We start from the raw sequence: 71,436 nt of genomic DNA, 5'->3' as shown, positions 1-71,436 counted from the left end.
TTTAGGCCTGTGTTATACATGGATGGATGGAGTGATGGATGGATGGATGGATGGATGGATGGATAGATAGATAAATAGATAGATAGATGAATAGATGAATATATAGATACATGAGTTTAAACAACTTTTTGTTAAAAAAAAAAAAGTTTTTGTTTGAAAAAGTGAATGTTTTTAGGCCTGTGTTATACATGGATGGATGGAGTGATGGAGTGATGGAGTGATGGATGGATGGATGGATAGATAGATGGATAGATGGATAGATGGATAGATGGATAGATGAGTTTGATCGACTGTTTGTTCATATTTTTTTATTGTTTTGTGTTAAATATTGAAAGTAGTCTTTGGACTAATGGTTAGTTTGGGTTTAGGGTTAGTTTGAGGCTATGGTTAGGTTAGGGTTAAAATGGCATATAGGTAGGGAGGTAAAAACGACTTTCACCCTCATTAGTAACCACCCTCATTTGCATAAAGGGCATCTGATTGGCCGAATCTTAACTGTCCATATATCTGCAACGGTGTGTTTTATCTGTACGAAACTTGGTTTATATAGTAATTGATGTATGGCTAGTCGACTGGTGGTGGTTTGGTGCGCCTCTAGCGCCACCAGGTGTGTAGACACGGTACTGCACTTTATTTTTTAGATTTGTTTTTTTTTAACAGGGGTCTATTTTATAAATTGCTGTTGTATCTAGGGTTATTTTATATAGGGGTGGTCTATCCTGGTATATTTTGGGTAGGGTCTGTGTAGGTCCCGCCAGTGGTCAGTGTTTTTTGGTTTTGTTTTCTGTTTTTTTGTGCAGGTGGTGGGTAGGTTTAGCTGGTTAGGTGAGGTAGCGTGCCAGGCCTTTGGCCTTTGACCCTGCATCCATGCAGACGCCCTGACGCAAACTGAACTTGAGTTTTCCCCCAGCTGTTCACCTGTCAATGCAAAATGGTTGCATTTGCCGTGCATATCAGCACGAGTGCTGAAACAGCACCAATGCTGACAGGTAAGTGTCTATTTCTATAGATAGATTGATGGATGGAGTGATGGATGGATGGATGGATGGATGGATGGATGGATGGATGGATGGATGGATGGATAGATAGGTACATGAGTTGAAACAACTTTTTGTTAAAAAAAATGTTTTTGTTAAAAAAAATGTTTTTGTTTGAAAAAGTGAATGTTTTTTAGGCCTGTGTTACATTGATGGATGGAGTGATGGAGTGATGGATGGATGGATGGATGGATGGATAGATAGATGAATAGATGAATATATAGATACATGAGTTTAAACCACTTTTTGTTAAAAAAAATATGTTTTTGTTTGAAAAAGTGAATGTTTTTAGGCCTGTGTTATACATGGATGGATGGAGTGATGGATGGATGGATGGATGGATGGATAGATAGATAAATAGATAGATAGATGAATAGATGAATATATAGATACATGAGTTTAAACAACTTTTTGTTAAAAAAAAAAAAGTTTTTGTTTGAAAAAGTGAATGTTTTTAGGCCTGTGTTATACATGGATGGATGGAGTGATGGAGTGATGGATGGATGGATGGATGGATGGATAGATAGATGGATAGATGGATAGATGGATAGATGGATAGATGAGTTTGATCGACTGTTTGTTCATATTTTTTTATTGTTTTGTGTTAAATATTGAAAGTAGTCTTTGGACTAATGGTTAGTTTGGGTTTAGGGTTAGTTTGGGGCTATGGTTAGGTTAGGCTATGGTTAGGTTAGGGTTAAAATGGCATATAGGTAGGGAGGTAAAAACGACTTTCACCCTCATTAGTAACCACCCTCATTTGCATAAAGGGCATCTGATTGGCCGAATCTTAACTGTCCATATATCTGCAACGGTGTGTTTTATCTGTACGAAACTTGGTTTATATAGTAATTGATGTATGGCTAGTCGACTGGTGGTGGTTTGGTGCGCCTCTAGCGCCACCAGGTGTGTAGACACGGTACTGCACTTTATTTTTTAGATTTGTTTTTTTTTAACAGGGGTCTATTTTATAAATTGCTGTTGTATCTAGGGTTATTTTATATAGGGGTGGTCTATCCTGGTATATTTTGGGTAGGGTCTGTGTAGGTCCCGCCAGTGGTCAGTGTTTTTTGGTTTTGTTTTCTGTTTTTTTGTGCAGGTGGTGGGTAGGTTTAGCTGGTTAGGTGAGGTAGCGTGCCAGGCCTTTGGCCTTTGACCCTGCATCCATGCAGACGCCCTGACGCAAACTGAACTTGAGTTTTCCCCCAGCTGTTCACCTGTCAATGCAAAATGGTTGCATTTGCCGTGCATATCAGCACGAGTGCTGAAACAGCACCAATGCTGACAGGTAAGTGTCTATTTCTATAGATAGATTGATGGATGGAGTGATGGATGGATGGATGGATGGATGGATGGATGGATGGATGGATGGATGGATGGATAGATAGGTACATGAGTTGAAACAACTTTTTGTTAAAAAAAATGTTTTTGTTAAAAAAAATGTTTTTGTTTGAAAAAGTGAATGTTTTTTAGGCCTGTGTTACATTGATGGATGGAGTGATGGAGTGATGGATGGATGGATGGATGGATGGATAGATAGATGAATAGATGAATATATAGATACATGAGTTTAAACCACTTTTTGTTAAAAAAAATATGTTTTTGTTTGAAAAAGTGAATGTTTTTAGGCCTGTGTTATACATGGATGGATGGAGTGATGGATGGATGGATGGATGGATGGATGGATAGATAGATAAATAGATAGATAGATGAATAGATGAATATATAGATACATGAGTTTAAACAACTTTTTGTTAAAAAAAAAAAAGTTTTTGTTTGAAAAAGTGAATGTTTTTAGGCCTGTGTTATACATGGATGGATGGAGTGATGGAGTGATGGAGTGATGGATGGATGGATGGATAGATAGATGGATAGATGGATAGATGGATAGATGGATAGATGAGTTTGATCGACTGTTTGTTCATATTTTTTTATTGTTTTGTGTTAAATATTGAAAGTAGTCTTTGGACTAATGGTTAGTTTGGGTTTAGGGTTAGTTTGGGGCTATGGTTAGGTTAGGGTTAAAATGGCATATAGGTAGGGAGGTAAAAACGACTTTCACCCTCATTAGTAACCACCCTCATTTGCATAAAGGGCATCTGATTGGCCGAATCTTAACTGTCCATATATCTGCAACGGTGTGTTTTATCTGTACGAAACTTGGTTTATATAGTAATTGATGTATGGCTAGTCGACTGGTGGTGGTTTGGTGCGCCTCTAGCGCCACCAGGTGTGTAGACACGGTACTGCACTTTATTTTTTAGATTTGTTTTTTTTTAACAGGGGTCTATTTTATAAATTGCTGTTGTATCTAGGGTTATTTTATATAGGGGTGGTCTATCCTGGTATATTTTGGGTAGGGTCTGTGTAGGTCCCGCCAGTGGTCAGTGTTTTTTGGTTTTGTTTTCTGTTTTTTTGTGCAGGTGGTGGGTAGGTTTAGCTGGTTAGGTGAGGTAGCGTGCCAGGCCTTTGGCCTTTGACCCTGCATCCATGCAGACGCCCTGACGCAAACTGAACTTGAGTTTTCCCCCAGCTGTTCACCTGTCAATGCAAAATGGTTGCATTTGCCGTGCATATCAGCACGAGTGCTGAAACAGCACCAATGCTGACAGGTAAGTGTCTATTTCTATAGATAGATTGATGGATGGAGTGATGGATGGATGGATGGATGGATGGATGGATGGATGGATGGATGGATGGATAGATAGGTACATGAGTTGAAACAACTTTTTGTTAAAAAAAATGTTTTTGTTAAAAAAAATGTTTTTGTTTGAAAAAGTGAATGTTTTTTAGGCCTGTGTTACATTGATGGATGGAGTGATGGAGTGATGGATGGATGGATGGATGGATGGATAGATAGATGAATAGATGAATATATAGATACATGAGTTTAAACCACTTTTTGTTAAAAAAAATATGTTTTTGTTTGAAAAAGTGAATGTTTTTAGGCCTGTGTTATACATGGATGGATGGAGTGATGGATGGATGGATGGATGGATGGATGGATAGATAGATAAATAGATAGATAGATGAATAGATGAATATATAGATACATGAGTTTAAACAACTTTTTGTTAAAAAAAAAAAAGTTTTTGTTTGAAAAAGTGAATGTTTTTAGGCCTGTGTTATACATGGATGGATGGAGTGATGGAGTGATGGAGTGATGGATGGATGGATGGATAGATAGATGGATAGATGGATAGATGGATAGATGGATAGATGAGTTTGATCGACTGTTTGTTCATATTTTTTTATTGTTTTGTGTTAAATATTGAAAGTAGTCTTTGGACTAATGGTTAGTTTGGGTTTAGGTAGGGAGGTAAAAACGACTTTCACCCTCATTAGTAACCACCCTCATTTGCATAAAGGGCATCTGATTGGCCGAATCTTAACTGTCCATATATCTGCAACGGTGTGTTTTATCTGTACGAAACTTGGTTTATATAGTAATTGATGTATGGCTAGTCGACTGGTGGTGGTTTGGTGCGCCTCTAGCGCCACCAGGTGTGTAGACACGGTACTGCACTTTATTTTTTAGATTTGTTTTTTTTTAACAGGGGTCTATTTTATAAATTGCTGTTGTATCTAGGGTTATTTTATATAGGGGTGGTCTATCCTGGTATATTTTGGGTAGGGTCTGTGTAGGTCCCGCCAGTGGTCAGTGTTTTTTGGTTTTGTTTTCTGTTTTTTTGTGCAGGTGGTGGGTAGGTTTAGCTGGTTAGGTGAGGTAGCGTGCCAGGCCTTTGGCCTTTGACCCTGCATCCATGCAGACGCCCTGACGCAAACTGAACTTGAGTTTTCCCCCAGCTGTTCACCTGTCAATGCAAAATGGTTGCATTTGCCGTGCATATCAGCACGAGTGCTGAAACAGCACCAATGCTGACAGGTAAGTGTCTATTTCTATAGATAGATTGATGGATGGAGTGATGGATGGATGGATGGATGGATGGATGGATGGATAGATAGGTACATGAGTTTAAACAACTTTTTGTTAAAAAAAATGTTTTTGTTAAAAAAAATGTTTTTGTTTGAAAAAGTGAATGTTTTTTAGGCCTGTGTTACATTGATGGATGGAGTGATGGAGTGATGGATGGATGGATGGATGGATGGATGGATAGATAGATGAATAGATGAATATATAGATACATGAGTTTAAACCACTTTTTGTTAAAAAAAATATGTTTTTGTTTGAAAAAGTGAATGTTTTTAGGCCTGTGTTATACATGGATGGATGGAGTGATGGATGGATGGATGGATGGATGGATAGATAGATAAATAGATAGATAGATGAATAGATGAATATATAGATACATGAGTTTAAACAACTTTTTGTTAAAAAAAAAAAAGTTTTTGTTTGAAAAAGTGAATGTTTTTAGGCCTGTGTTATACATGGATGGATGGAGTGATGGAGTGATGGAGTGATGGATGGATGGATGGATAGATAGATGGATAGATGGATAGATGGATAGATGGATAGATGAGTTTGATCGACTGTTTGTTCATATTTTTTTATTGTTTTGTGTTAAATATTGAAAGTAGTCTTTGGACTAATGGTTAGTTTGGGTTTAGGGTTAGTTTGAGGCTATGGTTAGGTTAGGGTTAAAATGGCATATAGGTAGGGAGGTAAAAACGACTTTCACCCTCATTAGTAACCACCCTCATTTGCATAAAGGGCATCTGATTGGCCGAATCTTAACTGTCCATATATCTGCAACGGTGTGTTTTATCTGTACGAAACTTGGTTTATATAGTAATTGATGTATGGCTAGTCGACTGGTGGTGGTTTGGTGCGCCTCTAGCGCCACCAGGTGTGTAGACACGGTACTGCACTTTATTTTTTAGATTTGTTTTTTTTTAACAGGGGTCTATTTTATAAATTGCTGTTGTATCTAGGGTTATTTTATATAGGGGTGGTCTATCCTGGTATATTTTGGGTAGGGTCTGTGTAGGTCCCGCCAGTGGTCAGTGTTTTTTGGTTTTGTTTTCTGTTTTTTTGTGCAGGTGGTGGGTAGGTTTAGCTGGTTAGGTGAGGTAGCGTGCCAGGCCTTTGGCCTTTGACCCTGCATCCATGCAGACGCCCTGACGCAAACTGAACTTGAGTTTTCCCCCAGCTGTTCACCTGTCAATGCAAAATGGTTGCATTTGCCGTGCATATCAGCACGAGTGCTGAAACAGCACCAATGCTGACAGGTAAGTGTCTATTTCTATAGATAGATTGATGGATGGAGTGATGGATGGATGGATGGATGGATGGATGGATGGATGGATGGATGGATGGATGGATAGATAGGTACATGAGTTGAAACAACTTTTTGTTAAAAAAAATGTTTTTGTTAAAAAAAATGTTTTTGTTTGAAAAAGTGAATGTTTTTTAGGCCTGTGTTACATTGATGGATGGAGTGATGGAGTGATGGATGGATGGATGGATGGATGGATAGATAGATGAATAGATGAATATATAGATACATGAGTTTAAACCACTTTTTGTTAAAAAAAATATGTTTTTGTTTGAAAAAGTGAATGTTTTTAGGCCTGTGTTATACATGGATGGATGGAGTGATGGATGGATGGATGGATGGATGGATGGATAGATAGATAAATAGATAGATAGATGAATAGATGAATATATAGATACATGAGTTTAAACAACTTTTTGTTAAAAAAAAAAAAGTTTTTGTTTGAAAAAGTGAATGTTTTTAGGCCTGTGTTATACATGGATGGATGGAGTGATGGAGTGATGGAGTGATGGATGGATGGATGGATAGATAGATGGATAGATGGATAGATGGATAGATGGATAGATGAGTTTGATCGACTGTTTGTTCATATTTTTTTATTGTTTTGTGTTAAATATTGAAAGTAGTCTTTGGACTAATGGTTAGTTTGGGTTTAGGGTTAGTTTGGGGCTATGGTTAGGTTAGGGTTAAAATGGCATATAGGTAGGGAGGTAAAAACGACTTTCACCCTCATTAGTAACCACCCTCATTTGCATAAAGGGCATCTGATTGGCCGAATCTTAACTGTCCATATATCTGCAACGGTGTGTTTTATCTGTACGAAACTTGGTTTATATAGTAATTGATGTATGGCTAGTCGACTGGTGGTGGTTTGGTGCGCCTCTAGCGCCACCAGGTGTGTAGACACGGTACTGCACTTTATTTTTTAGATTTGTTTTTTTTTAACAGGGGTCTATTTTATAAATTGCTGTTGTATCTAGGGTTATTTTATATAGGGGTGGTCTATCCTGGTATATTTTGGGTAGGGTCTGTGTAGGTCCCGCCAGTGGTCAGTGTTTTTTGGTTTTGTTTTCTGTTTTTTTGTGCAGGTGGTGGGTAGGTTTAGCTGGTTAGGTGAGGTAGCGTGCCAGGCCTTTGGCCTTTGACCCTGCATCCATGCAGACGCCCTGACGCAAACTGAACTTGAGTTTTCCCCCAGCTGTTCACCTGTCAATGCAAAATGGTTGCATTTGCCGTGCATATCAGCACGAGTGCTGAAACAGCACCAATGCTGACAGGTAAGTGTCTATTTCTATAGATAGATTGATGGATGGAGTGATGGATGGATGGATGGATGGATGGATGGATGGATGGATGGATGGATGGATGGATGGATGGATGGATGGATGGATAGATAGGTACATGAGTTGAAACAACTTTTTGTTAAAAAAAATGTTTTTGTTAAAAAAAATGTTTTTGTTTGAAAAAGTGAATGTTTTTTAGGCCTGTGTTACATTGATGGATGGAGTGATGGAGTGATGGATGGATGGATGGATGGATGGATAGATAGATGAATAGATGAATATATAGATACATGAGTTTAAACCACTTTTTGTTAAAAAAAATATGTTTTTGTTTGAAAAAGTGAATGTTTTTAGGCCTGTGTTATACATGGATGGATGGAGTGATGGAGTGATGGATGGATGGATGGATGGATGGATGGATAGATAGATAAATAGATAGATAGATGAATAGATGAATATATAGATACATGAGTTTAAACAACTTTTTGTTAAAAAAAAAAACTTTTTGTTTGAAAAAGTGAATGTTTTTAGGCCTGTGTTATACATGGATGGATGGAGTGATGGAGTGATGGAGTGATGGATGGATGGATGGATAGATAGATGGATAGATGGATAGATGGATAGATGGATAGATGGATAGATGAGTTTGATCGACTGTTTGTTCATATTTTTTTATTGTTTTGTGTTAAATATTGAAAGTAGTCTTTGGACTAATGGTTAGTTTGGGTTTAGGGTTAGTTTGGGGCTGTGGTTAGGTAGGGAGGTAAAAACGACTTTCACCCTCATTAGTAACCACCCTCATTTGCATAAAGGGCATCTGATTGGCCGAATCTTAACTGTCCATATATCTGCAACGGTGTGTTTTATCTGTACGAAACTTGGTTTATATAGTAATTGATGTATGGCTAGTCGACTGGTGGTGGTTTGGTGCGCCTCTAGCGCCACCAGGTGTGTAGACACGGTACTGCACTTTATTTTTTAGATTTGTTTTTTTTTAACAGGGGTCTATTTTATAAATTGCTGTTGTATCTAGGGTTATTTTATATAGGGGTGGTCTATCCTGGTATATTTTGGGTAGGGTCTGTGTAGGTCCCGCCAGTGGTCAGTGTTTTTTGGTTTTGTTTTCTGTTTTTTTGTGCAGGTGGTGGGTAGGTTTAGCTGGTTAGGTGAGGTAGCGTGCCAGGCCTTTGGCCTTTGACCCTGCATCCATGCAGACGCCCTGACGCAAACTGAACTTGAGTTTTCCCCCAGCTGTTCACCTGTCAATGCAAAATGGTTGCATTTGCCGTGCATATCAGCACGAGTGCTGAAACAGCACCAATGCTGACAGGTAAGTGTCTATTTCTATAGATAGATTGATGGATGGAGTGATGGATGGATGGATGGATGGATGGATGGATGGATGGATGGATAGATAGGTACATGAGTTTAAACAACTTTTTGTCAAAAAAAATGTTTTTGTTAAAAAAAATGTTTTTGTTTGAAAAAGTGAATGTTTTTTAGGCCTGTGTTACATTGATGGATGGAGTGATGGAGTGATGGATGGATGGATGGATGGATGGATAGATAGATGAATAGATGAATATATAGATACATGAGTTTAAACCACTTTTTGTTAAAAAAAATATGTTTTTGTTTGAAAAAGTGAATGTTTTTAGGCCTGTGTTATACATGGATGGATGGAGTGATGGAGTGATGGATGGATGGATGGATGGATGGATGGATAGATAGATAAATAGATAGATAGATGAATAGATGAATATATAGATACATGAGTTTAAACAACTTTTTGTTAAAAAAAAAAAAGTTTTTGTTTGAAAAAGTGAATGTTTTTAGGCCTGTGTTATACATGGATGGATGGAGTGATGGAGTGATGGAGTGATGGATGGATGGATGGATAGATAGATGGATAGATGGATAGATGGATAGATGGATAGATGGATAGATGGATAGATGAGTTTGATCGACTGTTTGTTCATATTTTTTTATTGTTTTGTGTTAAATATTGAAAGTAGTCTTTGGACTAATGGTTAGTTTGGGTTTAGGGTTAGTTTGGGGCTATGGTTAGGTTAGGGTTAAAATGGCATATAGGTAGGGAGGTAAAAACGACTTTCACCCTCATTAGTAACCACCCTCATTTGCATAAAGGGCATCTGATTGGCCGAATCTTAACTGTCCATATATCTGCAACGGTGTGTTTTATCTGTACGAAACTTGGTTTATATAGTAATTGATGTATGGCTAGTCGACTGGTGGTGGTTTGGTGCGCCTCTAGCGCCACCAGGTGTGTAGACACGGTACTGCACTTTATTTTTTAGATTTGTTTTTTTTTAACAGGGGTCTATTTTATAAATTGCTGTTGTATCTAGGGTTATTTTATATAGGGGTGGTCTATCCTGGTATATTTTGGGTAGGGTCTGTGTAGGTCCCGCCAGTGGTCAGTGTTTTTTGGTTTTGTTTTCTGTTTTTTTGTGCAGGTGGTGGGTAGGTTTAGCTGGTTAGGTGAGGTAGCGTGCCAGGCCTTTGGCCTTTGACCCTGCATCCATGCAGACGCCCTGACGCAAACTGAACTTGAGTTTTCCCCCAGCTGTTCACCTGTCAATGCAAAATGGTTGCATTTGCCGTGCATATCAGCACGAGTGCTGAAACAGCACCAATGCTGACAGGTAAGTGTCTATTTCTATAGATAGATTGATGGATGGAGTGATGGATGGATGGATGGATGGATGGATGGATGGATGGATGGATGGATGGATGGATGGATGGATGGATAGATAGGTACATGAGTTGAAACAACTTTTTGTTAAAAAAAATGTTTTTGTTAAAAAAAATGTTTTTGTTTGAAAAAGTGAATGTTTTTTAGGCCTGTGTTACATTGATGGATGGAGTGATGGAGTGATGGATGGATGGATGGATGGATGGATAGATAGATGAATAGATGAATATATAGATACATGAGTTTAAACCACTTTTTGTTAAAAAAAATATGTTTTTGTTTGAAAAAGTGAATGTTTTTAGGCCTGTGTTATACATGGATGGATGGAGTGATGGAGTGATGGATGGATGGATGGATGGATGGATGGATAGATAGATAAATAGATAGATAGATGAATAGATGAATATATAGATACATGAGTTTAAACAACTTTTTGTTAAAAAAAAAAAAGTTTTTGTTTGAAAAAGTGAATGTTTTTAGGCCTGTGTTATACATGGATGGATGGAGTGATGGAGTGATGGAGTGATGGATGGATGGATGGATAGATAGATGGATAGATGGATAGATGGATAGATGGATAGATGAGTTTGATCGACTGTTTGTTCATATTTTTTTATTGTTTTGTGTTAAATATTGAAAGTAGTCTTTGGACTAATGGTTAGTTTGGGTTTAGGTAGGGAGGTAAAAACGACTTTCACCCTCATTAGTAACCACCCTCATTTGCATAAAGGGCATCTGATTGGCCGAATCTTAACTTGTCCATATATCTGCAACGGTGTGTTTTATCTGTACGAAACTTGGTTTATATAGTAATTGATGTATGGCTAGTCGACTGGTGGTGGTTTGGTGCGCCTCTAGCGCCACCAGGTGTGTAGACACGGTACTGCACTTTATTTTTTAGATTTGTTTTTTTTTAACAGGGGTCTATTTTATAAATTGCTGTTGTATCTAGGGTTATTTTATATAGGGGTGGTCTATCCTGGTATATTTTGGGTAGGGTCTGTGTAGGTCCCGCCAGTGGTCAGTGTTTTTTGGTTTTGTTTTCTGTTTTTTTGTGCAGGTGGTGGGTAGGTTTAGCTGGTTAGGTGAGGTAGCGTGCCAGGCCTTTGGCCTTTGACCCTGCATCCATGCAGACGCCCTGACGCAAACTGAACTTGAGTTTTCCCCCAGCTGTTCACCTGTCAATGCAAAATGGTTGCATTTGCCGTGCATATCAGCACGAGTGCTGAAACAGCACCAATGCTGACAGGTAAGTGTCTATTTCTATAGATAGATTGATGGATGGAGTGATGGATGGATGGATGGATGGATGGATGGATGGATGGATGGATAGATAGGTACATGAGTTTAAACAACTTTTTGTCAAAAAAAATGTTTTTGTTAAAAAAAATGTTTTTGTTTGAAAAAGTGAATGTTTTTTAGGCCTGTGTTACATTGATGGATGGAGTGATGGAGTGATGGATGGATGGATGGATGGATGGATAGATAGATGAATAGATGAATATATAGATACATGAGTTTAAACCACTTTTTGTTAAAAAAAATATGTTTTTGTTTGAAAAAGTGAATGTTTTTAGGCCTGTGTTATACATGGATGGATGGAGTGATGGAGTGATGGATGGATGGATGGATGGATGGATAGATAGATAAATAGATAGATAGATGAATAGATGAATATATAGATACATGAGTTTAAACAACTTTTTGTTAAAAAAAAAAAACTTTTTGTTTGAAAAAGTGAATGTTTTTAGGCCTGTGTTATACATGGATGGATGGAGTGATGGAGTGATGGATGGATGGATGGATAGATAGATGGATAGATGGATAGATGGATAGATGGATAGATGAGTTTGATCGACTGTTTGTTCATATTTTTTTATTGTTTTGTGTTAAATATTGAAAGTAGTCTTTGGACTAATGGTTAGTTTGGGTTTAGGGTTAGTTTGGGGCTATGGTTAGGTTAGGGTTAAAATGGCATATAGGTAGGGAGGTAAAAACGACTTTCACCCTCATTAGTAACCACCCTCATTTGCATAAAGGGCATCTGATTGGCCGAATCTTAACTGTCCATATATCTGCAACGGTGTGTTTTATCTGTACGAAACTTGGTTTATATAGTAATTGATGTATGGCTAGTCGACTGGTGGTGGTTTGGTGCGCCTCTAGCGCCACCAGGTGTGTAGACACGGTACTGCACTTTATTTTTTAGATTTGTTTTTTTTTAACAGGGGTCTATTTTATAAATTGCTGTTGTATCTAGGGTTATTTTATATAGGGGTGGTCTATCCTGGTATATTTTGGGTAGGGTCTGTGTAGGTCCCGCCAGTGGTCAGTGTTTTTTGGTTTTGTTTTCTGTTTTTTTGTGCAGGTGGTGGGTAGGTTTAGCTGGTTAGGTGAGGTAGCGTGCCAGGCCTTTGGCCTTTGACCCTGCATCCATGCAGACGCCCTGACGCAAACTGAACTTGAGTTTTCCCCCAGCTGTTCACCTGTCAATGCAAAATGGTTGCATTTGCCGTGCATATCAGCACGAGTGCTGAAACAGCACCAATGCTGACAGGTAAGTGTCTATTTCTATAGATAGATTGATGGATGGAGTGATGGATGGATGGATGGATGGATGGATGGATGGATGGATGGATAGATAGGTACATGAGTTTAAACAACTTTTTGTCAAAAAAAATGTTTTTGTTAAAAAAAATGTTTTTGTTTGAAAAAGTGAATGTTTTTTAGGCCTGTGTTACATTGATGGATGGAGTGATGGAGTGATGGATGGATGGATGGATGGATGGATAGATAGATGAATAGATGAATATATAGATACATGAGTTTAAACCACTTTTTGTTAAAAAAAATATGTTTTTGTTTGAAAAAGTGAATGTTTTTAGGCCTGTGTTATACATGGATGGATGGAGTGATGGAGTGATGGATGGATGGATGGATGGATGGATAGATAGATAAATAGATAGATAGATGAATAGATGAATATATAGATACATGAGTTTAAACAACTTTTTGTTAAAAAAAAAAAACTTTTTGTTTGAAAAAGTGAATGTTTTTAGGCCTGTGTTATACATGGATGGATGGAGTGATGGAGTGATGGATGGATGGATGGATAGATAGATGGATAGATGGATAGATGGATAGATGGATAGATGAGTTTGATCGACTGTTTGTTCATATTTTTTTATTGTTTTGTGTTAAATATTGAAAGTAGTCTTTGGACTAATGGTTAGTTTGGGTTTAGGGTTAGTTTGGGGCTATGGTTAGGTTAGGGTTAAAATGGCATATAGGTAGGGAGGTAAAAACGACTTTCACCCTCATTAGTAACCACCCTCATTTGCATAAAGGGCATCTGATTGGCCGAATCTTAACTGTCCATATATCTGCAACGGTGTGTTTTATCTGTACGAAACTTGGTTTATATAGTAATTGATGTATGGCTAGTCGACTGGTGGTGGTTTGGTGCGCCTCTAGCGCCACCAGGTGTGTAGACACGGTACTGCACTTTATTTTTTAGATTTGTTTTTTTTTAACAGGGGTCTATTTTATAAATTGCTGTTGTATCTAGGGTTATTTTATATAGGGGTGGTCTATCCTGGTATATTTTGGGTAGGGTCTGTGTAGGTCCCGCCAGTGGTCAGTGTTTTTTGGTTTTGTTTTCTGTTTTTTTGTGCAGGTGGTGGGTAGGTTTAGCTGGTTAGGTGAGGTAGCGTGCCAGGCCTTTGGCCTTTGACCCTGCATCCATGCAGACGCCCTGACGCAAACTGAACTTGAGTTTTCCCCCAGCTGTTCACCTGTCAATGCAAAATGGTTGCATTTGCCGTGCATATCAGCACGAGTGCTGAAACAGCACCAATGCTGACAGGTAAGTGTCTATTTCTATAGATAGATTGATGGATGGAGTGATGGATGGATGGATGGATGGATGGATGGATGGATGGATGGATGGATGGATGGATGGATGGATAGATAGGTACATGAGTTGAAACAACTTTTTGTTAAAAAAAATGTTTTTGTTAAAAAAAATGTTTTTGTTTGAAAAAGTGAATGTTTTTTAGGCCTGTGTTACATTGATGGATGGAGTGATGGAGTGATGGATGGATGGATGGATGGATGGATGGATAGATAGATGAATAGATGAATATATAGATACATGAGTTTAAACCACTTTTTGTTAAAAAAAATATGTTTTTGTTTGAAAAAGTGAATGTTTTTAGGCCTGTGTTATACATGGATGGATGGAGTGATGGATGGATGGATGGATGGATGGATAGATAGATAAATAGATAGATAGATGAATAGATGAATATATAGATACATGAGTTTAAACAACTTTTTGTTAAAAAAAAAAAAGTTTTTGTTTGAAAAAGTGAATGTTTTTAGGCCTGTGTTATACATGGATGGATGGAGTGATGGAGTGATGGAGTGATGGATGGATGGATGGATAGATAGATGGATAGATGGATAGATGGATAGATGGATAGATGAGTTTGATCGACTGTTTGTTCATATTTTTTTATTGTTTTGTGTTAAATATTGAAAGTAGTCTTTGGACTAATGGTTAGTTTGGGTTTAGGGTTAGTTTGAGGCTATGGTTAGGTTAGGGTTAAAATGGCATATAGGTAGGGAGGTAAAAACGACTTTCACCCTCATTAGTAACCACCCTCATTTGCATAAAGGGCATCTGATTGGCCGAATCTTAACTGTCCATATATCTGCAACGGTGTGTTTTATCTGTACGAAACTTGGTTTATATAGTAATTGATGTATGGCTAGTCGACTGGTGGTGGGTTAGGGTTAGGTTAGGTAGGGAGGTAAAAACGACTTTCACCCTCATTAGTAACCACCCTCATTTGCATAAAGGGCATCTGATTGGCCGAATCTTAACTGTCCATATATCTGCAACGGTGTGTTTTATCTGTACGAAACTTGGTTTATATAGTAATTGATGTATGGCTAGTCGACTGGTGGTGGTTTGGTGCGCCTCTAGCGCCACCAGGTGTGTAGACACGGTACTGCACTTTATTTTTTAGATTTGTTTTTTTTTAACAGGGGTCTATTTTATAAATTGCTGTTGTATCTAGGGTTATTTTATATAGGGGTGGTCTATCCTGGTATATTTTGGGTAGGGTCTGTGTAGGTCCCGCCAGTGGTCAGTGTTTTTTGGTTTTGTTTTCTGTTTTTTTGTGCAGGTGGTGGGTAGGTTTAGCTGGTTAGGTGAGGTAGCGTGCCAGGCCTTTGGCCTTTGACCCTGCATCCATGCAGACGCCCTGACGCAAACTGAACTTGAGTTTTCCCCCAGCTGTTCACCTGTCAATGCAAAATGGTTGCATTTGCCGTGCATATCAGCACGAGTGCTGAAACAGCACCAATGCTGACAGGTAAGTGTCTATTTCTATAGATAGATTGATGGATGGAGTGATGGATGGATGGATGGATGGATGGATGGATGGATAGATAGGTACATGAGTTTAAACAACTTTTTGTTAAAAAAAATGTTTTTGTTAAAAAAAATGTTTTTGTTTGAAAAAGTGAATGTTTTTTAGGCCTGTGTTACATTGATGGATGGAGTGATGGAGTGATGGATGGATGGATGGATGGATGGATGGATAGATAGATGAATAGATGAATATATAGATACATGAGTTTAAACCACTTTTTGTTAAAAAAAATATGTTTTTGTTTGAAAAAGTGAATGTTTTTAGGCCTGTGTTATACATGGATGGATGGAGTGATGGATGGATGGATGGATGGATGGATAGATAGATAAATAGATAGATAGATGAATAGATGAATATATAGATACATGAGTTTAAACAACTTTTTGTTAAAAAAAAAAAAGTTTTTGTTTGAAAAAGTGAATGTTTTTAGGCCTGTGTTATACATGGATGGATGGAGTGATGGAGTGATGGAGTGATGGATGGATGGATGGATAGATAGATGGATAGATGGATAGATGGATAGATGGATAGATGAGTTTGATCGACTGTTTGTTCATATTTTTTTATTGTTTTGTGTTAAATATTGAAAGTAGTCTTTGGACTAATGGTTAGTTTGGGTTTAGGGTTAGTTTGAGGCTATGGTTAGGTTAGGGTTAAAATGGCATATAGGTAGGGAGGTAAAAACGACTTTCACCCTCATTAGTAACCACCCTCATTTGCATAAAGGGCATCTGATTGGCCGAATCTTAACTGTCCATATATCTGCAACGGTGTGTTTTATCTGTACGAAACTTGGTTTATATAGTAATTGATGTATGGCTAGTCGACTGGTGGTGGTTTGGTGCGCCTCTAGCGCCACCAGGTGTGTAGACACGGTACTGCACTTTATTTTTTAGATTTGTTTTTTTTTAACAGGGGTCTATTTTATAAATTGCTGTTGTATCTAGGGTTATTTTATATAGGGGTGGTCTATCCTGGTATATTTTGGGTAGGGTCTGTGTAGGTCCCGCCAGTGGTCAGTGTTTTTTGGTTTTGTTTTCTGTTTTTTTGTGCAGGTGGTGGGTAGGTTTAGCTGGTTAGGTGAGGTAGCGTGCCAGGCCTTTGGCCTTTGACCCTGCATCCATGCAGACGCCCTGACGCAAACTGAACTTGAGTTTTCCCCCAGCTGTTCACCTGTCAATGCAAAATGGTTGCATTTGCCGTGCATATCAGCACGAGTGCTGAAACAGCACCAATGCTGACAGGTAAGTGTCTATTTCTATAGATAGATTGATGGATGGAGTGATGGATGGATGGATGGATGGATGGATGGATGGATGGATGGATGGATGGATGGATGGATGGATAGATAGGTACATGAGTTGAAACAACTTTTTGTTAAAAAAAATGTTTTTGTTAAAAAAAATGTTTTTGTTTGAAAAAGTGAATGTTTTTTAGGCCTGTGTTACATTGATGGATGGAGTGATGGAGTGATGGATGGATGGATGGATGGATGGATGGATAGATAGATGAATAGATGAATATATAGATACATGAGTTTAAACCACTTTTTGTTAAAAAAAATATGTTTTTGTTTGAAAAAGTGAATGTTTTTAGGCCTGTGTTATACATGGATGGATGGAGTGATGGATGGATGGATGGATGGATGGATAGATAGATAAATAGATAGATAGATGAATAGATGAATATATAGATACATGAGTTTAAACAACTTTTTGTTAAAAAAAAAAAAGTTTTTGTTTGAAAAAGTGAATGTTTTTAGGCCTGTGTTATACATGGATGGATGGAGTGATGGAGTGATGGAGTGATGGATGGATGGATGGATAGATAGATGGATAGATGGATAGATGGATAGATGGATAGATGAGTTTGATCGACTGTTTGTTCATATTTTTTTATTGTTTTGTGTTAAATATTGAAAGTAGTCTTTGGACTAATGGTTAGTTTGGGTTTAGGGTTAGTTTGAGGCTATGGTTAGGTTAGGGTTAAAATGGCATATAGGTAGGGAGGTAAAAACGACTTTCACCCTCATTAGTAACCACCCTCATTTGCATAAAGGGCATCTGATTGGCCGAATCTTAACTGTCCATATATCTGCAACGGTGTGTTTTATCTGTACGAAACTTGGTTTATATAGTAATTGATGTATGGCTAGTCGACTGGTGGTGGTTTGGTGCGCCTCTAGCGCCACCAGGTGTGTAGACACGGTACTGCACTTTATTTTTTAGATTTGTTTTTTTTTAACAGGGGTCTATTTTATAAATTGCTGTTGTATCTAGGGTTATTTTATATAGGGGTGGTCTATCCTGGTATATTTTGGGTAGGGTCTGTGTAGGTCCCGCCAGTGGTCAGTGTTTTTTGGTTTTGTTTTCTGTTTTTTTGTGCAGGTGGTGGGTAGGTTTAGCTGGTTAGGTGAGGTAGCGTGCCAGGCCTTTGGCCTTTGACCCTGCATCCATGCAGACGCCCTGACGCAAACTGAACTTGAGTTTTCCCCCAGCTGTTCACCTGTCAATGCAAAATGGTTGCATTTGCCGTGCATATCAGCACGAGTGCTGAAACAGCACCAATGCTGACAGGTAAGTGTCTATTTCTATAGATAGATTGATGGATGGAGTGATGGATGGATGGATGGATGGATGGATGGATGGATGGATGGATGGATGGATGGATGGATAGATAGGTACATGAGTTGAAACAACTTTTTGTTAAAAAAAATGTTTTTGTTAAAAAAAATGTTTTTGTTTGAAAAAGTGAATGTTTTTTAGGCCTGTGTTACATTGATGGATGGAGTGATGGAGTGATGGATGGATGGATGGATGGATGGATAGATAGATGAATAGATGAATATATAGATACATGAGTTTAAACCACTTTTTGTTAAAAAAAATATGTTTTTGTTTGAAAAAGTGAATGTTTTTAGGCCTGTGTTATACATGGATGGATGGAGTGATGGAGTGATGGATGGATGGATGGATGGATGGATGGATAGATAGATAAATAGATAGATAGATGAATAGATGAATATATAGATACATGAGTTTAAACAACTTTTTGTTAAAAAAAAAAACTTTTTGTTTGAAAAAGTGAATGTTTTTAGGCCTGTGTTATACATGGATGGATGGAGTGATGGAGTGATGGAGTGATGGATGGATGGATGGATAGATAGATGGATAGATGGATAGATGGATAGATGGATAGATGGATAGATGAGTTTGATCGACTGTTTGTTCATATTTTTTTATTGTTTTGTGTTAAATATTGAAAGTAGTCTTTGGACTAATGGTTAGTTTGGGTTTAGGGTTAGTTTGGGGCTATGGTTAGGTTAGGGTTAAAATGGCATATAGGTAGGGAGGTAAAAACGACTTTCACCCTCATTAGTAACCACCCTCATTTGCATAAAGGGCATCTGATTGGCCGAATCTTAACTGTCCATATATCTGCAACGGTGTGTTTTATCTGTACGAAACTTGGTTTATATAGTAATTGATGTATGGCTAGTCGACTGGTGGTGGTTTGGTGCGCCTCTAGCGCCACCAGGTGTGTAGACACGGTACTGCACTTTATTTTTTAGATTTGTTTTTTTTTAACAGGGGTCTATTTTATAAATTGCTGTTGTATCTAGGGTTATTTTATATAGGGGTGGTCTATCCTGGTATATTTTGGGTAGGGTCTGTGTAGGTCCCGCCAGTGGTCAGTGTTTTTTGGTTTTGTTTTCTGTTTTTTTGTGCAGGTGGTGGGTAGGTTTAGCTGGTTAGGTGAGGTAGCGTGCCAGGCCTTTGGCCTTTGACCCTGCATCCATGCAGACGCCCTGACGCAAACTGAACTTGAGTTTTCCCCCAGCTGTTCACCTGTCAATGCAAAATGGTTGCATTTGCCGTGCATATCAGCACGAGTGCTGAAACAGCACCAATGCTGACAGGTAAGTGTCTATTTCTATAGATAGATTGATGGATGGAGTGATGGATGGATGGATGGATGGATGGATGGATGGATGGATGGATGGATGGATGGATGGATAGATAGGTACATGAGTTGAAACAACTTTTTGTTAAAAAAAATGTTTTTGTTAAAAAAAATGTTTTTGTTTGAAAAAGTGAATGTTTTTTAGGCCTGTGTTACATTGATGGATGGAGTGATGGAGTGATGGATGGATGGATGGATGGATGGATAGATAGATGAATAGATGAATATATAGATACATGAGTTTAAACCACTTTTTGTTAAAAAAAATATGTTTTTGTTTGAAAAAGTGAATGTTTTTAGGCCTGTGTTATACATGGATGGATGGAGTGATGGAGTGATGGATGGATGGATGGATGGATGGATGGATAGATAGATAAATAGATAGATAGATGAATAGATGAATATATAGATACATGAGTTTAAACAACTTTTTGTTAAAAAAAAAAACTTTTTGTTTGAAAAAGTGAATGTTTTTAGGCCTGTGTTATACATGGATGGATGGAGTGATGGAGTGATGGAGTGATGGATGGATGGATGGATAGATAGATGGATAGATGGATAGATGGATAGATGGATAGATGGATAGATGAGTTTGATCGACTGTTTGTTCATATTTTTTTATTGTTTTGTGTTAAATATTGAAAGTAGTCTTTGGACTAATGGTTAGTTTGGGTTTAGGGTTAGTTTGGGGCTATGGTTAGGTTAGGGTTAAAATGGCATATAGGTAGGGAGGTAAAAACGACTTTCACCCTCATTAGTAACCACCCTCATTTGCATAAAGGGCATCTGATTGGCCGAATCTTAACTGTCCATATATCTGCAACGGTGTGTTTTATCTGTACGAAACTTGGTTTATATAGTAATTGATGTATGGCTAGTCGACTGGTGGTGGTTTGGTGCGCCTCTAGCGCCACCAGGTGTGTAGACACGGTACTGCACTTTATTTTTTAGATTTGTTTTTTTTTAACAGGGGTCTATTTTATAAATTGCTGTTGTATCTAGGGTTATTTTATATAGGGGTGGTCTATCCTGGTATATTTTGGGTAGGGTCTGTGTAGGTCCCGCCAGTGGTCAGTGTTTTTTGGTTTTGTTTTCTGTTTTTTTGTGCAGGTGGTGGGTAGGTTTAGCTGGTTAGGTGAGGTAGCGTGCCAGGCCTTTGGCCTTTGACCCTGCATCCATGCAGACGCCCTGACGCAAACTGAACTTGAGTTTTCCCCCAGCTGTTCACCTGTCAATGCAAAATGGTTGCATTTGCCGTGCATATCAGCACGAGTGCTGAAACAGCACCAATGCTGACAGGTAAGTGTCTATTTCTATAGATAGATTGATGGATGGAGTGATGGATGGATGGATGGATGGATGGATGGATGGATGGATGGATGGATGGATGGATGGATGGATGGATAGATAGGTACATGAGTTGAAACAACTTTTTGTTAAAAAAAATGTTTTTGTTAAAAAAAATGTTTTTGTTTGAAAAAGTGAATGTTTTTTAGGCCTGTGTTACATTGATGGATGGAGTGATGGAGTGATGGATGGATGGATGGATGGATGGATAGATAGATGAATAGATGAATATATAGATACATGAGTTTAAACCACTTTTTGTTAAAAAAAATATGTTTTTGTTTGAAAAAGTGAATGTTTTTAGGCCTGTGTTATACATGGATGGATGGAGTGATGGAGTGATGGATGGATGGATGGATGGATGGATGGATAGATAGATAAATAGATAGATAGATGAATAGATGAATATATAGATACATGAGTTTAAACAACTTTTGTTAAAAAATATATTTTTATGTTTGAAAAAGTGAATGTCTTTTAGGCCTGTGTCACATGGATGGATGGAGTTAGACTTTTGGTTGTTTGGACTTGGGTAGATTTGGATTGTGCTTGAGTGGGTGGGGCTTGTTTTCAGCTTGTGTGTGAGTTAGGTTTTGATTTGGGTTAGGTTTGGACTGATGCAGTACCAGATTTGATGCCAGATCACTTGTGATGGAGCGTCACTCTGTTGCACATCTTTTATAGAATCAAAACAGATTCGTCCCCCCCCCCCCCACACCCCCCCCCCCCCCCCCCCCTTTATTGTTTTTATTGTTATTAGGTCCCTAAATCCCTCCCAGACACCGAAAGGTCAAAAAGGTCAAGCCATTGTGCCAACCACAGAAGAATGAGCCAGACGATGAAAGCACAAAGGTGACTATGTACAATATTTTTTTATTTTTTTATTAATTCATTAATTAGTTTATCAGGTCATGTATAATATTTTTATTATACTTGTTAATATTTATTTATTTAATTAATTGTGATGGTTAATAAACATTAAATATGAATAAAATATTCAAATATACATTCATTCATCTTATTATTCAGACATCTCTATTCAGACATCTTATTATTCTGATTAATGTCATAATTCATGAGAACTAGTTTAACATCATTATTAATTTTTAAATCATGTTGCAAGTGAGAGTGAATATAGCACCGTGAATATAGCACCTGTAAAGCAATGGAAATGTGGGAATGTTATTTCAGTTTTTTTTTTTTTTTTTTTTTGACTGATTACCAGAGCCTCATCGTGTGCTTCACCTCAGTAAGTGAGGTTTGGCATAAAGTTTTTCTTCTGTGTGCTTCAGGGTTTGATGAGTACTGGCGCCACCCTGTGTAAAATGTAAGTCACTGCACTTTTTTCCACTGTCAGCACCTAGGAGCTGTCCTGTGCAAACAAGTGCTCAACGTGTCCGTCCCCCACAAAACCCAACACCACACCCACCCTGCGAACACTACTGGCTGCAAGTACTATTTTGATTTCATGCTTATCCGAAGCTCGGTTCCGAGGACTGTATGAATTAGTTGTTTATATGGATATAAACAGATCAAATATCTGTTGGAGTGATGCCAGAGCCTGCCAGATTTTTTTTACCCCTTCCCCACCATGAATATGACAGCGCTGTCCCCTTATGTGCAGGAGACGTCTTTCCAGTATGTACAGTGGTTGTGCTGCCTGAACAGGGTGGGCCAGTGAGAAACATCTGCACAGCAAACCTATCAATGCTGCTCTGGAAAATGTCACCATAACAATGTGAATTTAATAAATATGAAGGTACATATACAAATAAGCTTGTTTTCTTTTCTTTTTTTTTCCTTTTTTTATAAAGTCCCCCCTAGAATCAAAGCAACTTAATGCCTTATAATGCCAATTTGTTGACACACCATTGAAGTGCAGTTTACATATTAATGTTATTTCAACATTAACTTGGTACATCAGACAGCGACATTGTATTACCAGTGTTTAAAAAAAATTATTTAGAATCAACGTCACATTGTGACATTGATCAAACACATTACCAAATAACTTTAGTAATTCAGATTTATTTCTCTCAAATAAGTATTAACATAGTTTTTAATGGCAGTTCTGTTTTGTCCTTATAAATTGCGAGTTATGAAACAGTTAGTAACCTCTATAAATTCATAATTGAAGGATTTAAGTAGAAACACAGGATGCAATTATGCATTTGAAAAAAAAAATTGTGACTTCCTTCAGCTTATGTGATACTATTCACTGCAAATGTTCCTTTTATTCATATATACATGGTTCTATGAATGTATTTTACAAAAAACATGTAATCTTCATTTCTATAATGTTATTATATTGTAGTTACAACCAATAACTTTAGTAATTCAGATTTATTTCTCTCAAATAAGTATTAACATAGTTATTAATAGCAGTTCTGTTTTGTCCTTATAAATTGTGAGTTATGATATGCAATTATGCATTTGGAGTTGTTTGCTTGTCAATGTAACTAATGATCAATCATTCCTGCAATAAAATAATAATGTGTAGAAAATAAATAAGAATACTTACAAACAGTTGTACTAAATATATATATATCTTCTTTTTACATATTGGTTTAAAAATATTTTTAAAAAATTGTATTACACATCGTTGACCTTAGGTTATTAAATGTTTGATCAACACACTTTCATTCCAGACTTTTATTCCATGTAGTGATGTTGGAAAAAAGTTAGGCCCCACCCCATTGGATTTAAATTCCACTTTGAATAGCGGAAACCAAACGACTTTATCGAACAACTTTTACTTATTAGACTTTGTCGAATACGTATTATTCCCTGACTGATTTTTCCATGGCTGATACAGTACAGAAAAGGTAATGCTTCTAAACATTATTTTTTTGTGTTATATCGGTTTCCTCTAGTCAGCTCCAGGTCGACGAATGCGCCCGCGTTCCTCCGACTTATTTGCAGCAACATAGTCTCCGAGTATCAACATTTATGGTAATAATAATCAATGTTTTTTGATCGGCTATTCGGCATGCGATTGATTTCTGAAGTGTCTCATATATATAAACATTAAGTATTCAAGGTGCTATAGGTGCTATGGGCGTGGTCTTCGTGGTAAGCGCTAACGGGACATTTTTTGAAAACATTAAGACGTCTTACAGGTCTAAAACTGCTAAACGGTAGTGTAGTTCCAAAGTTTTGAAGTAAAGCCTTTATGTAAAGAAAATGTATAGTTAGAATCCAGCTTTCAACTTCGACTTGTTTTTTGTGAATAAGCTACAATCAATTCATTGAGGTCAGAGGTCATGGTGGTTACAGAGAAACCAATTTCTCTCAACCAAAAAAAAACAAACAAACAAAAAACTCATGTTAACAACGTTTCAAAGCAAACCTATTGTGTTTTCAATTTAAGAGACACCCGATCACCAGGCATTTTCCACCTATATTCTTAGTTTAAACTGGACTGCAAATACACTACCAAAAATGATTTTCCAACTTAGTGTTTGTCTTTTTTTTTTAAAACAGTCCAAATATTGAAAAATATATATACACTATATATAAATAATTATGCATTTAATAGAGGAGTAAAACGGAATAAGATGCAATGTCTTGTTTTCTGGAAAGAATACAAACAAAGCGAGTTGTTTAGAAGAACAAACAATTACTACAACAATTGCACAAACAAATTATTTTATTTTTTTAAAACCAAGTTTTCAAGCGAATTCATTGTGTGTTTCTCAGCGTTTAAAGACAACGTTTAGGTTTAAGATGACCATTGTCATTAAAGGGTGTGAGCGTGCACAGACTAAGGCCCTCACAATGCAAATGGCATTAGTGCAGGGCAGGCCCTGTTGTGCTGCTGCTCATTTAGTGTGGTTTTTTTTTTTAATTACATTTCTTCAAATCATGAATTGTTCTTTAAAATCGTTGAAATAATTTCTTTCACGTGTCTGTTTGTCTCCCAGGACTCCTGATCGTCATCTTGTCCACTGCTTGCGGTGCCACAAGCCTCAGGAGTGCATCTCCGTTCACCTGGCTCGTGTGTGCATGAGGAGCAGCACTCCAGAGGAGAGAGCAGCCGAGGTGCAGAGCGCAAAGGCCTCAAGCAAGGGTTGGGTCCGCTACGGCAGAAACTGGGACTACAATGTCATCTGCAAGCTCATTCCTGACAGATGCTCCCAGGCCAACTTGGTCAATGAACTTCTTCGCCGCGGCTTCTTCGTTGCCAATCAGCCCTCGGAGACCGATGCTGAAGCTCCATCTCCAACCCGCGTAGTCCCGTCTGGTCCGACTCAAAAGTAAGTGCAGTAAACCGTGTGCTACACTGCAAAAAGAAAAAGAGTGTTATTCCCCCTCCGTATCCTTGTCTCGTTTTCCAGTCCAAATATCTAACAATTCTTAAATCAGGATGCATTCACTAGATGTCATAATTATAGTGGGTCCTGTTTTCTGTGATAAGTAAATCAGATTGAAGGGAGTTGTTAACAAAGACATTCACTGCAAAAAATGCTTTTCTTACTTAGTATCCGTGTCTTGTTTTCCAGTCCTAATATCAAAAGAATTTCTTAAAATCAAGATGAATTTACTAAAGTAGTAAAATGCTATATTATGTCTGGTTTTCTGTGGAAATAATTAAAATGAAGGGTTTTTTTGCTTAACACAAGCAAAACTATCGGTCCATGGGGTAAGAAAAATATGGTTTCTTATTGAATTTAAGGTTCTTTTTCTTAATCCATGGACAGATAGTTTAGCTTGTGTTGAGTAAAAACCCACTTCATTTTAATGCATCTTCATGTAAGAATTTTTAGATGTTTGGACTGGAAACCAGACAATAATACTAAGTAAGAAAATGTTTGTTTTTTGCAGTGCAGCATCTTATACAAATCTACTCCTCTAGTAAATGCATTTCGACTTGAGATTATTTAGCCATTTGTACTGGAAACAAGACAAAAGTACTAATTAAGAACATCAATCATGAGAAATGTAGTGTGGATGTTACCTACCATAAGGTGACAATGCAACTGAATAAAACAAACAAACAAACTCACTGACATGTGCGACCACACTTTTATCCTGAGATGATAAAGTCACAATGCCAAGAAATGCTCTTGGCTCTCACCTGCAAACACTCTGCAATCAATCAGTCAATCACCCTCATCAACTCGACACAGTGTCTGTCAGCTGTTTGTCTGGTGTTGAGTATGATCCTGCCATGTGTTCCCTTGTCTAATGTGCCATGTTGTCATTGGTTCATTGTTTACAGGTGTCCCTTGTCTTGTCATTAGTCTTGTGTGTATTTAAGCCCTCATGTTTGCCACGTGTCTTTGTCAGTTTTTTGTTTCACTGTACCCGTGTTTGCTGAGTGTCATGCCGTCCCATCCTTCTGTTGTGAGTTAATGCCACGCTGTGCTTTTGTTCTATGTCTGATCTTGATATGTTTCTAAATGCATTTGAGTTCTCATCTATACTTGCCTCCAGCAGATCCCTTACACCTGTCTTGTTTTTTGTTTTGTCCAAACAGGTTCTTCCTCTTTGGGATTGCTGCACTCAAAGATTGTCAAACTATTTTAAGAGTGGCGAAGCCGGAAATAAACAGGATGTGTCAAGATCTGGAGATGGGCAGAAAACTCGGGCACAGAGAAAGTACCATGTATAGGTACTACTGCGAAGCTACACTGGTTTTTGCCCACATGCTGCGCCCGATTGCTGTGGAGTCCTTGACAGTAAGTCCATGTCTACTTTAAAGACTTTACGCTCATGATATGATGCAGTGTTTACGTATGCATTAGTGACCGCTCTTTCGTTATCCAGGATTCAGATTGGCTTGATCGGTTTGAGCATAGTGGCAGGGTGGTGATCGGCGTAGGGAGGGGCACGGATACCAACACGCTGCTTGCCCTGACCCAATGGGAGGAAGCTGTGAGTTTTAGTATGACATAAACAGCCGATGACTTGCTACCATTGTTTATACCATTTAATAATCTTTTGTTCGCACAGACATTTTTTCCCTTTTTTGTTTTTGTTTCCCATAGTGTTTGCAGGTCTACTTCAGCAAGATAAGGCCAGGGAACATCTGTCACGAGAAACCATGCAATGCCTTCTTTCTTGTGTCCTCCGGTGAGGCGGTCTCCAGCGTATCGCGAGACCTCAAATGCCTACACGATCTGTATGTACCTGCACATATGCGTGTGTGAGTGCACACCGTTAACTACATTTTGTCAGTCACAGTCATTTCACAGGCAACCCTTTGTGTTCCATTTTGTTTCTGCAGGCACAAACTTCCCCACTTTACTAGCCAGGATGTGCGCAGGGCGGTTGGCATTGCTGCGCAGAAGCTAACGGAGCCCCAACGGCAGGCGGTGCAGTTTTACCTGGACCGTGGCGCTCGTGATGTCGGACCACAGGACGCTGTTGACGCAGCTGTGCTGCTGGACTCTTTGTGCGTGTAAGTCTCTTCACGCAGCAAGGACCTAACATGTCACAAACAATCTTTACATCCGAGTAGCCATAATTTTGCCCAAGTAACAAACCTTTTTGTTCCTCGCCTACAAAGCAATTCTTCGGACGACGACCACCAGTCATTTGCTGAATTGGCTACAGCCGGAGGCAGTTCGAGTCTGCCAACTGCCCGCAAAGACTTCTCTGCATTTGTGACCAGTTTTCCCATTTCACTGGATGGGCAGCCTCCATCGAAAAAACAGCGTGTGAAGTATGGGTTTCCTGAAGACCGCACCTTCTATGATAAGTGGCGGGTCTCGCAGTACGCCCAGAGGCGGGAATATCTTCTGGGTAAGTCTCCGAATCCACCAATACAGCATTGTCCCGCATTTTAACATGCAGACGCTGCAGGTTGCTGTGGGGTTGTGTGTTTTTTTTTATTTTTATTTTTTTTATGCAAACCCAAAACCCAAAGACCTTTTTCTACCACACACTATCTCTATCAAAACGCAGCAATGTCCGACTCACACCGATCACTTTTGACTTCTTTTGAGTAAAGTGGTTTCATTTTGTCTTTCAGAACACTTCAAAGTCCATAAGCCTTCGACCGGAAAGTTGTCGAGGCTGATTAGGCAGGAGGGGTGGAAGTCCAACTACCCGAAGCCAGAGGAGATTCAACGGTTGTGGAAACCATCTCCTTCCAACCTCGCCATAGAGTCGGATGAGGCCATAATGAAGTGCCTGTCTGAGCAGACCTGGACGGGGCTGGCTATTAAGGACTTCGGTGCCAAGCAAGGTCGTGGTAAGGGTAAAACTGTGGCATTAGTTTGTTCTATAAATGAAACGTGGGCCATGCAACGTATACTGCAAGGAATTATTAGCATAGGCAGTAGAGGTTTTTTTTTTGGTAAAAAAAAAGTAAATTGGACTACTTTTCAGATTGTATTTCATAAAACAACATCTCAGGAAAATGTTAAGGGGTTTAAAAAAAAAAAAAAAAATTCTGTTACAGAACAGGGCATTGATTTCATACGTGTCCACTGTAGAGGACACCAGGACTTAAATCATGTTTATCAGGCATTTTGTGAGACGAAACAAGTGAATATGGAAATAAATTATACATCAATATTTCTATGAAATATTAGATATTATTATTCAAATGTTGCCAATTATTACTCCAATTATTACACTTCTTTTTTCATTAAATGTTGCTCCAAGAACACATTAATGTGCACATTAGATACAGTTTATAGATACATTGCATTGAATGGGAATATTAATTTATGGACATTTTACCCACATATTGCATAAAGTAAAATGGTGTATCAATTCATTCCATTATTTCTTTCATAACATAGTTGAGAATAATCTTTATACAAATTTTGGTTGAAAAAATCCTGAAACCCCCAAATTTATTGGTGATTGAAAAAAAAAATCCCATTGTTTTTGCCTATACATATAATTTCATGTCATTTTATTTTTTAAACAACTTAGTCCTGACGTCCACTACAGAGGACATAGCATAACGTATGAATAAAATATTATTTTTCAAAAATGTTTTTTTTTACCATTTGTTTATTGTGCTCTAAACAGTGTGATAACCTGGAAAAAAACTAAATTCAAAAAACTTTTTTTTTCTGGGTCCCAGGAGGATATCTGTTGCTAAAGTGGAAGTTGTCTCAAGTTGTCCAGCAGAGGGCAGCAGATTCCTTTTTAAATGAGAAGTCCCGCTCCTTATTCTGTTCTCAGTTATGGCCTAAAGTTTATTATAGATGCAGAATATTAAAAATGAAGGGGCAACGTGTCTGACAATCTTTATGAATAGACAAAATGATATGATATGTTCAATCGACCCCACTGTCCTTCGGTCTCAAATGAAATGCACATGTGCTTTAAGTAGTTTTTTCTCTTTTTTATTTTTTACTTTTTATATTGTTATGTTTCCTTTTCATGTAAAGCACTTTAAATTGCCATTGAGTATGACATGTGCTATATAAATAACGTGCCTTGCCTTTGCTACGAGGGGCAAAACATCAGTGGCCACGAGTGTAAATTAGAGATATTATAGCCTACTGTATGGCCACCGCTACTCTACTAATTCCCATCCCCCTCTGTGACCTGTGACGTCTTACTGTCAATCAAACCTGTTGTTTTACACCGTGTGAGATCGATCTTCTGCTGATCAAGGTGACAGTCTTTCAACTTTTTTAATTATTTGCATGATATTTCAAGTTATGCCTGTACTTATGACATCACGTGAGCGGTTTCGAAACTGGGCTACTGAGTGGATAAATAACAGTTTCATGTGGCTTTGAAGTGATCGAGCGTTTATACGCTGTGTTGTTACCTTGTAACACTTTTGCTATAGCTTTTTTTTTTTTCTCTGCCATATATAAAACCATTTGGACATGAACATTTTTTTACTAAAAAAAATACCATGCTTGAACGTCATGTAGCGAAACAATGATTAATTTTGTAGTCTTTATTGTTCTCTTGTTTAAATTGTATTTTTGATTGTGTATTTATCAACATCTTTGGCTCTTTTTAATTTATACTTTTTGAATGATTATTTGTAGGTTTTCTAAAAAGAATCAGTTATTGCAAGAGACTGATTTTTGACGTGTGACAATGGAAGAAGGTAAGGCCCGATTCACTAGAAAACTGCCATGCAAAGTTTGGTCCCACTTCATCAAGTGTCTTTAAGGACATCGTCAATGAATGAATAATTTAATTACATATATATATATACATAGAGAGAGAGAGAGAGAGAGAGAGATCAAATGATTCTATCCTCAAGTCCTTTTATTAGACAATTGCTTTGAGTGATAGCCATATGGAATAAGTTAGCACTGGGACAATAACCCATCTCATAATTCACATTCATTATTTCTTTCTAGAGTCTGTGAGACGCATCAGAAGGCAATACAAGGATGTAAGACGACATGTTGTCCAACTCATTATAGATAGCAAGGAAGACATGAGGAGGCTAGAGCATCGTCTGCTGGATCTGGGCACATGTACAAACAGTAAAATATCAATTCACATACTTTTTTTAACATTATATTTATTTTGTATAAGGCAAGACACATTTAAAATTGTAGTTGTGTTGTCAAACTAAATAAACAAATAATCTATCACTGTGTTATCCACCCTTCCACAGCAGAAACTGTGTCAGAAACTCAAGTCAGCCCACGCATAGAACAGTGTAAGTTAGAAATATTGCGTCTGTGATGTGAACTATGGGAAGGCTCTTTGAAAAGTGACATTATACACTCAGTATGTTTTCAAATACAGGCATTACAGATGCATGGAGAGGAAAGAATGTTTTTGTGATGGTCTCCAAAATTGGGCCATACAAAGTCTTCTTTTTTGACCTTTACAGTACTTCTCCAGGTCTGGAGCTCGAGAGTGAGGTACACAAACAAACAGTCGCTTGACTTTATTATTATGTATAATAAACACAACATGTATGCACCCTCATGTGAACCTCATTGTCAGCAGGTCATCAATGCCTTCATCTATCTGGAAATCCAGAAATTCAACATTCGGTCAGCAGAGCAGGCATTCTACATAGACAGCTTTGAAATGAGAAAAATTTGGCGAGGACATTTAACAATGCTGAAGGTTGGTTTTATTCAGTGTAAATACGATAAGGTCACAAAGGCTTTGAATTCTAACAACAACAAAAATATTTTCAGATTGACCCCTCAGTGTACCACTTCATCATTGGCATCACAAACAAGCACAACCACTGGACAGTTACGGTATAAGATGGAACTTGCTTTGTTTTTGAAATAAACCAAACTAAAATGGACCATTAGTGTGCATAACTATGTTTCTATATATTCTAAAATACTGAAAGGTTATCCTGCCATCACAGAAGAAGGCATTGTTTTTAGACCCAATGGGAGAAAGTCAAATCGATATAATGAAGTGCCAGAAGGTGACAAGGTATGAATAAATAAAATCAAAGGCTTTTTACAGTAATGTATTTGAAACTACAATGCATAGCGCTGTCATTTGTTACATTGTTGTTTGTCAATATAAGAGCACTGATGCTTCAGAGAGGATACGACGCCTCAGCCTGGACGTGCGAGACGGTTCCTCATCCCAAACAGAGGGATTCCTCGTCCTGTGGAGTTTTTGCACTGAAGGTATCAAAGGTGTAAAAAACTGCTCAACTTATTTTGATGAGTTAATGTAATATGTTTTCCTGACATATAAGATTCAACTTATTTTTTTAAGTCAGTTTGATGAATTCAAGTTTCAATGACTTAAACATCCAATTTGATTGAATAATAAATAAAAAAATAAGGATGATTATATGATGGTGGCCATGGACATCATATAGTAATTTCTAATAGCACTGTCCTAAAATGACAACTATATATATATATATATATATATATATATATATATATATATATATATATATATATATATATACACACATCTTTTTTTATTACATTTTTTGTAGTTTGCCGAATGTATTCTCCGTCAGCAGCCAATTGATTTTTCCAGTGATGAAGAATCAGTTAACAACCTCAGGAAACACATAGCTGTCACTCTTCTACAAGACAGTGGTACGTTTCACGGAAGTTCTCAAGTTCAGACAGAGCACCATTCATTTTAGTACACATCGTTTAAATCACTGATGCATAACCAGTTTTTTAAATTATGATTTAGTATGTAGAGTAGACCTTATGGCAGTAAAATCCTTGAGCTGTGAATGTCTCGAGAAGCTAATAAAAATGTTCGTAATGATTATTGCAGTTCTTCCCAGACATGACACAGGGAGAGCATTACATCTATATAAATTGTTTTTGGCCTCCTATTTTTTTTCTCTCTTTTATTCTGTATTGTTTTCTAGATGATTTAACCCGGTTGTGCTCATTCTGGTTGTGCCAGGACGCTGTTGACGCAGCTGTGCTGCTGGACTCTTTGTGCGTGTATGTCTCTTCACGCAGCAAGGACCTAACATGTCACAAACAATCTTTACATCCGAGTAGCCATAATTTTGCCCAAGTAACAAACCTTTTTGTTCCTCGCCTACAAAGCAATTCTTCGGACGACGACCACCAGTCATTTGCTGAATTGGCTACAGCCGGAGGCAGTTCGAGTCTGCCAACTGCCCGCAAAGACTTCTCTGCATTTGTGACCAGTTTTCCCATTTCACTGGATGGGCAGCCTCCATCGAAAAAACAGCGTGTGAAGTATGGGTTTCCTGAAGACCGCACCTTCTATGATAAGTGGCGGGTCTCGCAGTACGCCCAGAGGCGGGAATATCTTCTGGGTAAGTCTCCGAATCCACCAATACAGCATTGTCCCGCATTTTAACATGCAGACGCTGCAGGTTGCTGTGGGTGTTTTTTTTTATTTTTTTTTAAATTTTTTTGTAAACAGCCGCCAAGTTTTTACCAATGCTTAAGGCATTTTTTTTTTCTAAACCCCTTAACACAGCAACACACCCACATCACACAATTAGCCAAGGGTTTGATCTCCTGGTCAAAACTAAACCTTTGTTTGTTTTTTTTTAATACAAACTCCAAACCCAAACACCTTTTCCTACCACACACTATCTCTATCAAAACGCAGCAATGTCCGACTCACACGATCACTTTTGACTTCTTTTGAGTAAAGTGGTTTCATTTTGTCTTTCAGAACACTTCAAAGTCCATAAGCCTTCGACCGGAAAGTTGTCGAGGCTGATTAGGCAGGAGGGGTGGAAGTCCAACTACCCGAAGCCAGAGGAGATTCAACGGTTGTGGAAACCATCTCCTTCCAACCTCGCCATAGAGTCGGATGAGGCCATAATGAAGTGCCTGTCTGAGCAGACCTGGACGGGGCTGGCTATTAAGGACTTCGGTGCCAAGCAAGGTCGTGGTAAGGGTAAAACTGTGGCATTAGTTTGTTCTATAAATGAAACGTGGGCCATGCAACGTATACTGCAGTGAATTATTAGCATAGGCAGTAGAGGTTTTTTTTTTTTTTTTACAGAACACATTTTTCAAATGAATGCAATGTTTATTCAACCAACTCAAAATGTAATGTTTTGTTCTATTGTAGGAGTGGTTGCAACACGGCCCTTTCTTAAAGGGGAAATAGTTTGTGACTATCACGGGAAGGTGATTCCAGCATCAGTTGGGAAGGAGATGATGCGGGACCTCGGTGACCAGGCTGGCTACTTGTTTTTTTTTAAGGCGGGCCAAAGAGACCTATGTGTCGACGCGCAGACCTTTCCCTGCACATGCCATCCCAACTCGGACACGTTTGGCCGACTCATAAATCATTCTGCAAAGATGCCAAACTTAAAGCCGTTTTACTGCTCCGTTAAGCTGAGTGGAGTGAAAACGGATGTAATTTTGTTCAAAGCGCTCTCTGACATACCTGTCGACACCCAGCTCAAATTCGATTATGGTGTTCGGAGGACCTCATTCCGTGGCGAGGGCTTAAACCTAGAATGGCTTGATGAGTAGGCCAGGACTTGCACCTAAAAAATCTGTCCTGTCACTTTTCGACACAGGCGAAGCTTGGTTCCGAGGACTGGATGAATTTGTATGTGGATCTTGTGCCGAAGATGGCTGCCTGCCGGGGTTTTTTTGTCTCCCCTTTCCCCTCAGTCCACAGAGCTTGATTTCGTTGCCAGTTGTTTTGTCTCAATTTTATAGTTCTGTTATAGTTTTTATTTTATAGTTCTTTAATGTTTACATTGTTTCTTTTTAAGATGTTATTTTGTAAAATGTTTGTCACTTTTTTATTTTTCAAATAAATCTGTTACCCATCTCAATTTCTCTGCTTGTTCTCTATAAATATTTTAATTTGAGATGTCATGCATTAGTGTATACAACCAAATTACTTTTTAGTGTATACAAAAGTGAGCCCCCCCCCCCCCCCTCCTGATTTGAGCCTCTGAGTCCAGTTCTCATGCTCCGTAGGCCCTTAACATTGCAACAGAAACCAGTGTATTTACAGAAAACAATTTCAAAATGAATGCATTGTTTATTCACAAACTCAATGTAATGTTTTCTTCTATTGCAAATCACAAGTGGTGTTGTGGCCTTTGACCCTGCATGCAGACGGCCTGACGCAAAGTGTACTTGAGTTTTCCCCACCTGTTAACCTGTCAATGCGTAATGGTTGCATTTGGCGTGCATATCAGCACCAGTGCTGAACCGGCTCAATGGCTGTATGTAATGTGGCTTTGTATGAATTTGAGCACCTATGCCCAGTTGTCCTGCTCTGGCTGGGCCTGGATGGATGGATGGCTAATACATTAAAACAAGCAAAATTATCAAGTTATGTCCCTTTTGATCTGTTTCTATGTGTGAGTTGTTTGTATTGTTCTCTGTCCAGGAAGAAGACTGGATTGGTCCTGCAGTCTGATTGGTGCCACGTCCTGATTGGTCAGCTGACTCCTGATCGTTTATTACATATTTGTAACTCTGTGGTCTAAGTTTTAAATGTTAGAAAAATAAATGCCTTTTAAGACATCTTTCATCTTGTGTGTTGATCTCATGTTAGGGTTAGGGTTAGGTAGGGAGGTAAAAACGACTTTCACCCTCATTAGTAACCACCCTCATTTGCATATATGGAATCTGATTGGCCGAATCTTAACTGTCCAGATATCTGCAACGGTGTGTTTTATCTGTACGAAACTTGGTTTATATAGTAATTGATGTATGGCTAGTCGACTGGTGGTGGTTTGGTGCGCCTCTAGCGCCACCAGGTGTGTAGACACGGTACTGCACTTTATTTGTTTTTTTTTTAACAGGGGTCTATTTTATAAATTGCTGTTGTATCTAGGGTTATTTTATATAGGGGTGGTCTATCCTGGTATATTTTGGGTAGGGTCTGTGTAGGTCCCGCCAGTGGTCAGTGTTTTTTGGTTTTGTTTTCTGTTTTTTTGTGCAGGTGGTGGGTAGGTATAGCTGGTTAGGTGAGGTAGCGTGCCAGGCCTTTGGCCTTTGACCCTGCATCCATGCAGACGCCCTGACGCAAACTGAACTTGAGTTTTCCCCCAGCTGTTCACCTGTCAATGCAAAATGGTTGCATTTGCCGTGTATATCAGCACGAGTGCTGAAACAGCACCAATGCTGACAGGTAAGTGTCTATTTCTATAGATGGAGTGATGGATGGAGTGATGGATGGATGGATGGGTGGATGGATGGATGGATGGATGGATGGATGGATGGATGGATGTGAACTTGAGTTTTTCCCAGCTGTTCACCTGTCAATGGGAACTGGTTGCATTTACCGTGCATATCAGCACCAGTGCTGACAGGTAAGTGTCTATTTCGATGGATGGATGGATGAACAACTTTTTTTTTTGTAAAAATATGTTTTTGTTTAAAAAAGTTAATGTTTTTTAGGCCTGTGTTACATGGATGGGTGGAGTGATGGATGGATGGAGGTTCATGATAGTCAGGTTAAAGTTCATAGAATAGTTTAGATAAAGCATAGTGAAAACAATCTGATTTTCTGCTAACATTTGTGAAATCTTAGCAGGTTAATCCATGTTATGTAAACTGTTCTCCACCAGAGGGCTTGATTGAGCAGGTGTTAGGGTTAGAGTGAGGGGTTAGAAATGAAAACTAGAATCATTCACCGGGAAAATCATAGATGGAGCTCTACTGCCATCTAGCATTCACACGCGAACTTTGCACTGATTCATGGATTTATAAAAGAGTTATTATTAAAGAGTGTGATTTTAATTATGTAGATTTAATTGATGGAATTTTTAATATGTAGTCACATGTTTTTTTATTAAAGGTTATTAGTCAACAATATTTATTTTTGAACTCATGATGATAGATAGATAGATAGATAGATAGATAGATAGATAGATAGATAGATAGATAGATAGATAGATAGATAGATAGATAGATAAAACCAACAGTGAGCTGTACTAATGGATGACTGTATTGTGTAGTGGTAGGCATGCAAATTCGGCCATTACCCAGTTCACAAAGGACCATTTGTAAGTGCAAATTGGTGTGACTAACTATAGCAAAAAAACAAACTAAACAAAAACATAATTTAAAGTTACAATAAAGAAAGGAAATAAGTATTACTTTACTTCTACCTGTGATTGTTTTTATTCTGTCCTGTTGCTCATATATATACACATTTATTTATTTATTTTTGTCTCTGGGGTAGGTGGGCATAACTTAGTGTTTGGGCCGGGGTCAATTGGTATGTGGGTTGTTTTTTTTTCTTTGGTGGGAGTTAGTGTTAGGGTTTATGTAAGTCCAATCGACAGGCCCGCCATTCCGCTGACCGCTTAAAATAGAAAAGATTATGGTAATAGGTAGAAAGCCTCAATTTTTTATTATTATTAATTAAAAAAAAAAGTTTTTAGGTCCTGAAATCCATCGTAGACACTGAAAGGTCAAAAATGTCAAGCTGTCTGCCAGACGGTGAAAATATAAAGGTGAGTACTTATAATATAATATAATGTTTATTTATTTATCATGTGGTTATGTATAATATCTTACAGTGTTTATTTATTTATTTCTGTGTCCAGGTTGTAACAGACAGGAAGAGGGATCTGATGTTGTAATGGTACAGCAAAATTGAGAGCGCATTGATTGGACGGCAGGAGACACACTAGGAAACCTGCACTTCAGACTGTACCATGAGGGCAATAGACTGGTTCCTCTTCTGCCAAAACTTAACATCAAGGTAGAGGTGAACTGGACCGCAACGTTACAACTGCCACATTTATGTGTCCCATCTCAAGCACAGAGAGAGCATCACTACAATGTGTCTTTCCACGACCAGCACACGGTCAACATGTCATTCTTAATTGTGCCTCGTCCAGATGAGCCTGACTGTTTGTGGGTCAACTATGAGAATAAAACAGACTGTCAAAATGCTGAAAGTGTGAGTACTTTAAGTGTGTCTGCAGATGACCTGTATAAATAATCTCTGGCCGTAAAAGAAAAAAAAAAGTTCCCAACTCAGTAATTGTAGTATAAAACATTTATTTGTAACATTTATATATATATATATATATATATATATTCAACGTCCTAGCAGCATTCATGAAAAGGATGATATCTTCTTTGAGTCTTTTCTGCAGATTACGGAGACGCTGCAAAGAAAAATATTTTTTTTTTCAGAATAATTACAATGTTTACATACTATACATAAAATATATATACTTGATACTACTACTAAAACAAAATACCTTGAATCTGTGGACTTGATTTCATGGCTGGATCCTGGTTCACCACTGTATCATTTCGAGTCAAGGATTTTAACAGCTCACTGAACTGCTTCCTGTGCTGTGGTGGAATGAGCACAGATAAACCTAGACCAAACCGATCAAGTTAAACCTCTTTTCCAACAGATACACAATTTGATAAATTCAATTAGCCTGGGAAAACGCAGACAAATTTCAGGCAAATTTAGTTTAACTCTGGAAGTTAGTCTGGCGAAGAGCCCATTCATGTTCATTTCCAATCTTTCCATATGGAGGCACCAATCACAAACGTTGAGGCGGACTTTACACAATGACAATCTTTTTATCCAATTGCGTCCAGAGACATTTAAACGACGTCCGTTGGTGAGGCCCCTTTGGAAATGAGCTGTCAATGAACCTTCCCCAGACCCTTCTCAGTCCTACAGTGGGGAGAACAAGTATTTGATACACTGCCGATTTTGCAGGTTTTCCCACTTAAAGCATGTAGAAGTCTGTCATTTTTACCATAGGTACTCCTCAAATGTTAGAGAAGGAATCTTAAACAAAAATGACATAAGTATTTGATCACCTACCAACCATTAAGAATTTTGGCTCACACAGACCTGTTAAGTTTTTCTTTAAGAAGCCCTCCTGTTCTCCACCCATTACCTGTATTAACTGCACCGGTTTGAACTCGCTACCTGTATAAAAGACACCTGTCCACACACTCAATCAAACAGACTCCAACCTCTCCACAATGGCCAAGACCAGAGAGCTGTGTAAGGACATCAGGGATAAAACTGTAGACCTGCACAAGGCTGGGATGGGCTACAGGACAATAGGCAAGCAGCTTGGTGAGAAGGAAACAACTGTTGGCACCATTATTAGACAATGGAAGAAGTTCAAGATGACGGTCAATCTCCCTCGGTCTGGGGCACCATGCAAGATCTCACCTCGTGGGGCATCAATGATCATGAGGAAGGTGAGGGATCAGCCCAGAACTACACGGCAGGACCTGGTCAATGACCTGAAGAAAGCTGGGACCACAGTCTCAAAGAAAACCATTAGTAACACACTACGCCGTCATGGATTAAAATCCTGCAGCGCACGCAAGGTCCCCCTGCTCAAGCCAGTGCATGTCCAGGCCCGTCTGAAGCTTGCCAATGACCATCTGGATGATCCAGAGGAGGAATGGGAGAAGGTCATGTGGTCTGATGAGACAAAAATAGAGCTTTTTGGTCTAAACTCCACTCGCCGTGTTTGGAGGAAGAAGGATGAGTACAACCCCAAGAACACCATCCCAACCGTGAAGCATGGAGGTGGAAACATCCTTCTTTGGGGATGCTTTTCTGCAAAGGGAACAGGACAACTGCACCGTATTGAGGGGAGGATGGATGAGGCCATGTATTGCGAGATCTTGGCCAACAACCTCCTTCCCTCAGTAAGAGCATTGAAGATGGGTCGTGGCTGGGTCTTCCAGCATGACAACGACCCGAAACACACAGCCAGGGCAACTGAGGAGTGGCTCCGTAAGAAGCATCTCAAGGTCCTGGAGTGGCCTAGCCAGTCTCCACACCTGAACCCAATAGAAAATCTTTGGAGGAGCTGAAGGCCTTATTGCCCAGCGACAGCTCCGAAGCCTGAAGGATCTGGAGAAGGTCTGTATGGAGGAGTGAGCCAGAATCCCTGCTGCAGTGTGTGCAAGCCTGGTCAAGAACTACAGGAAACGTATGATCTCTGTGATTGCAAACAAAGTTTTCTGTACCAAATACAGTAAGTTCTGCTGTATCACACACTTATGTCATGCAATAAAATGCAAATTAATTACTTAAAATCATACAATGTGATTTTCTGGATTTGTCACTTACAGTTGAAGAGTACCTATGATACGGCAGTGGCTCCATGAGTAAGACACCTAACCCCATCTGCTCCGGACGAGCTGGTTGGCGCCTTGCATGGCTGACACCGCCGTCGGTGCATGAATGTTAAAGCGTTATATAAATACAGTACATTTATTTACCATATGATAAAAATGACAGACTTCTACATGCTTTGTAAGTGGGAAAACCTGCAAAATCAGCAGTGTATCAAATACTTGTTCTCCCCACTGTAGGACTGAGAAGGGTCTGGTTTTAACCAGGGTAAAAGTAAATGGTTTTGATAAACAAAAGAAATTGACTAACGTTCTAGTAGAGTTATGTCCTCATCCCTCTCAGTCAATAGACTCACAACGGTCGACACCATCTGTTGGTAATTGTTTGACGTTTTATACGCCTGCAAGGCTAAAAACATCTGACAGGTTTTTTCAGCACCGATGGTCTGTTTTATGTCTGACAACAGAGAGGAGCACGACAGACCTTCTTTAATGGATGTTTGTGGATTCTGGTCTTCACTTCTTACATTCTCTGTAAATAATTCCACAAACTGAATCAGAAAAATGTTTGCATCAAGAGTGAGGAATAGGCATTTTTATTAAAAGCTAGTATAAATAAGCACCAATTTACCTCCAATGTTATCATCCCCTCCATCAAGTTTTACGGTTTCCAAGTGAGGATCACCTTGTTTCAGCTGCTCCTGGGGTGGACTTACAGGTGGAATCTCAGCTTTCGCTAGAAAAGTAACAAGAACAAAGGTTATTAACAATAATGGATAGGTGAAATAAGGCCCAAGTGTTTCCTGTAATGGCTATACTCTATTTACTAGTCGAATGTTACCTGTGTTCTGCCCAAGAGCCTCTTGCTCCTCCCTGGACAGTGAATGCTCTGGTTTATAGCCACAACCTTCACCTGTTAACTCCAAGCAACGCTCATCAAAATCTTTCTTATGGTGTGGTCTGATGAACTGATAAAGACCTTGATAAAAAGATAGTCTGTTAAGACTCAGAGGTAAAATTGCAAACTTAAAGTTGATTTCACCTATTGTTTCACCTTTAACACTTCAACAACCATAATGCACTAGGCATGTTGCCGGCTAAGGCCACTCCCACTATTCTGCTATGGTTACGCTTGACCAAAGTCAAATAGCACCTTGCTTTAGTAGGAAATACTTCTTAGAAAACTTTTAGTCATAATGGTGTCAACTTGTATTGTTCCCTCCCAGTTGTAAGAATTTAAAGAGTAAATGTTTAGCGGGAGTGAGTTACTTTCGGTTTCCAGTGAACGATCGAGAGCATTTTAGGCAGTGGCTAAAGGCTGCAAGAATCAAAGTACAGAGAGAACACATGGGAAAAAATATGGATATGATGAGATTCCGCACCTCTGAGCAATCCGTGTGTGTCCCGTATGAGCGGTTCAACCACATTCGCCAGAAAGTTACTCAGGTCATCGGTTGTCTTGTACAAGTGTAACGCCTCCATGATGATCCTGAAATTCTCATTACTCAGGCATCGTCTCAGCTCCATCATGAAAACATTGCCTGCTTTTTCAGTACAGGAATCCATTGTTTTCTGAAAAAGCAGAAGACAGAATACATCTTAGATAGATGTATAGATGGATGGATGGATGGATGGATAGATAAACATATTTACAGTACGTTCTGATTTTGTAAAAGAATGTGAATTTTTTATTTGAACATCTGTTAAAATAATCCAGTTTCTGTATAGTCATGTTATTGACAGCATATTTAGGTCTACATACACAAATGGAACTAAAAATCACACAGCTCACAAAACTTCAGTCAGGATGCCTTACCCGGTGTTGAACCACTTTAATTTTCCGTTTCCCACCCCTCGATTCACGACCCAGACGTTTGTCATGCTGGAGGGAAAGAGAAGACAAGCGACTCGCCTCCAGAAGGTCACAGACCAATGAGAGAAAAGAAAATTAGCCACATAGTTATGTTACAGCATGTGATAAATCTTACAGACTAGCACAATGAGCTAATCTTAAGAAAGTACAAAGATTTGAGTAACAGATAAAAAGGGATCAAAGGTGTCCCTGATCATGATTTATGGGGTAATGTTTTACATATCTCATATGTTATTCCAATTCCTCAGAGAAATGTGATGTCTTGTGCCTAGACAAGGGTTTCTCACAGTAAGCTATCATGAATTCAGAAGATCTGGAAAATGGGGCAAACTTCGCATGGAACTACTTTTTTTATACTTTTTTTGGACCATGGCGGTATACATCAACATCATTAGGAAAAGAAAAGAGCTGCTCTGACAATCTGCATTACATCTCATTAGATTTTAAACAGTAGAGAGAAAGTAACACTGGTTCGGAAAAAAGTGTTTGAAAGTGGACAAGCTCAAAAGTTTTAGACCTGTATTTAGCCTCATCCACTTGTGATCCGATCGACCAAAACGCACCAGCTGTAAACAGGGCCTAAGAAAATCTTTTGCAATGTAATTCTTGTCTTACCCTTTCTTCCCCAACCATGGTGTCTTCCCTTCCTTTGTTTTGTCTCTCATCTAGGACGTCCAGCAGGCTGACTGGTTTTTTTTTAATGTCCATCTCATATTGAATGAAAATTTGGGCATCCCCATCACTTCCAGACTGCTCTTCTGACTCTAAAACAACACAATTATTTTTGCTGACTTGTCAATTAGTTAAAAATGAATGCGTCAAAACAAATTATGAATGATCAAATCGGAGGGCTCTGTTTCCGTTAAATGATAGAATAAGCTCCAAGCATTATCTTATGTTAATGTTTCATTTGCTCAGCTGGGTTCAACAGTGTCCGAATGAGACCAAATTATAACTTATTGCTTAATTACTTGACTTTTATATTGATTAATGTATAAAAGTAATTAGGGAATCAATGGCAACATACATTTCCAAGACCTATTATGTCTTAATGAAAAACACATTCATCCAAGAAAAAAAGTTAAATAGAGGCGATCTCACCTATGTTTTTCCTTTTTAGGCTGGGGACGTGGGAGTCTACTGGTTTGGCCTTTCGAGATGTGTCACTGAGCCAGACACTCTTATGAGGACCGCCGGAGCCTCTGTTGAGCGGCCTGGTGTCTGCCTGTTTCTCACTGCTCTCTGCTTTTCCTTTCCTAACAGGAACTGGTCTCTGATAAACAAATCAACCAATAAATGTGCATGTCAGCTCCTATTAGTGTGAAAAGGGCCTTGCAGATTTTTAGGGTAGACGAACAAGAAATAAACATACTGTTTTCTGCGCCGTCCGAAAGAAATGAACCACATCACGGACCATGGTACCGAAGTTATCATAAATTTTAACATATGGCCTCACCCAAGAAGGAAGCTGATTACGGGCTTCGGTGCCACTGAACCTGGATTACAATTCCAGAAGATTAATATTGGAGTGCATGCTCTCCAGTCAAATTGGGAATTGCTGTTCTAGTAATTAGCGCTGACCTGTGATCACAGAGGAAGATGGCTCCGTAGTCTTCTCTGTGGCGGATCACTCTGCCAATGGCTTGATTCACAGCTCGATAGGCCTGCTGTCTGTACCACTCCTGCCCGGACAGATACTGAACAACAACACAGACCATAAGAACCTTTACATCATGATCTTAATCATCATTAAGATAATAAAAAAAAATAAAAAAAATAATACTAATAAGAATATTTATTTAATAAAATATTTGTAAAAACATTTGAAGATCATGGTATATTTTCTTTTGTTTTTTCAATGAATTATTAATACATAAAAATCACTATGTATTGGGGAGTTGTACCACAGATAATATCTATTAAAAGGTATTATCTGATAAGAGACTTCCTCTCTATTATAACATATTTGATAAAACAATTTCTTTTGAAAAAAGATTTTAGGATTTTGTGATATGGATTTTTTTTCTCTAAATTAATTTGCATTCACTGCACACACATTTTATTTGCAAACAAGGATAAAACAGAAACATAAAATGGTACATGGGTACAATATCTGCATTCCATTAAAAAACACAGTTGAGCATTTTGAAGAGCAGGTACCTTCACCCCACTAATGTTATTTTTGCACATCTCGTCCAGATACTGCATTTTAAGCACCACTCTGGGGTCCATCATCGGGGGGAAGGGAAGTCCAGTGACAACAACACCTCGACAGTACGTGTCAGCAAAATCCAACCCTTCGCTTGCCTTGGGGAAAGATGGAAAACAAGAAATGTGTTGATATTACTGGTGTCGGTTCATAAAAGTAATCTTATTGCATCAAATATTTATAGTCTCACCTTTCCTCTACATACAGCGAAGAAGCTTCCTCCGCTGGAGTTTGGGTCTTTCAGCTTGGCATAATAGCCATCAATCACCTGCAAGAGAATCCAATTTCAGAGCAGCACTGACTGAGAGCTTGTGCACATCAAGCTATGCTAGCATTTTGTTAGCATCTATATCAAATCATACTGAGTGGTTACCTCAGTAAAAGTGCCTTTACCCCTCGGTTCAACAAACATGGGCTTCACTTTCTCAATGCGACCTGCATGTCCACTAGCCTGAGAGAGTGAAGAGGATTGGTGCATAGTAAATGAAATGCTAAAGTTGGCAAAAGATGAACAAGGTACAGAAATTTTCAAAGAAACTTAAAAAAAATTTTTTTCATTAATTTAGCAATAAACCTAGCAAGAGTAAGAAACATGCTGTCTAACTTTTAAACAAATCATTCTTTTAGTTCTGTTCAAAAAATCATCAAGATTTTTTTTCTTCTCGGAATCAGTCTGAATCAAAATCACAACTCATCCCTTAAACTGATCATCTCCAATTTGAACTGGTCAGTCAGCGTCAGCAACATACTGTATATCTTTAACACGGTCAGACCGAACACACTTACCCTCCAGAACTCCAGAGTCTTATCCATCACCGGATATGAGGGGAAGAACACCAGCAGTCCATGAGGGACCAGCCGTGTCAGATTGACTGCAAACCCAATCATATGAATATCATCATGCTGATCATCAGATCATTCCTGATAAGAGTTTAAGATCAGCTGCTGTGCTAGTATAAAGATGTCTTACCAAGAGTGTTTCCCATAGACGACATGTTTTCAGGAAGAAACCTTCCAAAACAAAAGAGCAGTTTACAAGCCTCCTAATGGCTCACATTTAATCTTTCCCGAGTCATATAAACCGTGGCTCGCAAGACTGAGTGAGTAGGTTGTGGGGATGTGCAGTCAAATAAACAACAACAACAAATGTAATTTAGTTTTTCAGTTGCGAGACTTATTTTGAAAGACGTGCATAAAAGCTGATGACTCTTCTGTCAGTTTAAATAAAGCGTGTCTGAGAAAAACTTGTTGTCCTGCTTCAGTATCTGTTGTCAGGCTATGTCAGAGCCATTTTTCTGACTTGTTCTGAACCTCAGAAAAACTAACTTTCCTGTCCTGTCAGCCATTACACTGCACTCACAGGGTGCACTGCGGTGGCACACACTATATATCACTTGGTTATAAATAAAGCACAAAAAAAAAAAAAAAATGTAACGTCATAGTTATGTTGTCAATTAGTAAGCCACAAAATTACCCAAAAGTACCAGTAAATTCCGTAACTGGTACTTGTGTTAGCTGGGAAGGATTTGCATGCAGCTATGATGTTCATTCTATTAACCAGGAGCAGTTTCCATTTCATTAACAGTTTATGCTAGTATTGTTTATTTACTATGGTAACTGTTGTTTCTGTAACCCCAAAATGCCACTTTGTTTTTTACTTTGTGTCATTGTGTATATTGTTAAATGACTGTGGTGGCTCACACCATATTGTATTTAAGGGATGGTTCCCCCAAAAATGGACATTCTATCATTACTCACACTCATGTTGTTCTAAAGCCATAAGACTTTCGTTCATCTTCAGAACACAAATGAGATCTTTTTTGAGAGATTTATGTCCATCCATTGACAAGTCTAAACAACTTCCACTTTGACGCTTTAAAAAGTCCATAAAGATATCGTAAAGCTAATCCATACGAATTGAGTGGTTTAGTCCAAATTTTCTGAAGAGACTCAATAGCTTAATTTGATGAACAGATTGAATATTGGCTTTAATTCACATATAAACATTCATCACACATCAGATATGGTAAACAGAAGCTCGAGCATGTTCACTTGACGTGAGAACCAATGAGGTTCATTCTCATGTGTTAAGCAGCACGTCTGAGCTTCTACTAGAACCAATGAGGTTTGTTCTTGCACGTCAAGCAGGTTCAGTTGAGGTTCTGTTTATGTTCTGTTGATCAATGTTTATATGTGAATAAAAGACTAATTAAATCTGTCTCCTCAGAAAATTTGAACTTAAACACTTAATTCATATGGATTAGTTTTACAATCTCTTTATGAACGTTTTTCATTAAGATCATTTGTGTTCACTTCATTTGTGTTCCAAGAATGAACGAAAGCCTTCCAGGTTTGCAATGACATGAGGGTGAGTAATGACATAATTTAAAATGTGGGGTGAAATAACCCTTTAACAAAAACTATTTTAAACCTGCTATTAAACAGCCTTACCTTATAGGCTACTTTTTATTCATCAGTATTAGTCTTATCCTTAAAATTAATGTGCAGGTAAAGGAAAGTCTGATTGTATTTTTTTTATGTAAAATTCTTACAAAATTGGGGTCACGGGTTTAATGACCATGGGAGAATGTGGATCCCATGGCCAAAGCAGTAGAGAACCACTGATATAAACTTCTTCTATGGTACTTTTTGGACCTTGACAGCCTATGGTCAAATATATATTAAATTTCTCAGATCAAAATAATAGCACCTGGGTTTGAAATAGAAAGTGGGTGAATAATAAATGACAGTATAAAACAGAGGGTGTTGATGTGACTAAACAGTCCTTGATACACTACACTACTTGAAACACTCACCTCCTGTCAAAGGCCGTGCTCAACTTCACGCCGTCCGGACCTTTTTCAATGATACTGACGAAAATCTGATCAGGCTGGATGACATGAGGATTCTCCAAGGATACAGGGAAAGGACTGCAGAAAATCAGCAGAGAATTAGTATCCTACCAGCATCAACTCATAAACCTCGGCAGGGACAGCTAGAGGAGAAGAGCACGAACATTTTCATTTCACAGGTGAAGGATGAGAGCGGCGAGAGAGTTCCACTGGTCAGAATGATGCTGCGTACTCCCTGTCCGAGCAGCTCCTGCATGCTGAACCCCGGAGAAAAGCACCAGTAACTCAGCACATTCCCTATAAAATATACACACACCATTTCAATCTTTCCTAGCTTTGGCATACAATGTTGATGAGCAATATCACTTTTTTTCAGGATTTCACTGTGGAAGTGGTTTTCATGTGCACCAAGGTAAACAAAACATATAATAGTGAAGCAATAATACACATTTTGGCCTGGGTTTGCAGACAGGGCTCAGATTAAGCCATGATTAGGCCAAGACATTTAAGTGGCATTCATAAACGCGCCATAAAAAAAACTAAAAAAAAAACTAATTGGACAAGTCAAGTCAAGTATATTTGTATAGCGCTTTTCACAATACAGATTGTATCAAAACAGCTTCACAGTATTACATCTAAATAACACAACAAGGTTTGTTTCTAGTGGAAAAACGTCCACGTTTGGTAAGGCTGATCAATAGTATTATTGATTGCTTAAATTAAATATTTAATATATTATAATTAAATATAATTAAATATAATATGGTGTGCATTTTGAGACAAAACAACAGCACTCATAAGTTGCTTTCAGTTAAAACAGCTCAAACATGCATTATAGTCTGGGATTAGGCTTAAGCCTTGACTGTGAAACCAGGGGAATACATTTCAGATTCTCCATGACTGAAAAATGACATAAAAACACCCAGAATGTGTGCTCCAGTCAATAGCAATGAATAGCAAAACACATGAGGTGTAGCAAAGTGTTGAATAAGAGTCTCAAACCTTGTTTCTTTGTAGAAGAGGAAGCCCATAAATCAGTCTGCTGTTTCGTCGTGAAGTTGTTGGTGAATGGATGAATGTGGACCTGATCTCAGACACAAATTTGTAATTCAGAAGCAAGTGGGGCGGGGTGGATGAAAGACGAGTATTAAAGGAACTATCGTCTGACATACACTAGTTTAGGGTCAGTAAGAGTTTTTCATTTGAAAAAAGTCTTTTGTTCAACAAGGCTGCATTTATTTGATCAAAAAACACAGTAGAACAGCAAATTTCAATGTATTTATTTTAAACAGACATTAATCCAGTAATTATTCCTGTGATCAAAGCTGAATTTTCAGCATCATTACTCCAGTCTTCAGTGTCACATGATCCTTCTGAAATCATTCTAATATGATGATTTATAATCAATGTTTAAAACAGTTATTATAATAATATGTGGATGGAAATCCATTTTCAGGATTCTTTGATTTTGATTGCATTTATTTGAATAAAAAATATTTTGTAACATTATAAATGTCTTTACATCTTAAAATGTACCCTTTTAATTAATTTCCTTTTTATTATAAAATTTGCAACATCACATTATCACTTACTCCAACTAAAACCTGATGTCTGCAGATATTTAACAATGAAAACTCCATGAATGTGAAAATCAGTCGGAGCAAACCTTAAATTCCTTCATGCCGTTTCCCATCTGTGATGTCTTGCTGTCCTCTGTAGCTTTAGCCCCAAACACCAACTAATTCAGGACAAACACAATAAACATACGGAACATTGTCAGCTTATCTTTTTAACACGGTCTACACTTCTTACCTGGATAATATCTGCTACTTTCTGTAGTCCGCTGGTGTTCAGAAAGACACCAGGCCCTGCAAAAAAACAAAACAAAAAAAAAACATAAATGGGTCAATGTTGAACCGATAAACAGAAAGTGATATTATATTGGAGGATCAGTTGAGTAATACTCACTCCCTGCTAAATATCCTGTAATCTGCTCCATGGCTTCCACTATAGCCGTTTTATTCTCAAAGTTTACATTAGCCGTTTGAAAAAGGTCATATATGAAGCTTCAAAAGAGGAAGAGACAGAAAATGACCAGTTCAGTTTAGCTGTTGTGCATCTAAAATTGGTGATTTTATAGTCAATATAATCAAGGTCACTAATACTCATTGCCAGCACTAAACTGAATCAGATCGCAGGTTCAGTGAGGCTCCACTCACCTGGCAGGTTTGGTGATTCCTTGATTATTTGCTGGCATTTCAAAACCGTTAATGGAAGATCCCAGATCCATCAAAATTTCTGTAAGATTATTAAGTTCTCAGCAAAAATGATTTTCATTACTGAAAAAAGTATTCCAAATAACTACATAAATTCAATTTTGTAATCAAATATATACATTTCCATTTTTGAAGTGTAAGTTAACCTACGTTTTATTTTTGCAATTGTGGTGATATCCAGTTTTAATCCTGTGAAATAACAAAGGATAAAAATAATGGAGTTATTTATTGGATATATATATATATATATATATATATATATATATATATACACACACACACAAATATATAAACCACTTATTTATATAATGTTTAAAATATACATTTTAAATAGAAATATCGACGGGTTTTTTCCAAACTAACCAGAATTCAGTGATTCCACATTAAAATCTGTTTTGCTAATGTCTGAGGCATGTTCCTGAAGCAGACGATCCACGGCTTCAATGGCAGAAATCAGGTCGTGAGGGGAGAGGTCAAAAGAGGTGGACTCTTCACACATCTTCTCCTAAAAATGTACACAAACAGTAGATAGAATATAAAACAAACAAAAATATAGAACGGCTATGATATCTCAAACAACAATCAAAACACTTACAATATTATGAGCCTCGTCAAAAATAACCACAGCTCCTTTCAGCTCTATGTTGTGTGCTCTTCGACTCTGTGAAATTAACAGAAATCATAAATGTGAATAAAATAAAAAACTTTTATCCTCAAACTATACATATCAAATCAAAAATAATAATAATTAAAATATAAACTAAATGTACAATGTCATTAAAATGTCAGTAAATAAATTATTTAAATAAATAATTTCATTAAACAAGGACACATTAAGTTGATAAAAAGTGACAGTATTTCTTTTTAATGTTACATATTTTCTACTTCAAATTAATGCTGTTCTTTTGAACTTTCTATTTCATCAAATAAATGTATTACACTTTACACAAAAATATTAAGCAGCACAACTGTTTTCAACACTGACAATAATCATACATGTTTCTTGATCATCATATTAGAGTGATTTCAGAAGGATCATGTGACACTGAAGACTGGAGTAATGATGCTGAAAATTCAGCTTTGATCACAAGATTCATATTTTGAAATGTATTAAAATATTTCATTTAAAATGTCTCACCTTTGGGTCAAGCAGGTAGTTGTAAGGCATGAAGATGACATCAGCGTGTTGTTTGAGTGAGCGTGACAGGTAGTATGGACAAACTCTGTGGGAATAAACAGTCTGAGCAATGTCACTATTTACAAACACTCCAATTGGAATTAATTCAGATGCAGCACCAGCAGTTCGAAGAACACCACTATTTCTTTCAGTGCTTCAGTAAGGCAATGATAGTGTCTCACCTTTGCTTTTTGCATGTTTTCACAAGATCCTCCACATCCATGATAGTATTCATGATTTCTGTGCTTTTCTCTAAATAAAGACCCAAACCCAAAAACATAGTCAGCTATTTCTCGTAGAGTCGTACATTAACAACTAAAACCATTATAATTGAAAAAATTGTATCTAATACAATCACAAATCTCTATTGACAGGCCACCAATGTTAGTCTCATACCGTCAACATTGTTGTAGAAGACACAGGAGCGGGACGACACTTTTGCTCTGCACATGTGGACCTTGAAATAAGGCATAATGCCTTCATTAATTTGGTGTTGAGATACAGCCTCTGGTATTTTAACTGTCTGTCGTCACACATACTCACAGTGAGATACTGATCAGCATACCTTAATGTGGTTACTCTCTTGACGCATCACTTCCTGGTTTATGCAGAGCTGTTCTCTAGATCCCAAAACACAAATATTTGGCCTATAATAAAGAACAGTACCATCTGTTAATAATATTTGTAAATAAATTAATACTTTTAATCAGCAAAGATGAATTAAAATGCTCAAAAATGACAGTCAAGACATTTTTTTTTTCTTCATTTCAAATGAATGCTGTTCTTTTTTCTATTGATAAAATAATCCTGGAGAAAAAACATTTCAACAAATATTAACATTATGATAATAAAACGAAATGTTTCATGAGCACCAAATCAGCATATTTGTTTGTGGTCAATTGTTTTTACACACACACACAAAAAGGACACTTACAAACATAATAATCTATGAATGCATATAACATAATAATTATTTATAATAATCAGTTATAATTTTTATGATAACCAGACAGTTGACGGCACCCATTGACTTTCCTCTACTATGGAAGTCAATAGATGTCTTCAACTGTTTGGTTACCAACATTCTTCAAAATATCTTCATTTGTGTTCAGCAGAGGAAAGAAACTTGTACAGGTTTGGAACAACTTGAGGGTGAGTAAATAATTACAGAATTTTCATCTTTCTGTGAACTACCCCTTTAAACATGTGATGTTAACTCAGATAGCTGACCTGTAGGATGTGTTCTTGAGCTCATTTATGACCTGTGCTAGCTGGGAATGGGTCCTGGAAGCATATATGATCTTAGGGATGTCCGTGTCATAAGCTAAAGTAAAAAAAAAACAAAGACAAGACAAAACTCATGATAATGAAACTTGGTTCTTGAAATATAATTCCTATGGTTGTCCGTAATGTCAACTGTCACTATGATTTGGTTTATAATTTCGACAACAATGTAACTTTTGAAAACACAAGCAATGTTTATAAATGTTAATGAAAATAAATCATATCAATTTTGAATCAATAAATGAAGGACAGTACTTGGAGTGTCTTTGTTGGTGACTGCTGTTCCCCTCGATGACATTGGTCTGTCAGGGAACAGCTCCGCACCGCCCATTCTCTCGGCTATCTTGCGGTCAGAGATTGTGTCTTTGAAGTTCTCTCTCCAGCCCAGCGCTGAACACAGCAGACAGAGTGTTTTACCAGTACCAGTGGGACTTTCAAGAACACCATTGACTTTCTGGAAAAGAACAAGTGCATGTCATTCTTATTAATAGAAGAATAATAGAGCATGTGTGACCTTACAGGAAGACTTTCAAATATTTATTGCATTAGATTAAAGCACTACAGCCTTCATATTATACACTAATCAAAGGGTAAGTAAAACAAAATCTCATTCTACCTTTGATAGAATGTCATTCTGCCATTGCATTTTACCTCTGATGGAAAAAGTGATTTAACTTTTTGGAAACAACAAAAAGTGGCAGACTTTTGTCTTTTTTGGCTATAACCTTAGTAGTAAAAGTAGTTTTTTTAAATTTTGAGGGTGAATCTTTTAAAGTTTTTGAGCGTATTTATTTTAAATTAAATTAAATTCCAATGTATTTGTATAGTGCTTTTCACAATACATATCATTTCAAAGCAGCTTTGCAGAAAATGCATGCAATTCAGTTATCAGTTATGCATTTCAGAAATGTACATATACACATTTACAGTTACCTAATAATGTATTAATTTAAGGCAGAACATTTAACCGGTGTTGAGTATAAATAAATGTTGCTTGCAGTGCAGTGCATGCAGGGTTGCACACAGTGTGGTGACTGAGATTCTTACATTCTGCAGGCACTCGATTACTTTTCTCATGTAGTCCTCCTGACACGTGTATGGAGTGAAGGGAAAGTCCACAGTGACTCCTCTTAGCTTAATAAGAGGCATTATCAACCAAAAGACACTGATCGCTCACATGTAAAGAGCAGCACCAAAACACTCTTAAAGGTGCTCTAAGTGACGTCACTTCTTGTTTACGTTCGAAGTATTGTCAAAAAAAAACAGAGGCTAGCTAGACCCTCCCTCCTCCTCCTCCTCATCCGCTCACAAACCCCACCCCCAAATCCTTCTTGCTTCTGGAACAATTTGTTATTATGTTTCAAAGGGCCTGTTAGCCCAGTTAGTTGTTTCTTTGGGCCACAGACTGCGTCTTTTAACAGTGTGTTCCGGGGACAGGTAAGTTAGCTAGTGGATAGTGAGGAGATGTTTGCTGCATGTGACAATACATGTTTTAAAAAACGCTTAGAGCAACTTTAAGCAAAACAAAAATAAAAAAATAAATTTATACTTTAAAAAATATACTTTAATGAACTTTAAATTGTCATCAGAAACTAATTCTACTGAAACGAATGTAAACAAAATAATCTGGCCGTGGTCTGTGAGACGCGACATGAAAAGAAGAAAAGAGTCAAATAATGATACAAACTTTCACAAATAATGCGTAAAGCCTTTACATCTGAAAACATTACCTGTGACAAATATGGCGCTGTCCAACTGGATAGGCAGGTAAAACTTTCTGCGTCCGGGGAGGAAACAATTCAAAAGGTAAATAAAAATCTCCACCATTTCGAGCAGCACTGAAGTCGTTCGAACCGTATAGATGAACACTCTCCCCGCTGTATATTCCAGACGTTTTCGTTGAGTTTTCGCTGAGAAATGAGCCCAAATCCACCAGCCGCTATTAGAAATGTTGGCCGCCATTGACTCGCTCAAAGTAAATGAGTGCGGCCATGTTTGTTTATATTACAATGTCTCACGTGATTTGTCCGATTTACTGACAATCTTAAAAAAATAAGCAGCACAACTATTTTCGCTTAGATCAGAGTAAAAAAAAAATACATTTGACTATATATTCACATACAAAACATGTGTGAAAAAAACATTTTACTTTCTAATAATAGCAGTTTCTCACCCATTGGAAATCACTGTTTTATAATTTATGTATTTATATAGTGTTAAATGTCAAGTTCACAGGTCAGCACCAAAGGACAATTTTTAGTAGGCTAAAAAAAAGTGAAAAAGAGCACCAATGTACAAATATATGTTTATCTTTGTGTCAATATTCATACTTGAAACACACCAGATACCAAACCTTTGTGTACAGAATATCACACATAAAGTAATCTGTCTTTATTTCTTACAGTCTCTGTCTCCACGTGATGGAGATATCACGATATCCAGAGGAGGATAGACATGTAAGTTCTTACTTTTTAGCATGTTGCTCATTTATTTTTGTTCATTGTTTACAGCGAGTTCCTCTTCACTGGAGCGGTGAGATTTGGAGAGCCATGGCTGGTATGTGCTCCACTTTATAAAGACTTCATCAGACTGTACCGCTCTGCTCTGGACACAGGAACAAACCCTTGCCACATACACACTGACTGAGAGGCGCAGACACAACACAACACGCCTCTGATGAAGTTCAAGTTCATGGAAATATGTTCAGCTGTCCATTCATATCACCTTTCACCTCACAATCCAAAGAAATGAGAAATAATATTTGGGCTGTTTATGATATATTCATTGTATGTAGTTATTAGAGCCTCACACGTGTTTGTCTTTTCCAGGTGTTTGTAGCAGGTGACCCCTACAGGTAAGTGCACTGCAAGTATAATGGACAAGCCTGATGAACACCGTGATGTTAAGCCAGTGATCCAGGGTCTGCAGAAGTTGAACCAGGAGGCAGTGTCTATTGTCTGTGTCGTGTCTGTTCAGACATGGGTATTTTTAGTTCAATGATATATTGTCAATAAGAGAATGTATTGTTTGTGTTTAATAGTATTCTTGTAGTCTCTCATCCTCCTAGCATAGAGTCCAATGAGTGTAATGCTCCAGTTATTCTAAAAATGAGATGTACATCCCACATGTTCGTGGCAAAGAACGTTTCAAAATGTAACCTAATTATTTATATTGTCCTGGCTGAAGCCATTAGGGGGACAGATAACGGGGAGTCAGTCTCATACTTATTCAGTCGTGTCCTTTTGTAGTTCCCCTGTATGTTCCAGGTACAGGGTTAGGGTTAGGGTTAGGGTTAGGGTTAGGGTTAGGTTAGGGTTAGGTAGGGAGGTAAAAACGACTTTCACCCTCATTAGTAACCACCCTCATTTGCATAAAGGGCATCTGATTGGCCGAATCTTAACTGTCCATATATCTGCAACGGTGTGTTTTATCTGTACGAAACTTGGTTTATATAGTAATTGATGTATGGCTAGTCGACTGGTGGTGGTTTGGTGCGCCTCTAGCGCCACCAGGTGTGTAGACACGGTACTGCACTTTATTTTTTAGATTTGTTTTTTTTTAACAGGGGTCTATTTTATAAATTGCTGTTGTATCTAGGGTTATTTTATATAGGGGTGGTCTATCCTGGTATATTTTGGGTAGGGTCTGTGTAGGTCCCGCCAGTGGTCAGTGTTTTTTGGTTTTGTTTTCTGTTTTTTTGTGCAGGTGGTGGGTAGGTTTAGCTGGTTAGGTGAGGTAGCGTGCCAGGCCTTTGGCCTTTGACCCTGCATCCATGCAGACGCCCTGACGCAAACTGAACTTGAGTTTTCCCCCAGCTGTTCACCTGTCAATGCAAAATGGTTGCATTTGCCGTGCATATCAGCACGAGTGCTGAAACAGCACCAATGCTGACAGGTAAGTGTCTATTTCTATAGATAGATTGATGGATGGAGTGATGGATGGATGGATGGATGGATGGATGGATGGATGGATGGATGGATGGATGGATGGATGGATGGATGGATGGATAGATAGGTACATGAGTTGAAACAACTTTTTGTTAAAAAAAATGTTTTTGTTAAAAAAAATGTTTTTGTTTGAAAAAGTGAATGTTTTTTAGGCCTGTGTTACATTGATGGATGGAGTGATGGAGTGATGGATGGATGGATGGATGGATGGATAGATAGATGAATAGATGAATATATAGATACATGAGTTTAAACCACTTTTTGTTAAAAAAAATATGTTTTTGTTTGAAAAAGTGAATGTTTTTAGGCCTGTGTTATACATGGATGGATGGAGTGATGGATGGATGGATGGATGGATGGATAGATAGATAAATAGATAGATAGATGAATAGATGAATATATAGATACATGAGTTTAAACAACTTTTTGTTAAAAAAAAAAAAGTTTTTGTTTGAAAAAGTGAATGTTTTTAGGCCTGTGTTATACATGGATGGATGGAGTGATGGAGTGATGGAGTGATGGATGGATGGATGGATAGATAGATGGATAGATGGATAGATGGATAGATGGATAGATGGATAGATGAGTTTGATCGACTGTTTGTTCATATTTTTTTATTGTTTTGTGTTAAATATTGAAAGTAGTCTTTGGACTAATGGTTAGTTTGGGTTTAGGGTTAGTTTGAGGCTATGGTTAGGTTAGGGTTAAAATGGCATATAGGTAGGGAGGTAAAAACGACTTTCACCCTCATTAGTAACCACCCTCATTTGCATAAAGGGCATCTGATTGGCCGAATCTTAACTGTCCATATATCTGCAACGGTGTGTTTTATCTGTACGAAACTTGGTTTATATAGTAATTGATGTATGGCTAGTCGACTGGTGGTGGTTTGGTGCGCCTCTAGCGCCACCAGGTGTGTAGACACGGTACTGCACTTTATTTTTTAGATTTGTTTTTTTTTAACAGGGGTCTATTTTATAAATTGCTGTTGTATCTAGGGTTATTTTATATAGGGGTGGTCTATCCTGGTATATTTTGGGTAGGGTCTGTGTAGGTCCCGCCAGTGGTCAGTGTTTTTTGGTTTTGTTTTCTGTTTTTTTGTGCAGGTGGTGGGTAGGTTTAGCTGGTTAGGTGAGGTAGCGTGCCAGGCCTTTGGCCTTTGACCCTGCATCCATGCAGACGCCCTGACGCAAACTGAACTTGAGTTTTCCCCCAGCTGTTCACCTGTCAATGCAAAATGGTTGCATTTGCCGTGCATATCAGCACGAGTGCTGAAACAGCACCAATGCTGACAGGTAAGTGTCTATTTCTATAGATAGATTGATGGATGGAGTGATGGATGGATGGATGGATGGATGGATGGATGGATGGATGGATGGATGGATGGATGGATGGATGGATGGATGGATAGATAGGTACATGAGTTGAAACAACTTTTTGTTAAAAAAAATGTTTTTGTTAAAAAAAATGTTTTTGTTTGAAAAAGTGAATGTTTTTTAGGCCTGTGTTACATTGATGGATGGAGTGATGGAGTGATGGATGGATGGATGGATGGATGGATAGATAGATGAATAGATGAATATATAGATACATGAGTTTAAACCACTTTTTGTTAAAAAAAATATGTTTTTGTTTGAAAAAGTGAATGTTTTTAGGCCTGTGTTATACATGGATGGATGGAGTGATGGATGGATGGATGGATGGATGGATAGATAGATAAATAGATAGATAGATGAATAGATGAATATATAGATACATGAGTTTAAACAACTTTTTGTTAAAAAAAAAAAAGTTTTTGTTTGAAAAAGTGAATGTTTTTAGGCCTGTGTTATACATGGATGGATGGAGTGATGGAGTGATGGATGGATGGATGGATGGATGGATAGATAGATGGATAGATGGATAGATGGATAGATGGATAGATGAGTTTGATCGACTGTTTGTTCATATTTTTTTATTGTTTTGTGTTAAATATTGAAAGTAGTCTTTGGACTAATGGTTAGTTTGGGTTTAGGGTTAGTTTGGGGCTATGGTTAGGTTAGGGTTAAAATGGCATATAGGTAGGGAGGTAAAAACGACTTTCACCCTCATTAGTAACCACCCTCATTTGCATAAAGGGCATCTGATTGGCCGAATCTTAACTGTCCATATATCTGCAACGGTGTGTTTTATCTGTACGAAACTTGGTTTATATAGTAATTGATGTATGGCTAGTCGACTGGTGGTGGTTTGGTGCGCCTCTAGCGCCACCAGGTGTGTAGACACGGTACTGCACTTTATTTTTTAGATTTGTTTTTTTTTAACAGGGGTCTATTTTATAAATTGCTGTTGTATCTAGGGTTATTTTATATAGGGGTGGTCTATCCTGGTATATTTTGGGTAGGGTCTGTGTAGGTCCCGCCAGTGGTCAGTGTTTTTTGGTTTTGTTTTCTGTTTTTTTGTGCAGGTGGTGGGTAGGTTTAGCTGGTTAGGTGAGGTAGCGTGCCAGGCCTTTGGCCTTTGACCCTGCATCCATGCAGACGCCCTGACGCAAACTGAACTTGAGTTTTCCCCCAGCTGTTCACCTGTCAATGCAAAATTAGGGTTAGGGTTAGGTTAGGGTTAGGTAGGGAGGTAAAAACGACTTTCACCCTCATTAGTAACCACCCTCATTTGCATAAAGGGCATCTGATTGGCCGAATCTTAACTGTCCATATATCTGCAACGGTGTGTTTTATCTGTACGAAACTTGGTTTATATAGTAATTGATGTATGGCTAGTCGACTGGTGGTGGTTTGGTGCGCCTCTAGCGCCACCAGGTGTGTAGACACGGTACTGCACTTTATTTTTTAGATTTGTTTTTTTTTAACAGGGGTCTATTTTATAAATTGCTGTTGTATCTAGGGTTATTTTATATAGGGGTGGTCTATCCTGGTATATTTTGGGTAGGGTCTGTGTAGGTCCCGCCAGTGGTCAGTGTTTTTTGGTTTTGTTTTCTGTTTTTTTGTGCAGGTGGTGGGTAGGTTTAGCTGGTTAGGTGAGGTAGCGTGCCAGGCCTTTGGCCTTTGACCCTGCATCCATGCAGACGCCCTGACGCAAACTGAACTTGAGTTTTCCCCCAGCTGTTCACCTGTCAATGCAAAATGGTTGCATTTGCCGTGCATATCAGCACGAGTGCTGAAACAGCACCAATGCTGACAGGTAAGTGTCTATTTCTATAGATAGATTGATGGATGGAGTGATGGATGGATGGATGGATGGATGGATGGATGGATGGATGGATGGATGGATGGATGGATGGATGGATGGATGGATAGATAGGTACATGAGTTGAAACAACTTTTTGTTAAAAAAAATGTTTTTGTTAAAAAAAATGTTTTTGTTTGAAAAAGTGAATGTTTTTTAGGCCTGTGTTACATTGATGGATGGAGTGATGGAGTGATGGATGGATGGATGGATGGATGGATAGATAGATGAATAGATGAATATATAGATACATGAGTTTAAACCACTTTTTGTTAAAAAAAATATGTTTTTGTTTGAAAAAGTGAATGTTTTTAGGCCTGTGTTATACATGGATGGATGGAGTGATGGATGGATGGATGGATGGATGGATAGATAGATAAATAGATAGATAGATGAATAGATGAATATATAGATACATGAGTTTAAACAACTTTTTGTTAAAAAAAAAAAAGTTTTTGTTTGAAAAAGTGAATGTTTTTAGGCCTGTGTTATACATGGATGGATGGAGTGATGGAGTGATGGATGGATGGATGGATGGATGGATAGATAGATGGATAGATGGATAGATGGATAGATGGATAGATGAGTTTGATCGACTGTTTGTTCATATTTTTTTATTGTTTTGTGTTAAATATTGAAAGTAGTCTTTGGACTAATGGTTAGTTTGGGTTTAGGGTTAGTTTGGGGCTATGGTTAGGTTAGGGTTAAAATGGCATATAGGTAGGGAGGTAAAAACGACTTTCACCCTCATTAGTAACCACCCTCATTTGCATAAAGGGCATCTGATTGGCCGAATCTTAACTGTCCATATATCTGCAACGGTGTGTTTTATCTGTACGAAACTTGGTTTATATAGTAATTGATGTATGGCTAGTCGACTGGTGGTGGTTTGGTGCGCCTCTAGCGCCACCAGGTGTGTAGACACGGTACTGCACTTTATTTTTTAGATTTGTTTTTTTTTAACAGGGGTCTATTTTATAAATTGCTGTTGTATCTAGGGTTATTTTATATAGGGGTGGTCTATCCTGGTATATTTTGGGTAGGGTCTGTGTAGGTCCCGCCAGTGGTCAGTGTTTTTTGGTTTTGTTTTCTGTTTTTTTGTGCAGGTGGTGGGTAGGTTTAGCTGGTTAGGTGAGGTAGCGTGCCAGGCCTTTGGCCTTTGACCCTGCATCCATGCAGACGCCCTGACGCAAACTGAACTTGAGTTTTCCCCCAGCTGTTCACCTGTCAATGCAAAATTAGGGTTAGGGTTAGGTTAGGGTTAGGTAGGGAGGTAAAAACGACTTTCACCCTCATTAGTAACCACCCTCATTTGCATAAAGGGCATCTGATTGGCCGAATCTTAACTGTCCATATATCTGCAACGGTGTGTTTTATCTGTACGAAACTTGGTTTATATAGTAATTGATGTATGGCTAGTCGACTGGTGGTGGTTTGGTGCGCCTCTAGCGCCACCAGGTGTGTAGACACGGTACTGCACTTTATTTTTTAGATTTGTTTTTTTTTAACAGGGGTCTATTTTATAAATTGCTGTTGTATCTAGGGTTATTTTATATAGGGGTGGTCTATCCTGGTATATTTTGGGTAGGGTCTGTGTAGGTCCCGCCAGTGGTCAGTGTTTTTTGGTTTTGTTTTCTGTTTTTTTGTGCAGGTGGTGGGTAGGTTTAGCTGGTTAGGTGAGGTAGCGTGCCAGGCCTTTGGCCTTTGACCCTGCATCCATGCAGACGCCCTGACGCAAACTGAACTTGAGTTTTCCCCCAGCTGTTCACCTGTCAATGCAAAATGGTTGCATTTGCCGTGCATATCAGCACGAGTGCTGAAACAGCACCAATGCTGACAGGTAAGTGTCTATTTCTATAGATAGATTGATGGATGGAGTGATGGATGGATGGATGGATGGATGGATGGATGGATGGATGGATGGATGGATGGATGGATGGATGGATGGATGGATAGATAGGTACATGAGTTGAAACAACTTTTTGTTAAAAAAAATGTTTTTGTTAAAAAAAATGTTTTTGTTTGAAAAAGTGAATGTTTTTTAGGCCTGTGTTACATTGATGGATGGAGTGATGGAGTGATGGATGGATGGATGGATGGATGGATAGATAGATGAATAGATGAATATATAGATACATGAGTTTAAACCACTTTTTGTTAAAAAAAATATGTTTTTGTTTGAAAAAGTGAATGTTTTTAGGCCTGTGTTATACATGGATGGATGGAGTGATGGATGGATGGATGGATGGATGGATAGATAGATAAATAGATAGATAGATGAATAGATGAATATATAGATACATGAGTTTAAACAACTTTTTGTTAAAAAAAAAAAAGTTTTTGTTTGAAAAAGTGAATGTTTTTAGGCCTGTGTTATACATGGATGGATGGAGTGATGGAGTGATGGATGGATGGATGGATGGATGGATAGATAGATGGATAGATGGATAGATGGATAGATGGATAGATGAGTTTGATCGACTGTTTGTTCATATTTTTTTATTGTTTTGTGTTAAATATTGAAAGTAGTCTTTGGACTAATGGTTAGTTTGGGTTTAGGGTTAGTTTGGGGCTATGGTTAGGTTAGGGTTAAAATGGCATATAGGTAGGGAGGTAAAAACGACTTTCACCCTCATTAGTAACCACCCTCATTTGCATAAAGGGCATCTGATTGGCCGAATCTTAACTGTCCATATATCTGCAACGGTGTGTTTTATCTGTACGAAACTTGGTTTATATAGTAATTGATGTATGGCTAGTCGACTGGTGGTGGTTTGGTGCGCCTCTAGCGCCACCAGGTGTGTAGACACGGTACTGCACTTTATTTTTTAGATTTGTTTTTTTTTAACAGGGGTCTATTTTATAAATTGCTGTTGTATCTAGGGTTATTTTATATAGGGGTGGTCTATCCTGGTATATTTTGGGTAGGGTCTGTGTAGGTCCCGCCAGTGGTCAGTGTTTTTTGGTTTTGTTTTCTGTTTTTTTGTGCAGGTGGTGGGTAGGTTTAGCTGGTTAGGTGAGGTAGCGTGCCAGGCCTTTGGCCTTTGACCCTGCATCCATGCAGACGCCCTGACGCAAACTGAACTTGAGTTTTCCCCCAGCTGTTCACCTGTCAATGCAAAATTAGGGTTAGGGTTAGGTTAGGGTTAGGTAGGGAGGTAAAAACGACTTTCACCCTCATTAGTAACCACCCTCATTTGCATAAAGGGCATCTGATTGGCCGAATCTTAACTGTCCATATATCTGCAACGGTGTGTTTTATCTGTACGAAACTTGGTTTATATAGTAATTGATGTATGGCTAGTCGACTGGTGGTGGTTTGGTGCGCCTCTAGCGCCACCAGGTGTGTAGACACGGTACTGCACTTTATTTTTTAGATTTGTTTTTTTTTAACAGGGGTCTATTTTATAAATTGCTGTTGTATCTAGGGTTATTTTATATAGGGGTGGTCTATCCTGGTATATTTTGGGTAGGGTCTGTGTAGGTCCCGCCAGTGGTCAGTGTTTTTTGGTTTTGTTTTCTGTTTTTTTGTGCAGGTGGTGGGTAGGTTTAGCTGGTTAGGTGAGGTAGCGTGCCAGGCCTTTGGCCTTTGACCCTGCATCCATGCAGACGCCCTGACGCAAACTGAACTTGAGTTTTCCCCCAGCTGTTCACCTGTCAATGCAAAATGGTTGCATTTGCCGTGCATATCAGCACGAGTGCTGAAACAGCACCAATGCTGACAGGTAAGTGTCTATTTCTATAGATAGATTGATGGATGGAGTGATGGATGGATGGATGGATGGATGGATGGATGGATGGATGGATGGATGGATGGATGGATGGATGGATGGATGGATAGATAGGTACATGAGTTGAAACAACTTTTTGTTAAAAAAAATGTTTTTGTTAAAAAAAATGTTTTTGTTTGAAAAAGTGAATGTTTTTTAGGCCTGTGTTACATTGATGGATGGAGTGATGGAGTGATGGATGGATGGATGGATGGATGGATAGATAGATGAATAGATGAATATATAGATACATGAGTTTAAACCACTTTTTGTTAAAAAAAATATGTTTTTGTTTGAAAAAGTGAATGTTTTTAGGCCTGTGTTATACATGGATGGATGGAGTGATGGATGGATGGATGGATGGATGGATAGATAGATAAATAGATAGATAGATGAATAGATGAATATATAGATACATGAGTTTAAACAACTTTTTGTTAAAAAAAAAAAAGTTTTTGTTTGAAAAAGTGAATGTTTTTAGGCCTGTGTTATACATGGATGGATGGAGTGATGGAGTGATGGATGGATGGATGGATGGATGGATAGATAGATGGATAGATGGATAGATGGATAGATGGATAGATGAGTTTGATCGACTGTTTGTTCATATTTTTTTATTGTTTTGTGTTAAATATTGAAAGTAGTCTTTGGACTAATGGTTAGTTTGGGTTTAGGGTTAGTTTGGGGCTATGGTTAGGTTAGGGTTAAAATGGCATATAGGTAGGGAGGTAAAAACGACTTTCACCCTCATTAGTAACCACCCTCATTTGCATAAAGGGCATCTGATTGGCCGAATCTTAACTGTCCATATATCTGCAACGGTGTGTTTTATCTGTACGAAACTTGGTTTATATAGTAATTGATGTATGGCTAGTCGACTGGTGGTGGTTTGGTGCGCCTCTAGCGCCACCAGGTGTGTAGACACGGTACTGCACTTTATTTTTTAGATTTGTTTTTTTTTAACAGGGGTCTATTTTATAAATTGCTGTTGTATCTAGGGTTATTTTATATAGGGGTGGTCTATCCTGGTATATTTTGGGTAGGGTCTGTGTAGGTCCCGCCAGTGGTCAGTGTTTTTTGGTTTTGTTTTCTGTTTTTTTGTGCAGGTGGTGGGTAGGTTTAGCTGGTTAGGTGAGGTAGCGTGCCAGGCCTTTGGCCTTTGACCCTGCATCCATGCAGACGCCCTGACGCAAACTGAACTTGAGTTTTCCCCCAGCTGTTCACCTGTCAATGCAAAATGGTTGCATTTGCCGTGCATATCAGCACGAGTGCTGAAACAGCACCAATGCTGACAGGTAAGTGTCTATTTCTATAGATAGATTGATGGATGGAGTGATGGATGGATGGATGGATGGATGGATGGATGGATGGATGGATGGATGGATGGATGGATGGATGGATAGATAGGTACATGAGTTGAAACAACTTTTTGTTAAAAAAAATGTTTTTGTTAAAAAAAATGTTTTTGTTTGAAAAAGTGAATGTTTTTTAGGCCTGTGTTACATTGATGGATGGAGTGATGGAGTGATGGATGGATGGATGGATGGATGGATAGATAGATGAATAGATGAATATATAGATACATGAGTTTAAACCACTTTTTGTTAAAAAAAATATGTTTTTGTTTGAAAAAGTGAATGTTTTTAGGCCTGTGTTATACATGGATGGATGGAGTGATGGAGTGATGGATGGATGGATGGATGGATGGATGGATAGATAGATAAATAGATAGATAGATGAATAGATGAATATATAGATACATGAGTTTAAACAACTTTTTGTTAAAAAAAAAAAAGTTTTTGTTTGAAAAAGTGAATGTTTTTAGGCCTGTGTTATACATGGATGGATGGAGTGATGGAGTGATGGAGTGATGGATGGATGGATGGATAGATAGATGGATAGATGGATAGATGGATAGATGGATAGATGAGTTTGATCGACTGTTTGTTCATTTTTTTTTATTGTTTTGTGTTAAATATTGAAAGTAGTCTTTGGACTAATGGTTAGTTTGGGTTTAGGGTTAGTTTGGGGCTATGGTTAGGTTAGGTTAGGGTTAAAATGGCATATAGGTAGGGAGGTAAAAACGACTTTCACCCTCATTAGTAACCACCCTCATTTGCATAAAGGGCATCTGATTGGCCGAATCTTAACTGTCCATATATCTGCAACGGTGTGTTTTATCTGTACGAAACTTGGTTTATATAGTAATTGATGTATGGCTAGTCGACTGGTGGTGGTTTGGTGCGCCTCTAGCGCCACCAGGTGTGTAGACACGGTACTGCACTTTATTTTTTAGATTTGTTTTTTTTTAACAGGGGTCTATTTTATAAATTGCTGTTGTATCTAGGGTTATTTTATATAGGGGTGGTCTATCCTGGTATATTTTGGGTAGGGTCTGTGTAGGTCCCGCCAGTGGTCAGTGTTTTTTGGTTTTGTTTTCTGTTTTTTTGTGCAGGTGGTGGGTAGGTTTAGCTGGTTAGGTGAGGTAGCGTGCCAGGCCTTTGGCCTTTGACCCTGCATCCATGCAGACGCCCTGACGCAAACTGAACTTGAGTTTTCCCCCAGCTGTTCACCTGTCAATGCAAAATGGTTGCATTTGCCGTGCATATCAGCACGAGTGCTGAAACAGCACCAATGCTGACAGGTAAGTGTCTATTTCTATAGATAGATTGATGGATGGAGTGATGGATGGATGGATGGATGGATGGATGGATGGATGGATGGATGGATGGATGGATGGATGGATGGATAGATAGGTACATGAGTTGAAACAACTTTTTGTTAAAAAAAATGTTTTTGTTAAAAAAAATGTTTTTGTTTGAAAAAGTGAATGTTTTTTAGGCCTGTGTTACATTGATGGATGGAGTGATGGAGTGATGGATGGATGGATGGATGGATGGATAGATAGATGAATAGATGAATATATAGATACATGAGTTTAAACCACTTTTTGTTAAAAAAAATATGTTTTTGTTTGAAAAAGTGAATGTTTTTAGGCCTGTGTTATACATGGATGGATGGAGTGATGGATGGATGGATGGATGGATGGATAGATAGATAAATAGATAGATAGATGAATAGATGAATATATAGATACATGAGTTTAAACAACTTTTTGTTAAAAAAAAAAAAGTTTTTGTTTGAAAAAGTGAATGTTTTTAGGCCTGTGTTATACATGGATGGATGGAGTGATGGAGTGATGGAGTGATGGATGGATGGATGGATAGATAGATGGATAGATGGATAGATGGATAGATGGATAGATGAGTTTGATCGACTGTTTGTTCATATTTTTTTATTGTTTTGTGTTAAATATTGAAAGTAGTCTTTGGACTAATGGTTAGTTTGGGTTTAGGGTTAGTTTGAGGCTATGGTTAGGTTAGGGTTAAAATGGCATATAGGTAGGGAGGTAAAAACGACTTTCACCCTCATTAGTAACCACCCTCATTTGCATAAAGGGCATCTGATTGGCCGAATCTTAACTGTCCATATATCTGCAACGGTGTGTTTTATCTGTACGAAACTTGGTTTATATAGTAATTGATGTATGGCTAGTCGACTGGTGGTGGTTTGGTGCGCCTCTAGCGCCACCAGGTGTGTAGACACGGTACTGCACTTTATTTTTTAGATTTGTTTTTTTTTAACAGGGGTCTATTTTATAAATTGCTGTTGTATCTAGGGTTATTTTATATAGGGGTGGTCTATCCTGGTATATTTTGGGTAGGGTCTGTGTAGGTCCCGCCAGTGGTCAGTGTTTTTTGGTTTTGTTTTCTGTTTTTTTGTGCAGGTGGTGGGTAGGTTTAGCTGGTTAGGTGAGGTAGCGTGCCAGGCCTTTGGCCTTTGACCCTGCATCCATGCAGACGCCCTGACGCAAACTGAACTTGAGTTTTCCCCCAGCTGTTCACCTGTCAATGCAAAATGGTTGCATTTGCCGTGCATATCAGCACGAGTGCTGAAACAGCACCAATGCTGACAGGTAAGTGTCTATTTCTATAGATAGATTGATGGATGGAGTGATGGATGGATGGATGGATGGATGGATGGATGGATGGATGGATGGATGGATGGATGGATGGATGGATAGATAGGTACATGAGTTGAAACAACTTTTTGTTAAAAAAAATGTTTTTGTTAAAAAAAATGTTTTTGTTTGAAAAAGTGAATGTTTTTTAGGCCTGTGTTACATTGATGGATGGAGTGATGGAGTGATGGATGGATGGATGGATGGATGGATAGATAGATGAATAGATGAATATATAGATACATGAGTTTAAACCACTTTTTGTTAAAAAAAATATGTTTTTGTTTGAAAAAGTGAATGTTTTTAGGCCTGTGTTATACATGGATGGATGGAGTGATGGATGGATGGATGGATGGATGGATAGATAGATAAATAGATAGATAGATGAATAGATGAATATATAGATACATGAGTTTAAACAACTTTTTGTTAAAAAAAAAAAAGTTTTTGTTTGAAAAAGTGAATGTTTTTAGGCCTGTGTTATACATGGATGGATGGAGTGATGGAGTGATGGAGTGATGGATGGATGGATGGATAGATAGATGGATAGATGGATAGATGGATAGATGGATAGATGAGTTTGATCGACTGTTTGTTCATATTTTTTTATTGTTTTGTGTTAAATATTGAAAGTAGTCTTTGGACTAATGGTTAGTTTGGGTTTAGGGTTAGTTTGAGGCTATGGTTAGGTTAGGGTTAAAATGGCATATAGGTAGGGAGGTAAAAACGACTTTCACCCTCATTAGTAACCACCCTCATTTGCATAAAGGGCATCTGATTGGCCGAATCTTAACTGTCCATATATCTGCAACGGTGTGTTTTATCTGTACGAAACTTGGTTTATATAGTAATTGATGTATGGCTAGTCGACTGGTGGTGGTTTGGTGCGCCTCTAGCGCCACCAGGTGTGTAGACACGGTACTGCACTTTATTTTTTAGATTTGTTTTTTTTTAACAGGGGTCTATTTTATAAATTGCTGTTGTATCTAGGGTTATTTTATATAGGGGTGGTCTATCCTGGTATATTTTGGGTAGGGTCTGTGTAGGTCCCGCCAGTGGTCAGTGTTTTTTGGTTTTGTTTTCTGTTTTTTTGTGCAGGTGGTGGGTAGGTTTAGCTGGTTAGGTGAGGTAGCGTGCCAGGCCTTTGGCCTTTGACCCTGCATCCATGCAGACGCCCTGACGCAAACTGAACTTGAGTTTTCCCCCAGCTGTTCACCTGTCAATGCAAAATGGTTGCATTTGCCGTGCATATCAGCACGAGTGCTGAAACAGCACCAATGCTGACAGGTAAGTGTCTATTTCTATAGATAGATTGATGGATGGAGTGATGGATGGATGGATGGATGGATGGATGGATGGATGGATGGATGGATGGATGGATGGATGGATGGATGGATAGATAGGTACATGAGTTGAAACAACTTTTTGTTAAAAAAAATGTTTTTGTTAAAAAAAATGTTTTTGTTTGAAAAAGTGAATGTTTTTTAGGCCTGTGTTACATTGATGGATGGAGTGATGGAGTGATGGATGGATGGATGGATGGATGGATAGATAGATGAATAGATGAATATATAGATACATGAGTTTAAACCACTTTTTGTTAAAAAAAATATGTTTTTGTTTGAAAAAGTGAATGTTTTTAGGCCTGTGTTATACATGGATGGATGGAGTGATGGATGGATGGATGGATGGATGGATAGATAGATAAATAGATAGATAGATGAATAGATGAATATATAGATACATGAGTTTAAACAACTTTTTGTTAAAAAAAAAAAAGTTTTTGTTTGAAAAAGTGAATGTTTTTAGGCCTGTGTTATACATGGATGGATGGAGTGATGGAGTGATGGAGTGATGGATGGATGGATGGATAGATAGATGGATAGATGGATAGATGGATAGATGGATAGATGAGTTTGATCGACTGTTTGTTCATATTTTTTTATTGTTTTGTGTTAAATATTGAAAGTAGTCTTTGGACTAATGGTTAGTTTGGGTTTAGGGTTAGTTTGAGGCTATGGTTAGGTTAGGGTTAAAATGGCATATAGGTAGGGAGGTAAAAACGACTTTCACCCTCATTAGTAACCACCCTCATTTGCATAAAGGGCATCTGATTGGCCGAATCTTAACTGTCCATATATCTGCAACGGTGTGTTTTATCTGTACGAAACTTGGTTTATATAGTAATTGATGTATGGCTAGTCGACTGGTGGTGGTTTGGTGCGCCTCTAGCGCCACCAGGTGTGTAGACACGGTACTGCACTTTATTTTTTAGATTTGTTTTTTTTTAACAGGGGTCTATTTTATAAATTGCTGTTGTATCTAGGGTTATTTTATATAGGGGTGGTCTATCCTGGTATATTTTGGGTAGGGTCTGTGTAGGTCCCGCCAGTGGTCAGTGTTTTTTGGTTTTGTTTTCTGTTTTTTTGTGCAGGTGGTGGGTAGGTTTAGCTGGTTAGGTGAGGTAGCGTGCCAGGCCTTTGGCCTTTGACCCTGCATCCATGCAGACGCCCTGACGCAAACTGAACTTGAGTTTTCCCCCAGCTGTTCACCTGTCAATGCAAAATGGTTGCATTTGCCGTGCATATCAGCACGAGTGCTGAAACAGCACCAATGCTGACAGGTAAGTGTCTATTTCTATAGATAGATTGATGGATGGAGTGATGGATGGATGGATGGATGGATGGATGGATGGATGGATGGATGGATGGATGGATGGATGGATAGATAGGTACATGAGTTGAAACAACTTTTTGTTAAAAAAAATGTTTTTGTTAAAAAAAATGTTTTTGTTTGAAAAAGTGAATGTTTTTTAGGCCTGTGTTACATTGATGGATGGAGTGATGGAGTGATGGATGGATGGATGGATGGATGGATAGATAGATGAATAGATGAATATATAGATACATGAGTTTAAACCACTTTTTGTTAAAAAAAATATGTTTTTGTTTGAAAAAGTGAATGTTTTTAGGCCTGTGTTATACATGGATGGATGGAGTGATGGAGTGATGGATGGATGGATGGATGGATGGATGGATAGATAGATAAATAGATAGATAGATGAATAGATGAATATATAGATACATGAGTTTAAACAACTTTTTGTTAAAAAAAAAAAAGTTTTTGTTTGAAAAAGTGAATGTTTTTAGGCCTGTGTTATACATGGATGGATGGAGTGATGGAGTGATGGAGTGATGGATGGATGGATGGATAGATAGATGGATAGATGGATAGATGGATAGATGGATAGATGAGTTTGATCGACTGTTTGTTCATATTTTTTTATTGTTTTGTGTTAAATATTGAAAGTAGTCTTTGGACTAATGGTTAGTTTGGGTTTAGGGTTAGTTTGGGGCTATGGTTAGGTTAGGTTAGGGTTAAAATGGCATATAGGTAGGGAGGTAAAAACGACTTTCACCCTCATTAGTAACCACCCTCATTTGCATAAAGGGCATCTGATTGGCCGAATCTTAACTGTCCATATATCTGCAACGGTGTGTTTTATCTGTACGAAACTTGGTTTATATAGTAATTGATGTATGGCTAGTCGACTGGTGGTGGTTTGGTGCGCCTCTAGCGCCACCAGGTGTGTAGACACGGTACTGCACTTTATTTTTTAGATTTGTTTTTTTTTAACAGGGGTCTATTTTATAAATTGCTGTTGTATCTAGGGTTATTTTATATAGGGGTGGTCTATCCTGGTATATTTTGGGTAGGGTCTGTGTAGGTCCCGCCAGTGGTCAGTGTTTTTTGGTTTTGTTTTCTGTTTTTTTGTGCAGGTGGTGGGTAGGTTTAGCTGGTTAGGTGAGGTAGCGTGCCAGGCCTTTGGCCTTTGACCCTGCATCCATGCAGACGCCCTGACGCAAACTGAACTTGAGTTTTCCCCCAGCTGTTCACCTGTCAATGCAAAATGGTTGCATTTGCCGTGCATATCAGCACGAGTGCTGAAACAGCACCAATGCTGACAGGTAAGTGTCTATTTCTATAGATAGATTGATGGATGGAGTGATGGATGGATGGATGGATGGATGGATGGATGGATGGATGGATGGATGGATGGATGGATGGATAGATAGGTACATGAGTTGAAACAACTTTTTGTTAAAAAAAATGTTTTTGTTAAAAAAAATGTTTTTGTTTGAAAAAGTGAATGTTTTTTAGGCCTGTGTTACATTGATGGATGGAGTGATGGAGTGATGGATGGATGGATGGATGGATGGATAGATAGATGAATAGATGAATATATAGATACATGAGTTTAAACCACTTTTTGTTAAAAAAAATATGTTTTTGTTTGAAAAAGTGAATGTTTTTAGGCCTGTGTTATACATGGATGGATGGAGTGATGGATGGATGGATGGATGGATGGATAGATAGATAAATAGATAGATAGATGAATAGATGAATATATAGATACATGAGTTTAAACAACTTTTTGTTAAAAAAAAAAAAGTTTTTGTTTGAAAAAGTGAATGTTTTTAGGCCTGTGTTATACATGGATGGATGGAGTGATGGAGTGATGGAGTGATGGATGGATGGATGGATAGATAGATGGATAGATGGATAGATGGATAGATGGATAGATGAGTTTGATCGACTGTTTGTTCATATTTTTTTATTGTTTTGTGTTAAATATTGAAAGTAGTCTTTGGACTAATGGTTAGTTTGGGTTTAGGGTTAGTTTGAGGCTATGGTTAGGTTAGGGTTAAAATGGCATATAGGTAGGGAGGTAAAAACGACTTTCACCCTCATTAGTAACCACCCTCATTTGCATAAAGGGCATCTGATTGGCCGAATCTTAACTGTCCATATATCTGCAACGGTGTGTTTTATCTGTACGAAACTTGGTTTATATAGTAATTGATGTATGGCTAGTCGACTGGTGGTGGTTTGGTGCGCCTCTAGCGCCACCAGGTGTGTAGACACGGTACTGCACTTTATTTTTTAGATTTGTTTTTTTTTAACAGGGGTCTATTTTATAAATTGCTGTTGTATCTAGGGTTATTTTATATAGGGGTGGTCTATCCTGGTATATTTTGGGTAGGGTCTGTGTAGGTCCCGCCAGTGGTCAGTGTTTTTTGGTTTTGTTTTCTGTTTTTTTGTGCAGGTGGTGGGTAGGTTTAGCTGGTTAGGTGAGGTAGCGTGCCAGGCCTTTGGCCTTTGACCCTGCATCCATGCAGACGCCCTGACGCAAACTGAACTTGAGTTTTCCCCCAGCTGTTCACCTGTCAATGCAAAATGGTTGCATTTGCCGTGCATATCAGCACGAGTGCTGAAACAGCACCAATGCTGACAGGTAAGTGTCTATTTCTATAGATAGATTGAT

At 38.2% G+C, this 71,436-nt stretch overlaps 3 protein-coding genes and 2 long non-coding RNA genes across 17 annotated transcripts; 3 read left to right on the top strand and 2 right to left on the bottom strand.

Moving 5' to 3' along the window:
• Positions 1–24,655: 24,655 nt before the first annotated feature.
• Positions 24,656–26,069, bottom strand: LOC309486680. The gene is made up of 2 exons (XR_014201643.1): positions 25,986–26,069; positions 24,656–25,306 (listed from the first exon to the last, which is right to left on the bottom strand). It is a non-coding gene; the product is annotated as an uncharacterized lncRNA (long non-coding RNA).
• A 74-nt stretch (positions 26,070–26,143) lies between these two features.
• On the top strand, positions 26,144–29,329 carry LOC309486679 (uncharacterized protein). Of its 3 annotated transcripts, none has more exons than XM_082154058.1 (7): positions 26,144–26,370; positions 26,504–26,705; positions 26,794–26,901; positions 27,015–27,148; positions 27,254–27,427; positions 27,536–27,771; positions 28,001–29,172. In XM_082154058.1, exons 2-7 carry the CDS (start codon positions 26,580–26,582, stop codon positions 28,555–28,557), a joined length of 1,335 nt encoding a protein of 444 aa, XP_082010184.1. In that variant the 5' UTR covers positions 26,144–26,370; positions 26,504–26,579; the 3' UTR covers positions 28,558–29,172. The 3 variants fall into 3 exon arrangements, with proteins under 3 accessions (XP_082010184.1, XP_082010183.1, XP_082010185.1); XM_082154059.1 differs by lacking the exon at positions 26,144–26,370 and having other exon boundaries at positions 26,403–26,705; positions 28,001–28,222; positions 29,069–29,329; XM_082154057.1 differs by lacking the exon at positions 26,144–26,370 and having other exon boundaries at positions 26,400–26,705.
• A 584-nt stretch (positions 29,330–29,913) lies between these two features.
• LOC309486678 (uncharacterized protein) lies at positions 29,914–34,207 on the top strand. 3 transcript variants are annotated; one of them, XM_082154055.1, is made up of 13 exons: positions 29,914–30,058; positions 30,318–30,437; positions 30,581–30,625; positions 30,715–30,833; positions 30,922–31,044; positions 31,119–31,184; positions 31,283–31,371; positions 31,469–31,574; positions 31,898–32,003; positions 32,291–32,369; positions 32,478–32,713; positions 33,082–33,303; positions 33,487–34,207. In XM_082154055.1, exons 1-13 carry the CDS (start codon positions 30,049–30,051, stop codon positions 33,894–33,896), a joined length of 1,731 nt encoding a protein of 576 aa, XP_082010181.1. In that variant the 5' UTR covers positions 29,914–30,048; the 3' UTR covers positions 33,897–34,207. The 3 variants fall into 3 exon arrangements, with proteins under 3 accessions (XP_082010181.1, XP_082010180.1, XP_082010182.1); XM_082154054.1 differs by having other exon boundaries at positions 30,318–30,446; XM_082154056.1 differs by lacking the exon at positions 29,914–30,058 and having other exon boundaries at positions 30,319–30,446; positions 30,803–30,833.
• A 3,185-nt stretch (positions 34,208–37,392) lies between these two features.
• Positions 37,393–53,542, bottom strand: LOC309486411 (regulator of telomere elongation helicase 1-like). Of its 9 annotated transcripts, none has more exons than XM_082153710.1 (34): positions 52,878–53,542; positions 52,195–52,281; positions 51,403–51,601; positions 51,094–51,187; positions 50,429–50,510; positions 50,260–50,320; positions 50,046–50,115; positions 49,825–49,909; positions 49,282–49,347; positions 49,050–49,191; positions 48,837–48,875; positions 48,630–48,708; positions 48,379–48,476; positions 48,223–48,278; positions 48,077–48,148; positions 47,413–47,494; positions 46,575–46,707; positions 46,375–46,488; positions 44,529–44,569; positions 44,345–44,430; positions 43,932–44,009; positions 43,749–43,826; positions 43,510–43,656; positions 42,931–43,046; positions 42,722–42,845; positions 42,451–42,622; positions 41,965–42,113; positions 41,293–41,388; positions 40,859–41,048; positions 40,318–40,455; positions 40,108–40,212; positions 39,787–40,008; positions 37,610–37,732; positions 37,393–37,513 (listed from the first exon to the last, which is right to left on the bottom strand). In XM_082153710.1, the coding sequence occupies exons 2-34, from the start codon at positions 52,222–52,224 to the stop codon at positions 37,503–37,505; spliced, it is 3,378 nt and encodes a 1,125-aa protein (XP_082009836.1). In that variant the 5' UTR covers positions 52,225–52,281; positions 52,878–53,542; the 3' UTR covers positions 37,393–37,502. The 9 variants fall into 9 exon arrangements, 7 of the variants coding, with proteins under 7 accessions (XP_082009836.1, XP_082009837.1, XP_082009838.1 ...); XM_082153711.1 differs by having other exon boundaries at positions 52,195–52,233; XR_014201533.1 differs by lacking the exon at positions 52,878–53,542 and having other exon boundaries at positions 37,495–37,513; positions 37,610–37,706; positions 39,787–39,847; positions 39,961–40,008; positions 52,195–52,442.
• Positions 52,461–54,412, top strand: LOC309486413. The gene is made up of 3 exons (XR_014201535.1): positions 52,461–52,584; positions 53,658–53,703; positions 53,976–54,412. It is a non-coding gene; the product is annotated as an uncharacterized lncRNA (long non-coding RNA).
• Positions 54,413–71,436: the final 17,024 nt, after the last annotated feature.

Source organism: Leuciscus leuciscus (genome assembly GCF_965113295.1).
Source record: "Leuciscus leuciscus genome assembly, chromosome: 22".
Classification (NCBI taxonomy): domain Eukaryota; kingdom Metazoa; phylum Chordata; class Actinopteri; order Cypriniformes; family Leuciscidae; genus Leuciscus; species Leuciscus leuciscus.
This window is presented reverse-complemented; position numbering and strand designations above follow the sequence as displayed.

Bases quoted from the DNA above. Each gene is read 5' to 3' on its own strand.
- LOC309486678 (XM_082154054.1), top strand. The intron at 30,447-30,580 runs GTAAAATATCAA...ACCCTTCCACAG, and splicing joins TCTGGGCACATGTACAAACA to CAGAAACTGTGTCAGAAACT. The intron at 31,575-31,897 runs GTATCAAAGGTG...CATTTTTTGTAG, and splicing joins GTGGAGTTTTTGCACTGAAG to TTTGCCGAATGTATTCTCCG.
- LOC309486679 (XM_082154057.1), top strand. From the start codon at position 26,427: ATGCATTTGAGTTCTCATCTATACTTGCCTCCAGCAGATCCCTTACAC. The intron at 26,706-26,793 runs GTAAGTCCATGT...TTCGTTATCCAG, and splicing joins TTGCTGTGGAGTCCTTGACA to GATTCAGATTGGCTTGATCG. The intron at 27,149-27,253 runs GTATGTACCTGC...TTGTTTCTGCAG, and splicing joins CTCAAATGCCTACACGATCT to GCACAAACTTCCCCACTTTA.
- LOC309486411 (XM_082153707.1), bottom strand. From the start codon at position 52,296: ATGCCTCTTATTAAGCTAAGAGGAGTCACTGTGGACTTTCCCTTCACT. The intron at 50,321-50,428 runs GTATGCTGATCA...CCTTATTTCAAG, and splicing joins AAGAGAGTAACCACATTAAG to GTCCACATGTGCAGAGCAAA. The intron at 37,733-39,786 runs GTTAGTCAATTT...GGTTTGGTCTAG, and splicing joins GGACATAACTCTACTAGAAC to GTTTATCTGTGCTCATTCCA.